Genomic DNA, 72,089 nt, shown 5'->3' with positions numbered 1-72,089 from the left:
TCACAGCTCAAGGTATTTCATTAATGCCCGCCCTAGTCCAACGTTCTCAGTTTTTCTGAAAATCACCCTATGTAAGAAGACTCCCCAAGGCCACTCCCAAGAGACCAGTGTTGTAGCACTGTGTCAGTACCTATTGCCACATTGGTCTTAAACCTTGTCTGTGATGCAATAATGTTTGTGACTCTTTCTGTACAAATTCCTTCCCTGAGTCACCATTATTACTCTTTTCTTAATTTTTATCTTTGAGTTTTGGAGTCAGTCTGGGTCAAACGTTGATTTGGTGAGTGGATCTGATGACCAAGTTCTTCCTTTCACAGTCCAGAAATTCTTTATAGAGAGACAACGTTGTCTATTCTCACCCTGTACTTTTATACCAACATGAACTCCCAATTCATAGCCCCGGAACACCTTTCCATAATGACCCAGGATCCTTCTATTTGTTCAAACCACTCTGCTCTAATTGCTAGATCATTCTGACCACTGCCTTCATTGCCCATGTAAGATCTTACTCGAGTCTTTTCGATCTCATCTAAATATCTGGCTTCTTCAGTTTTTGAATCTCCATTCTTACTCAAGAACTTTAGCTGGGAATAGCAGAGTCCTAGCTCCACCCCTTACTAACTGTATAACCTTAGACTAGTATTGTTTAAAGTACACTAGACTAAATAATTTCTAATCATAATTCCACTGCTAAAATACTAGTTATTTAAACTCTCTGGGCCCTGATTTTATGGCTGATAAAATTAGTATAATAATATGTGGTCCACCTTTATTTAGAGTTGCTGTAAACATAACATTAGCTGATATATCTCAATGTTCGTTGTAGACTGAATAGCATACCAAAGAAATGTATTGTGATTTCTGGACCTGGTTGCAGTTACATCATCCCTATGTGGTAATATAAAGCTGCAAGAAACACCTGGCTCTACAGAGTTGCATAACTTGATGTTTTGTTTCAATTTTCCTAAACTTCATACCCTTAAATTTTCTGTACACTAAGATATGAAATCCCTGGGCTTTGTGACATTTCTTTGATCTGGGAGAAGAAAATAACACAAGAAATTCTATCTAAGGAAGGGGTCAGAAACATGAAAGCAGATAAGTACAGCATGAGAAGAAATATTCATACTCCAAACATGTTGACTGAAAATTTGTATTATCACAGAATAGTGATATCAACCACATTCTTCAGAACAAAGTCTAAAGGTGGGGCTGTGAGTCAAGAAAAAAACAAGCTGAGCAGGAAAACTGAAGTGGAGATTCGACTAATCTCCAACTAATTTTGTCTTGTTTTGCATCAGGCTCTGAACACACAAACATACATACCATGTACACCCTCCCACTTACCAATGAAATCTGTATAATAAAGCATATAACCTTGCTTTGCTTAACTGAAAAATACGAAATAAATAAGAACCAGGCAACTTACTTAATATCACCCACTGGACACACTCTATTGGAACAAGTTCTGACGGAGAGAACCTTATTCTCCATGTTAATCGGATCCTTGATTCCAAGAGAACTTGGTAGAAAAATGTTAAGCCAGAGAATGTGTGTTGTTTTAATCACAAGATGACAAACACAAATTTAATTTTCTCATTAGTTGACCAAAGCTATCAGTTTTTTTAATATCGTGTAAACAGACTCAAACTAGAAGGTAACTGCTATAGTCAAACTACTGGAGAATAGAAAAGTAAAGAAAGATCTAGAAAACCACTTGAGTAACTGGTGGTAAAATCCTCTCCTACATTTTTTTGTTTTGGCAGCATGCTTCCTAATTTTATCCTTTCTTTATTCCTTTCTTCTGGGATTTCCACACATTCTCTTTCAACTGTGGCTTTTCAGTAAAACTATTATTAAGTTGTATTTAGTTTGTGAGGAAGATAAACAAGAAACCTTCAAGCATACCTCATGTTTGGCTGAGTCTAGGATGGAGCCCATGACTTCTGGAAGGAAGGGTCTTTGAGGACAGACATACACTTGTTTCCTACAATTTTATTTCAGTATGATGGATGTTTTGGATGGGAAGATGACATAGCAGCATGATACTCTGTGGGTAAACGGTGAAATAAGTCCACGTAGTACAATTTTTGTTTGTTTAATCCCAAAGGTTGCTTTTACTGAAAGAAGAATATGTGGCGAAGAGGCTTGTCTATACCTCAAAAATGACTACCTGATAGCAGTCTATGGTGGACTTCCTGCTAGCATAATAAATAGCCTGGATCTCTTCATAGTTTATTAATACAATTTAGCCTTGATTGTGGAAATGCCTGAGAATCTCTAAGGAAATAGCCAATGTGGATAGGTCATCAGGATGCGGGGCAAAAAGAAATAGGAGAGTCATCCACAACAGAGACCAAAAAACAATGCAAGTTTTTTTCACTTAGACAAAGAACATAGGATCAATCTTCCAAAAAACTGCCTCATATGATCCAAAAGTACAAGTGTCTGTTTGGTTTCCTAGCTTTGGCACAGTGGATTTCATATCTGCTCTTCACTTTATTTTTCATTTACTGATTTACCTTTGATGAGAAAGATAGGCCCTGAGCTAACATCTGTTGCCATTCTTCCTCTTTTTGCTTGAGGAAGATTGTTACTGAGTTAACATCTTTGGTAATCTTCCTCTATTTTGTATGTGGGACACTGCCACAGCATAGCTTGATGAGTGATGTGTAGGTCCACACCTGGGACTCGAACCTGTGAAGTCTAGGCTGCCAAAGCAGAGCTCGCAAACTTAACCACCATGCCACTGGGCCAGCCCCCGCTTTTCAAGTTCAGCTACCATATTGTAAATGTTTAGAGTTCACCAAAGATGCCAAGTGCTCCTCTACATTCCCTGTCACCTCCTACCAGACCATTCAGGCATGAAGTTTTGGGTCATCCTACCAGGTAAAGAAACATGACCAGCCGAGGTGCTTGCTGAAGCCAAAGGGAAGAGAGACTGAGTAGTGGAAGAAGGTAGTTATAAATACTGGCTACAACCGCATGACCAGTTACAGAAAAAAGGATCGTAATTGTCATGAGTATTTTCTCTTTATTTTCTTATGAATGTGTTTGTGTGTGTATATAATTTTAAGCAAATATCTTTGTTTTCTTCCCTCTCTTACTCCTTTTTCATGTAACATAAGGTATGGATTGATTGATCTGGTATCACAGTATTTAAGTATTGTTAATTTACATCATAGCATTTAAATGACAGGGTATCAAGGAGAAGAGGAAGCATCACTCAAGGACTTTACCTCTTCTTCTGGGAAAGGTCTTAGAGCATTTTTGGCTGTATGCAGGATGGTCGTATCATGTTATGTGGAATGATGATCTTGGCATTGTCTTTATTTGAAGGTTCAGTATGGGTTAAGGAGACGTGTATGGGTGACCAATTGACAACCAGTAGACTTGTGATGGTTAATTTTATGTGTCACCCAGATATTTGGTCAAATATTTCTCTGCGTATTTTGTGAGGTGTTTTGGATGAGATTAACATTTAAATTGGTAGGCAGACTGAGTAAAGCAGATTGCTCTCCATAATGGGGGTGGGCTTCATCTAATCAGTTGAAGGCTTGAATAGAACAAAAAAGCTGATCCTCCCCACCCCCATCCTGAGGAAGAGATAACTCTTTCTGCCTGACTGCCTTCAAATAAGGACAGTGGGGTCTTTCCTGCCTTTGGACTGGAACTAAACTGTTGACTCTCCCGGTCTCCAGCTTGCTAATTCAGCCTGCAGATCTTGGCACTTGCTCACCTCTATAATCACATGAGCCAATTCCTTACAATAAATCTATCTATAGATGAATAGATAAATAGATAATCTGCTTGTTGATCCATCAATCTATCTATATCCTATTGATTCTGTTTCTCTGGGGAACCTTGACTAATACAGATTTTGGTACCAGGAGTGGGGTGCCTCCTCTATCCCATGCTCCACTACAGTGAACACAGAAGTCATGTCCTCTACATGGCATAACTCAAAATGGAAGACACTTGACCTGGATCAGACTTCACCTGAGTGAGATACAAACCTTTATATGTCACGTCAGTGAGACAGCTAACACCAAGTATAAATGTACAACCCCCAAATACCAGACCATATCATCTGATGAGTACAAATAAACCTGCTATGAAATGAATAAACCAGTATTCCTATAGACACTCTCACTTGTGCATGCAGGACCACCAGACTCTTTATGATTCCTTCATGTTTTCCAGGGCATACCCCAAGGAATGCTCCAAGTGTGTCGGCAATGCAAACTGTCAGCTACGGTACACACGTGGTACCCATCAGGTTCTGCTTCTGCTCTGGATCTCCCTTCTGAAGAATGATGCCCAGCAAATCACTTGAAGGGGCTGTTCATTACTGCGACCCCTGATAACAACATTTGCACCAAGAGGGCTGCCTCTCAGTGTTATCAAAGACACGACATTGTTGAGCTCCCAGCATAGGTGGTGAGAACTCCCTTCTCCAATTTTTTGCTAATTTTTGTCATCTGGACCCCAAACAAAATGTGCTATAACAAATTTCCAGTCTCTCATTAAAATAGCTTCTCTAACACTCATGACCAAAAACTAATGAAAGCAGAGAGTTTGAAGGAACAAAAGCTACGCCATTCTCTTACACTCGTTTCCCTCTCCGTTCAAAAAAACTCCTTCTATTTTCTTAATCTACAAAATAAAAGCCCACATATAGTTTAATGAACGCACACCTATACTGACGTATGTACAGGTAAATATAAGGAAGAAAATACCTATTAAAAATTCTCTTTTACAATGTTAAAATGTAAGACTTCTTTTAAATTCAGAAGACTCGCAGAAGAATAACTTTTTTCTGCAATTACCCTACATTTTATCTAATACTTCACATCCGAGTATCATCATGATGAGGTAACTTCTCCACATGAGATGAAACACATCACTATGCTTCTCACCTTTTCTATCAGTATTCTGTGACGTATAAGAAGATGGACACTGTCACCTGGTCATATAAATAAACTAAGCTACCTAAGCATTGAAATGAATGCAAATTACAAAAAACATCAAAAAGAACCAAACCGTGATATTTAATGCTCCCAAACATCAGAAGACAGCGCAACTTTAATTATGGTCCACAGTAGTTATTTGTAATGGTTCAGTTCAGAGTAACTCCAAAGGAAAGATAAGATCTAAAAAGAAAGAACTGATTCTGCATGCAACCCACAAAAAATCTTTCCATAATATAATTATAATTATTATTGAAAAGATAATGTCACCCAGCACTCAGGAACGTTGAATTACTTGAAAGTGAATCCCTTCAGAAAAATATTTTAGTTACGATAAAATTGCTATATTTTTCCCAAAATTTCTGAATGATGCCATCCTACCCTAATGATGTATATAGACCTATTTTCCAAAACAAATATTTATATAAAAACTACTATTATTAATCTTTATTAGTTGCCATGAGTATGAAACTTATACTTAGAATATTGATGTTTTATTTTATGTACTACTTGCCGGTTCATACACAGTCATGTACCAGAGGGTATAGTAATGTGGAAGTTAACATTTCTTAAATGGTGTTCTCGAAGTACCAGATGGCAATGCCCAATGAGTATTTTTTCTTGGTTCTCTCTTATTTACTATCAAAAAGCGTGAAGCATCAGCACCTACAGTAAGAGATTAGAAATGATAGAATGTCTAGGAGTTAATTTAACAAGAAAGTGCATAGTGACAAGAACGATATATTTATTTATTTACTTATTTATTTATTATTGAGTTCATAATAGTTTATATCATTGTGAAATTTCAGTTGTACATTATTTCTTGTCCATCGCCATGTAAGTGCTCCCCGTCACCCCCGTGCCTACTCCCTGACCCCCTTCCCCTGGTAACCACTGAACTGTTTTCTTCATCCATGTGTTTGTTTATATTCCACACGTGAGTGAAATCATGCAGTGTTCATCTTTCTCAGTCTAGCTTATTTCGCTTAACATAATACCCTCCATGTCCATCCATGTTGCTGCAAATGGGATGATTTTGCCTTTTTTATGGCTGACTAGTATTCCATTGTGTATATATACCACATCTTTATCCAATCATCAGTCAGTGGGCACTGGGATTGTTTCCATGTCTTGGCTATTGTGAATAGTGCTGCAATGAACATAGGGGTACATATGTTACTTTGGATTGTTGATTTCAAGTTGTTTGGATAGATCCCCAGTAGTAGGATAGCTGGGTCATATGATATTTCTATTTTCAGTTTTTTGAGGAATCTCCATACTGTTTTCCATAGTGGCTGCACCAGTTTGCATTCCCACCAGCAGTGTATGAGGGTTCCCTTCTCTCCACACCCTCTCCAACATTTGTTATTTTTAGTCTTAGTGATTGTAGCCATTTTAACAGGTGTAAGGTGGTATCTTAGTGAAGTTTTTATTTGCATTTCCCTGTTGATAAGTGATGTTGAATATCTTTTCATGTGTTTATTGGCTATCCGTATATCTTCTGTGGAAAAACATCTGTTCATATCTTCTGCCCATTTTTTGATCAGGCTGTTTGTTTCTTTTGTTGTTCAGTTGGATGAGCTCCTTAAACGTTATGGAGATTAACCCCTTGTCAGATATATGATTTGCAAATATTTTCTCCCAATTGGTGTGTTGTCTCTTTGTTTTGATTCTAGTTTCTTTTGCCTTGCAGAAGCTCTTTAGTCTGATGAAGTCTCACTTGTTTATTTTTTCTTTTGTTCCCATTGTCTGAGAAGACATGGAATTCGAACGGATCGTTTTTAGTTCGATGTCAAAGAATGTACTACCTATATTGTCTTCCAGGAGTTTTATGGTTTCAGGACTTATTTTCAATTCTTTGATCCTTTTTGAGTTTACTTTTGTGTATAGCATGAGAGAATGGTCTACATTGATTCTTTCTCATGTGGCTGTCCAGATTTCCCAACACCATTTATTGAAGAGACGATCTTTTCTCCATTGTATGTTCTTGGCATCTTTGTTGAAAATTAGCTCTCTGTAGATGTGTGGTTTTATTTCTGGGCTTTCAGTTCTGTTCTACTGATGTGCGCGCCTGTTTTTGTACCAGTACCACATTGTTTTGATTACTATGGCTTTGTAGTACATGTTGAAGTCAGAGATGGTGATGCCTCCAGCTTTGAAGAACAGTTTATTTTTAATGGCAGTTGCTTAACTAGTTATGATTTCTATAGGTGACCTCCCCATGCTACTGTGTTGCCATCCTTCCAGTTCATATATTTCATTTCCAGGAGAGGTGTGGGACATAGGGGCTGATGCCTGAATTGGTTTTGACTATGCATTAATTTTGGAATCTGATATTGTAGGAACATTTGTTTATTCTGATTGGCTACAGGCACCTCCAAGATTTTACAAGTCAGTAGCTCTTTTTCACCAAAGTAAATCTTGAGTGTTCAGATTTTTTTTTAAAAAATTCCTATACATGCTTTTGTGTAATTTCTTTCACTTTTAGAAATTGTAAGGTCTCAGAGTGGGCTTTTAGGTTTTTTCATATCACATTAAAAAATACCTAGAGTTTCTTTCACTTGATTTTGCTTTTTTTCCTCCTTGCGCTCACCAAGACTTAGGACTACCTAGGGTATATTTCTCTTTATGCTCTAAACTGATGATCTTGATTTTTACTCTGAACTATACTGAAAGGGATAATTGTCTCCTCTATACTGGGGCAAGCCATTCTCTGATTTCACTTAAAATAGTCGTAGTATGACTTGTAAAATTAAGTGGTAGTGATTTAAGCATGTTATAGAAAAGTCAATGACCACCTTTCAGAAGTCAAGTGTAAAGGCAGAAATTAACAAAATGGGCAAATACCTGGAACTCACAGAGTTTTCTTAAATCAGTCCTAAGAAAAGAAAGGAGGATCGATACATATTAATTTTCTTTTCTCAATGTAACTTAAGAGAAAATGACACAAAGAAATTTGTTTTTATTTCCCTTATCAAATGAAAATAGGGTGACCTTAGGTAGTCAGTTGAAAGGCTTAATGAAAGAACTGGGATGGTAAAAATGCTAAAACTTTTTATTCAATTAAGTGTCAAGTATCTGTATAAAAACCTGTCCAAAGTAGATATGCATTAAGCTTTCAAATACTGCTAGCTCCTGAGTACAGCACTGAAAGATTTATGAACTAAAGAATAGCAGTCAGGATATAGAAATTCATTTGAAGATAATATCAGAAGTTTGATTTTATATATTTATACATATATGAGAGTGTATGTATATATGTATAGTTGAGAGCAAATATACTAATCTGTACCTACTCAATTGTAATAGCTAAATCTTGCTCCATTTTATCTTCTTTCCTATACCTTTCCTTTACAGCTTACTCTAATCAATATCTATACTGAATATTTTATTTGGAAGTTTTATGCTTATAGAAAAGCACACTTGATTATGAAAACATTGATTTTATGTCTTGCTTCCTAATCTATGACTAGGCAGACGAATAGTGAAGTTAGCTCTCTATCCCAAATGGTGATAAAAATTTGTATTTCAGGCAGAGTTTCCAAGAGGTCATGACTTGTTTAAACGACCTAAATTGTTTTTCATACAGATATTTCACAGAAACCTGTCCTAAATCAGAAACTAACAAAATATATATTGGAATAACTTGCCATGCAGGTGGTGTGAAACAAATAGATCCCCAGCAGCACACCAATGGGATGTCTAATGCTGGGGAAGATATTGTAAAAGGGAAGATCCTCAAGAGAAATAACCCATATATGAGTGGTCAGAAGCCTAGAAGAGCTGTAAGATAAGCTAATACCCTGGGTCGAGGTCAAACTAGACTTCTAATGTTGGAAAGATATAATGAGGTAAGCACAAGGCAGTGTGCTTAAAAAATCTGCTTAGTTATTACAGGAAGTCTTGTGCTCAATTTGGCAATACTAAGCATGTTTCTCCCTTAATATGATGAATACAGTGCAGTTATAATGATAAAGCCTGTACTACTGATGGTTTTGTTGTATAGTGATCCAGATGATGCTAAGGAAATTTGATTTAGGGACTTATGAAGTCATGTAAGTTCCACTCTGAGTTCTTGTCCTCACCAAGGGACATTTTGAGAGATATTTTGTTCACACAGTTGAGACCCAGGGTTCTTTAATACACAGTATCTCAAGAGACTGGCCCTAAATGAACTGTGCCTCTGCCTATTATGTTTTCACATGGTGTTTCTTTCAAAAACAGCACGTCGTTGCCTCAAGTCTTATTCCTCTAGAGTCAGAGAAAGATGGTTGGAGTCAATCTCATGTTCTGGTTCCAACCCTCCCTCCACTCATCCAATGCCTCCCCAATACTGTAATACATACGCATTATATTTCAGGATACATGAAACAGGAGTCCTCGTCAAAATATATAGTATTTTGATGTGGGTTCTCTCTGTGCAGAAAACCGTATGTGTAACCTTTCTCATAAGCATGCCAGTTTCTGAAATGAGAAGAGGACAAAATATCAGCTATGAAAGATACATGTGCACCAATCTTGAGAGAACTCTAGCTTCCCTTTAAGTATTCCCAAATGGTTTTGGGAATTCGGTCTGTGCCTATTCTTATTGTAACGTTTATTACAATAAATTAAAATTAGCACTTTTGAGCCAGCCCTGATGGCCTAGTGATTAAAGTTCGGTACACTCTGCTTTGCCATTCCAGGTTTGGTTCCCAGGCATGGAACCACACCATTCATCTCTCAGTAGCCATGCAATGGCAGTGGCTCACATAGAAGAGCTAGAAGGACCTACAACCAGAATATACAACTATGTACTGGGGCTTTAGGGAGGAAAAAAAAAAGAGGGAGAGGAAGATTGGCAACAGATGTTAGCTCAGGATGAATCATTCTCAGGAAAAAAAAGAGAGAGAGAGAGAGACTTAAAAATAAAGATTGCTGGGGCCAGCCTGGTTGCACAGTGGTTAAGTTCACAAGCTTCGCTTCAGCAGCCTGGAGTTCGAATCCCAGGCACGTACATACACACCTCTTATCAAGCCATGCAGCGGCAGGCATCCTACATATAAAATAGAGGAAGATGGGCATGGATGTTAGCTCAGGGCTAATCTTCCTCAAAAAAAGAAAAAGTTGCTGATTTCTGTGATGCCTCCCATTATACTGTAAGATTTTTGATGGAAAGCTGTCATGCTTGATTTCTTTTTTCATTCAAACCCTACATCCCATTCATAAGAAAGTTCCATCCTTTCTGCTTCTAAAATATATCTCTGTTCCAACTCCTTCTCATCAACTTTACTACTACAACTCTACTTCAAGGTCTCGTCCTCTTTTGTTTGAATTCACCCAGTAGCCACCCAGGTGGTCTTCCTGATTCTGCCCTTATCGTTCTATAGTCTACAGAAAGCAGCAAGAGAGATGTTTCTAAAACCTATATTCAAACCATTGTCTTTAATAAACCCCTCAAGTAACTTCCAATGGAAAGAATGATAAAAGCCAAATATCTTACCCACTTACTTCTCCTAAATTTTTCTTTTCATTTTTCCCTTAGTTCATATACTTTTGAATAAAAAATTGATTTTCATTCTCTTTCTTGAACATTCTACATTTATTCCCAGTCAGGATCTTTGCCCATGGTTGCCCTTCTGCTTAGATTCTCCCCTCCAAGATCTTCACATGGCTGCCTCCTTTAATCACTCCGGTCTCAACTCAAATGTCACCTTCCAGGGAGATCCTCCCTGGCTCTTTAGATAAAGTTGTCTACCCTGCCCCAGTCACTCTTCCTCATATTTCCCTACTCTATTTTTTCATGGCACATTTGGGTATCAGAAATCATCTCATTTGTTCATGTATTTATTGTCTATCTCATCTCACTTGAAGATAAACTTCTTGACAGCAGAAACTTTATCCTGTTCATTACCATATTCTCAGCTCTTGGACCCATGCCTGATAAATAGATACTTAATAAATATTTTGACTGACTGGTAAAGAGTTTGTCTTGTTAACCACCCTACCTCCAGGTGGTTAGAACAACACTAGACCATTTTAGACACATGAGAAATATTCATTGATTGAATAAGTGTTTTCTCTGAGAATTAATCTTGACAATTATATGGTGTTATGGGTTAAATTGCATCCTCTAAAAGTGTCTGTTGAATTCTTAACCCTTGGTATCTGTGAATGTGACCTTATTTGGAAATGAGTTCTTGGCAGATGTAATCAAGTTCAGATGAGGTCATTTTCTATTAAGGTGGCCCTTAATCCAATCTGACTAGTGTCCTTATAAGAAGAGAAGAGACATAGAGACAGACACACAGGGAGAACACCATGTGACAATGGAAGCAGAAATTGGGATGATGTTTCTACAAGCCAAGGATTGCCGGCAACGCCAGAAGCTAAGAGAAAGGCATGGAACAGATTCTCCCTCAGTGCTCTTCAAAAGGAACCAACCTTGCTGACACTTTCATCTGAGACTTCTGGCCTCCGGAAGAGTGAGAGAACAAATTTCTGTTGTTTTAAGCCACCCAGCTAAGATCCTTTGTTAGAGCAGCCCTAGGACACTAGGCCATATGGCAAACAGAAAAAGGAAAGGTTAGAAAGATGAGTAAGGATTAGCATATGAGGTGCCAATTTCCTTTACTATCGTTTCCATTATGAGATATAAGGGAGTGCACCAGTCTTCATTATTTACTAGTCATGTGACTTTAGGTATACATTTTAACCTCTCTGAGTCTGTTTTCTCATTTATAAATGTGGTTTATAATGCCCATCCTATGGGGTTATTGTGACATTAAAATAGTTAACGTAATGCAATTAAAACAGTGTCCAGCATGTAGTGAATATTCAACAAATATAAGTCATTATTCTTACTCAGGGGCTGAAAACTGTGGCTGTGAGTAAATATTGGTGCTATAGCCATTAGCTGCATAAATTCTGCATTTCACTCAACAATTTACTCCTCCAACAAACCTTGATGAGTTCCAAGTATAGTACTTGTCTCACTTTGTTCCACTGCCGGGTTGAGCTCTTCAGCAGTTTCATCAGAATCTTCTCTTTTCAGGGAGTAAAGAATCGGGAGTCAGATTTCAGCTTAATATAAGGTTCAATATAACATAATAAGAGTTATTTCTATCTAAATTTAGACAGAGGTACTTATGAGGTAATGACTTGTCTGACTCTACGTGATCGTCCTTTAGGAGGCTGTAGATAAGATTCATAAAAAGAGCTGGGGAAGCAGGTACATTGTCATCTATAGTAGATACTGTAATACGCTGCCCAGGGCCCCTTTCAGGACTGAGGGACATAATTCCACAGTGGCTGCAAGTGCTTCTGGATGTCTGTCTGCTGTGGGACTTGCTCCTGTCTGAGGAGAGCCAGCTCACCTAAGCCATGTCCTGTTCCAGAGGCAGTCTGCATCCAAGATTGGCTGTTGTGAGGGTACAAAGACTCAAGCCCTTCTCCCCCATTGGGGATAGCTCTGAAGAATCATCCCATTTGAGAGTTTCCCATGGGATCAGCTCAGACCTTTCCTGAGTCAGATTAAGGTCACCTTTTCCCTCTGCCCAATCCTACTTCCCTCTCTTCCCCCAGGTGTTGAACCCCAGACCACTCTCCAACAGCCTTCTTATATTCAAATCTCTGTCTCAAAGTCTTCTTTTTTTTGTTTGTTTGAGGAAGATTAGCCCTGAGCTAACATTTGCTGCCAATCTTCCTCTTTTTGCTGAGGAAGACTGGCCCTGAGCTAACATCCATGCCCATCTTCCTCTACTTTATATGTGGGATGCCTACCACAGCATGGCTTGACAAGCTGTACCATGTCCACGACTGGGATCCAACCAGCAAACCCCAGGCTGCCAAAGCGGAATGTGTTCACTTAACCGCTGTGCCACCAGGACGGCCCCCTCAAAGTCTTCTTGGGTGGAGTGGGGTGGGGGGAGCCCAACTCATAACACCTTCTGAAACCAACCAACCAACTTCATACAAATTAATTAGCTCACATGTGCTTTTAGAGTCTAAATACTGACAAAAATAAATTAAACTTTGGTCTAAATATGAGTAAGATGAGTTCATTTGCCACAGGCAACAAAACACACAACGAAAAGGGAAAAATAGTTGTCCATAATTTATTCACATAAAAATAAAACGTGAATGCATCCTCCTTTCATTGTATCATTCAACGGTTCAGTCTAAAATTTGCAAGTCAAAAATTATTGCCTTTTATTTTGATAGACACATAAAAATGGATGCAGGGAAAGGAAGCAGAAGATGTCATAACCCTTGCTAATACCGTTTTTACATTTCTACGGCACACTGGTGTTTACACAGCCTTTCATATGCTTGCTTTCATCTGAATTTTATTGCAGTGCTGGCAGAGGAAAAGAACAGGCATCACTAGTCCCTTTTCAGAAGTGAGAAAGCTGAACTTCTGACGTTTTTTCCCTCAAAGTCCACTGGAAAAGCTAAAAGTCCACGCTGAGCTTCTACGCAAGAACCTGTTGCTCCTTGATTCTCCCAGAAGAAAACATCTAAAACTGTAGAGACAGCACATTCATTCAGGACATAATTAGGGAATGATGAGAAGGTTTCGATTACATGGGCAGATCCCCGTTAGAGGGTAGAGTCTGAATTCATTAGCCCTGAAGGAAGGTGAAGGGAGTATTGGAGGGGGATTAATGAAAAGGTTCCTAAGAAGACTTTGCTGTTGCTGCTGCTGTGTCTGGGTGTCAAGCTAACATTTGGTTCCAGGTATTTGTGCTATGTTTTTTAAGTGCAGTGTATAAATTCTCCCCAAGAACAACCCTGTGAGGTAGGTGCTAATTAGCCTACTGGGATCGGTGCTGTAATTAAGGTCAAGCAGTGTGGAGGGCTTGATTTCAAATCTTGCCGCCATGGCTTGTGCAACCCTGGGCAACGCTTGACATCTCTAAGCATCAGTCATCTCTTCTACAAAGGAATGAGTGAGTGCATAGTTAATGCCTACTTTATAATGTTATTGTGGAGATTAAGAGAGGTAAAGAGTGAAAAGAACATAGCACATAATACAACCTCAAAAAATGATAGTTGTGTCCATTTTACAGATGAAAGAATATGGGCATAGAAAGATTGATACCTTGCCCTAGGTCATATAATGAATTTTCCAGACTATCAGATCCCCTTAGCCTAATAATTTTTTTGTGACAGAATTTACCATTAGGCCATTTTCGTGACATCTTTAAATGAAACATTGTTGGGACACTTGGGAGGTAATCGCTGTGGCCACATTATTACTGGGACTCAGCTCAATGCAAAGTAGCAGATGGACCCTTCTGCTGTGAATTTCCTCTTAATTCCACAAAGAGTCAACATTCTCCATGGCCTCTCTCCCCAGTGATGCTCCAGGACTCTGGTTGGCAGACACTGTCTTAAGCTATGGATGTCACAGGTGTATGCAGAGGCACAGGAAGGCAGGGAGAGAGAAAAGGGAACGGTCCTTTGTGGATTGACAGATGGATTCAAACTCAGAAAATACAGAAATCTAGTTTGTGAAGGATGACTTGTTTGGGAGATATTTCAGGTCCAATATATTCACTTTCCAAGCACTGAAGCTTTTCAGAATGGAAACGTGGTGCTCAAATTAAACATTTTCTTTTAATCCTCCAAAAACACCACTATTAAACTGATCTTAATTAACACATTTTCTATTAAGTAGAATGATCTGAAGTTCTGAATCCATCATGCAGGACGCGAATAGAATTGGACTGCACGCTAAGAACATGCAGACTTCGATGTTGTACATTTGCCTGCATCACCTTTAAAACAATTCATCGGTGAACCTGTGACTAAATTACCACGCCGTGTTCTCTGTTTAATTTCAAGGTTGAAATGTCTTCCCATCACAAATGTGGGTAACACCCCAGAATGCTGGGAGACAGACTGGGAGTTAGTGGCTCTTTCTGTTGTTTTGATTTCCACATATTTGATGGCTTTGTGTAATTTGAATAATTATAAGCTTCCAGCATGCTGATAAGGTTCACTTACATTATTCATTTGCATGAAGTGCTGATCAATTAAAGCTTCTCTCTAAAAATATATATATATTCATCATTCCATCCGGCATCAACAAAGCTTAGGTTACTCCTAGCTGTCTCTGCTCTCTTTGACTAGGGTATCTCATCAGTAAATTCCTACCAATCCTTTCCTTTTTATTCCTTTTAACCTCCTCTAGTCTGTGTTCTTACCCTTGGTCTATTCTTCCTCACTTCACTCTTTCAGTCTGATTATTATACTTTTAACATTCATTTCAGGAAAGCCTTTAATAAATATGACCATTCTCACAAGACTGTTACTTCTACGGTTGCTGATTTACTGGCAGCACCAAAAGTGCATACATCCAAACCCACCTATGATGAAGCTCAGAACTATTTCTTAAAATGGGAAAGTTGGTTTTCTTCCTTTGTCTTGTCCTGTAAGAAAAGTGTGCTGGTTAATTTTTTATCTGTCAACTTGGTTGGGTCACAGTGTCCAGATATGTAGTCAAATGTTATTCTGGATGTGCCTGTGAGAATGTTTTGGACAAGATTAACATTTAAACCAGTGGACTTTGAGTAAAGCAGATGGTCCTCCCTGATGTGAGTGATGTGGGTGGACCTCATTCAATCAGTGGAAGGTCTGAATAGAAGAAAAGACTGATGTCCCCTAAGCAAGAGAGAATTCCACAGCAGAGGGCCTGTGAACTTGACCTGCAACATTGGCAACTCCGTGGGTCTCCAGCCTGCCAGCCCACCCTGCAGATTTTAGACTTGTGAGTCTCCTTCATAGCCTGAGACAATCCTTTAAAATAAATAAATAAATACACACACACACACACACACACACACACATCCTGTTTCTGTTTCTCTAGAGAACCCTAATACAAAAGGTAATCAACCGAGAATGACCACATCTATTTCCACAACTGTAGAAAGTAGGACGAGGGTAGCTCAAATGTCTAGAAAGCTTTCTTGAAGAAGGTAATACACATTTCATGTAAAAAGTTTGTAGCGCAATAAGTTTGAGAAATATGAAATTAAAAAAAAGAAAATCATGTTTCTTTAAAGCAGGAGTCCAGGGTGAAAAAGGAAGAAGATGGTCAAGGAAAACAGAGAGGGCGAGTGAGGGAGAGGAACCCAGGCAGGAGAATGTCGCACACAAAGGCAGACGAGAGCACTTGAAGGAAAGGGAGCTGCAGCTGGTTCAGTCTCCCCAGAACTTGGGTGAGTGGCTGGATCAGAGTCCTCCCTTCGGAATCCCCTGCAGTGGCTTCCACTGCGCTTGGAAGATACTTCATACTCCTTGCTGTGGTCCGTAAGAGCGAATAGGCTCTTCCTCTTGCCTACCTCTCTAACCTCTTCTCTTCCAACTTTCCTCTTTGGGGGCTCGTTTTCTGTTCCCCTGGGGCTTCTAGCTCATCCTCATCTCAGGGTCTTTGCACACATCTCCCTTGTACACTCTTATACCATTGACATGAGGTCGTCTCATTGTTGGCTCCTTCTCATTAATCAAGTCTTATTCTCTCAAAGAGATCTTCCCTAGCCATCCTACATAGAGAGTAAGAACCTTCTTATCTCTCTCCCTAATAATTTGTTCTATTTTCTTCATTGAAGTAATCAGTATCATATTTTAAAAAATTAATTAAATTTTATTTTTGAGGAAGATTGGCCCTGAGCTAACATCTGCCGCTAATCCTCCTCTTTTTTGCTGAGGAAGATTGGCCTTGAGCTAACATCTGTGCCCATCTTCCTCTATTTTATATGTGGGACGCCTGCCACAGCATGGCTTGCCAAGCAGTGCCATGTCCGCACCCAGGATCCGAACCAATGAACCCTGGGCCACCAAAGTGGAGTGTGTGAACTTAACTGCTGTGCCACCAGGCCGGCCCTATTTGTTCATTTTTAACGCCTGTCATGCGAGCACTTTAAAGCCACCTAAAATATATTACTCAGTGGTCTGAAAACATTTGTTAATTTATTTGTCAATCAAACATTTTACCGACACCATGTCAGTAAGGGGCATTGTGATTGGAGGTTGTTCATAAGATGGCCGTATTTAGTAGATGAAGAGGAGGGAGAGCTTGTTAGGACCACTAAAGGCAGAGAGATCAAATTCGATGGGTAAAATACGGCTGGAAACGAGAGCTGGAGGAGAAGCTCGGCAGCAAAATGGAGAGAGGGACGAGTGGAGATACTGAGGAGAGAGGGTGATCCAGGCTACACGGTGAGGAAAGCAGTGCTGAACAAGCCAATCCAGTAACCATGATGGTTTTAGATCATGCAGACAGGTCCCAGACCACGAGGCACTGCGAGGCAATGGAAAGAGACATCAATCTTCAGTGGAAGAGAAAACTGATATAAGCATTATGTCCGAAGTTCAGTATGTATAGTATGCCGGCAAGATGATTCTGAGTAGTGTATACACAGATTTCCTTAAAAAATTATTCGTTGAGTATTTGCTAATGTGTGTCAGAATTCCTTAATTTACAATCAAAATGATGATTTTCTGCTATTATGGATTAGAACCATGCTAAATTTAAAAAATGCATCAATTTAACACAAAAAAGTTGAGTGTATAATTTTATGGTTAGTATGCAACTGTGTACAAAAATATTCATGGGGGGCCGGCCCTGCGGCCCAGTGGTTAAGTTCACGTGCTCCGCTTCGGTGGTCCAGGGTTTCACTGGTTCGGACCCTGGGCAGGGACATGGCACTGCTCATCAGGCCACATTGAGGCGGCGTCCCACATGCCACAACTAGAGGGACCTACAACTAAGATACGCAACTGTATGCTGGGGTATTTGGGGAGAAAAAGCAGAAAAAAAACAATATTGGAAACAGTTGTTAGCTCAGGTGCCAATCTTTAAAAAAAAAAAAAGTCATGAAAGAGGCAAATAAAAAATGAGTTTAGAATAGGAGATTAAAGAAAACAGAATATACTTTGCCCTCTACACTATTTTCCTGAAAGGTGTCCCTATCTTGACATACTGCAAATTCAAGGTCTGAATCCCAAGCCATGTTGCCTTCTCTTCGTAATATGGCATCCAAATTCTAGCGCTTTCTTATCCTATTGACTTCAGGTTGGTACAAAGAGAAGAGCCTTGGATTTAGAAGCTCTAAAGTATAAACCATGACTCTGCCACGCACTTGGTGTATAACGTGCAGGAAGAGACTTACCTCATCTGTCTAGTTCACAGCCTCCCTATCTGTAAGCGCTGAATGTGTGCCTGTTGAATCTGACCTCAGTCCGCTCTCTCCCAGCCACTTTCTCTGGCCTGTCACTACCATTCCATTCCTTCGACTTTCCATTGCCTCCTCCTCAGTTGTTCTCAGACTCCAATGTCTGTCAGAATCTCATAGGATCTTGGAAAAATGCAACTTCCTGGACCGTGGCCAGAAATTTTGATTTCTGTGGTGGTTTCTGATAATCTGCATTCTAGCAAGCACCCTTGTGTGTCTGAAGCAGAGGTTACATATTAGGAAACACTCCTCAGCTTGCAGTAGCAGCATGAGAGCTATAAGAAGAAGTACATAGTTGTCAAGTTATTATTACTGTTGTTAGGTCACCTCTGAATCAGTGGTCCCTCCCTTGCCATCCTCTCTGTTTCCTAAATTTCTATACCAGTTTATTCCCCTACTTGCTTTTTTATTTCTATCGTGATTTAGTTCAGCCACAGGTCTCAGCCTCTCCGGCTCAGCTATCACGCTTTCCATCCTGTGGCTGTCTTTACCATTCCCTCCAGATCAATAGACCCACAAGAGAAAGAAAGGTCGTTATTATTGAAAAAGACACAGAAGAACTACACAGTCCACATCTGATCTTGGAGGGAGAAATAGCAGACAAGCCTCAATCCAAGAGCTCTGGTCTACAGACTTCTGTGTTCCCAGAGTCTGGAGCAAATCCGGCTAACCTCACATAATTGGTCAGCTGCCCCTAGCAGCTGCTCTCAAGGCCTGTGTGGAGATAATCAGTGATGCACTGCTTAAAAACGCTAATAAGGTTAATATCTACTTTTGGGGGAAAATAAGGAGAGGAAAGCAGAGAAGAACCATAATTAGGGCATGGGGGGGTCCTATTTTCTTTCCCCATGACATAATCTAAAATTGATTAGGGAATCCTTGGCAAATGTGAGCTGAGACGCTGGGTTCTGAACAGTTGTTATAACACAGAACATAAAAAAGGACAGAGATAGCCTTGTCTTCCACCTCCCCTTTGTTGAAGCATCTTCTCCTCCCGCACGTCATCCCAGAAGAGGAGCACAACTCGTTTTATGCACACGTATCCTGCTGAGGGCTGCAGAGTCACAAAACAGCCGAGGAAAACAACACCCAGCACACAATATGCACATTGTTTTGATTGAGACATTGCTGTTTGAAATGCATTTATTTCTGCCTCTCATAAATACTCCTCCGCAGTAGGAAAAAAAATAACAAATGCGTTGTAAATAGAGGCCCAGACATTTTACACTTAAATTACAGTCACGTCATCCCAGTCCTAGCCGATCTTTCAATTATAGTCATTAATTGAGGATGTAACCCAGAAACAATTACATCCATGAAATTCTAATGAGTCTCCTGTAGTTAATATAAAAAGAAAACAATGGGAAATGCATGCTGATGCTGGAGTCTAATCCAATTCTGTCGATTAAAATAAAGAACAGCATTTTTGTAACATGTAAATCTGATTCTTTTTCCTCTACCCAGTTTCATTTCTTAGGGAGTGACAGATTTTCTGCATAGATTTGTTTATCTAACAAGTTTAGCGAGCTACCTTCTCTCAATTATGTCCAGATCACATCTTGAAAACGCACCAGTGGGGAATATATTTTGCTAGGGATCCATCTTTTAGAGAGTCTCAGATTTCCACATGAAAAGTCTACTCTTTATTTACCTGACTTAAGTGGGAATATGCTTCATATTTCCACCACAACAAAAATAATCACATCAATTATGATTCTGGAAGAACATGGTGGCAGCTTAATTCTGAATGTTTCTACTTCTCCTGGAAATACAGCAACAAGATAATGAAAAGAAAAAGGACAAAAAAACAAATCACAAATTCCATGTTCACTTAAAATAGAAGACAAAGAAACTCCACAAATTTCAAATTATGTATACATGCTGCCAGAAGCAACTGAGACCAGCAGAGTCAGGTGGGAAGGCCTGAGAGCAGCCACGATGCAGTGGTGGGCAGAATTTGGGAGTGCTGACCCTGCAGAGGCCAGTCCAGAAACCAACTACAAAATAAATGTCTACTCTCCAAAAGGTGAGGGTCCCAAGTTCTGAACAGCATTGAAAGACAACTGGGTATGAATACTCGGGGTGGAAGAAAGACTTAAAAATTCCCGAGACAAGTGAAGGGGAGAATATAGTTAGAAAATGTCATTAAAAAACCACTTTCTAAATGTGAGTGGATCACGTTGGAAAGTAAGACCTGTGTCCCTGGGTAGCAGCAGCCAACAGAATAAGCAGAGGAAGTAGAGGACTGGAGGAGGAAGTTGTCCAGAGCCGCGTGAGGTTCTGAGAGACGAAGGAAGGGTGCGCACATAGAAGCGCCACACTATAAGGAAAGAATTTTGAAGCCAAGGCTGATTTTCAACAGAAACTCATTCCTGCATATATTTTTCCCTAAATCTGTGATGGGTAGCTTAGATGTCTGTTTACATCGATCAGTCGTTATACCATACCAGTGTCCACACTCTTCTCACTTGAGTTGTGAATCAGAGAAGCTGTTCCTGCCCATCTTACTCCACCTCATGCTCACATCCAGGAACATTTTGCTGTCATTTATATATGAGAACCGAAAAAGGAAAGGGTAAAGACAAAAAACTAAAAACAGTGTAAGAAAAAAATGTGAAAAATTAGAAATTTTCCAACAGAAAAGAACACTCACTAAAATTATCTTACTATATAGCAGATAAAAATTGTAATCCAATATTCCAATAAGGATTTTTAAAAAAGCAGTGGGGGCCAGCCCAGTGGCATAGTGGTTGGGTTTGCATACTCTGCTTCAATGGCCTGGGGTTCACAGGCTCAGATCCCAGATGTGGACCTATACAGCACTCATCAAGCCAAGCTCTGGTGGCATCCCACATACAAAGGAGAAGAAGATTGGCATGGCTGTTAGCTGAGGGACAACTGTCCTCAAGCAAAAAGAGGAAGATTGGCAATAGATGTTAGCTCAGAGCCAATCTTCCTTACCAAACTCCCTGCCCCAAAAACAGTGGATTATTTGTGGCTGTAAAGGAAGATCACAAAGCAGAAATACAAGAATTTTGGGACAAAAGAGTCAGTCAGTAAGAGGTGATGGCCAGAAAACCAGAAAAGGTTAAAAAGGAAGTGGAAGAACTCAGAAAAAGAAAAGGACATAATTAGACCTGGCCCCATGGTTGAGCAGTTAAAGTTCTACATGCTCTACTTCAGCAGCCCAGGGTCACGGGTTCAGATCCTGGGCACAGACCTACTCCACTCCCCAATCTTGCTGTGGTGGCATCCTACATACAAAAAAAAAAAAAAAATAGGAAGATTGGCACAGATGTTAGCTCAGGGCTAATCTTCCTCAGCAAAAGAAAAAAAAAATGGACAAAATTCTTTCAAAAATGAAAGAGAATGATGACATGGAGACTATAATAAAGAGTCTCATGAATAGAAGTGGGAAAAAGAGACAAATAAGGAGACAGGAACAAATAAATATTAAATGATGGATAAAGACAGGTAAAGGAAATTTAGTACATGTGTAACTGAAGGTTTCATGGAAGAAAAACAATAGGAGAAAACTAATAGTTTTAAATATCATTTAAAAAATTGTTTGAACCTAAAAAAGATGTGAATCTATATGTTGAATCTGTGTACCAAAACAAATTGACCCCAAGACATATCCAAATAAAATTATTGGCCTTTAAAGGTAAAGAAAAGATTAATTGGATAGGCAGAAACATCAATACCCTTATAAGGGAAAAAAAATAGGATTAGTTTATGGTATGGACTAAATGTTTATGTCCTCCCAAAATCCACATGTTAAATCCTAATGCCAAATATCTTGGTATCAGGAGGTGGGAGCTTAGGGGTGATTAGGTCATGAGGGCAGAGCCATCATTAGTGGAATTAGTGCCCTTATAAGGAGTGGCTCCAGGGAGATTCCTAGGCTCTTCCCCATGTGAGAATACAAGGAAGTCTGTACCCTAGGAAAGAGGCCCTCACCCAACCATGCTGGCACCCTGATCTTAAATTTCCAGTCTCCAGATCTGTGAGAAATAAATTTCTGTGGTTTATAAGCCACTCAGTCTCTGGTATTTTGTTACAACAGCACAAACAGGCTAAGACAGTGTCAGACTTTTCCTGCATTATCTTCTATGGCCAAAAGACAATGGAGCAACACCTAGAAGGTGTTTAAGGAAAGAATATATAAGCCATAAAAGAAAATTAAGGTTACTGATCTTAATAGCAGATCAAGTAGAAATAAGACCAAAAGGTATTAAAAAGAAAGAAAGGGAGAGAGAGATTGGGAGGAAGAAAGTAAGGAAGGGAGGGAAAGACAGTCACCTTAGAATAGTTAAGATTGTGGTTCAAAATTAAAATATAATAGTAATGACTGTCTATATATATCAAATACTATAATGCAACTTAAAAAAAGGGGAGGCTATGGAGAACACATTATCTTTTCAATTGGACCATTTTAATCAATGGAAAAACACAGAGGCATTCTTGCTACAGTTGGGAAAAAGGCAGAGATATCCACAATCACCAGTACATTGAAGATTATAGTGAGGCTCATAGCCAACACAGTTATGCAAGAGTAAAAAGTTCGAGTAAAACTATTCACAAAAATTGGAAGGGAAGAGACAAAACTCTTTTTGCTAACTATCTGTTTGTGTAACTGGTAACCCAAGAGAATCAAACACACAAAAAAGAAAGTAGTCAAATTCAATAATGTTGTAGGGTATAGAAGTAACCTACAGAAATCAGTAAAAATAATAAGCAACAGTTAGGATATAAAAAGAAAGAAAAGACCCAAATTATAAAGGCAACAGAAAACAAAAATGTCAAGAAAAATATTCTGGCACATTGCACTCTCTAAAAATGACTTCATGACTTCAGCAATATCTTGCATCACACACACACACTTAAAATGTGACTTAGACACACCTCCTATCAAGAGGTGGGATCTGTGTCGCTCCCCTCAAAACCGGAGAGGCTTGTGACTATGGTGGAAGTGATGCTAGGTGACTTCTGAAGCTGTTATTAAAGGTGATAGAGATTCCTTCTGGTTCTTTTGAGATAATTGCCTTTGGAGCCCTGAGTACCATGGAAGTCCAAGGATGCCATGATGTGAGGCAGCCCAGGTGACAGAGACACCATATATAGGTTTCTAGTTGAAAGCCCCATATGAGATTCCTAACAACAGTCAGTATCAACTGCTAGACCTATGAGCAAAGACGTCTCCAGACGATTCCTGCCCACAGCCAATGACACCCTAGCCTTTGATTCATGTCCAAGTCTTTTCAGCTGCTATCGTGGAGGAGAGAGAGCCATTGTCATCGCTCCCTTTCCTAATGCCTGACCCACAGAATCTAGGAGGGCAACAAAATGATTCTTTTTACACCACTAAATTTGGGTGGTTCTGCAGCATTCATAACTGTTAGAATGACCAAGGGAAAGATAAGCCAACTTTTTTCTGTTATAAGATTTTTGGCGGCAGAGGGAGGTTGTTTTCTTGTTGCTGTTGTTTCGTTTTGTTTTGGAACTAGGAAAAGTGATTCCAAAATACATGTGGAAAGATAAAAAAAGAGAAAAATGTTCTGGAAAACTATGAAAGAAATAATAGAGAAATTATTGGTAACTAACCCTACCAAATATTGAATCCTATTACAAAGCTTTTACAATAAAACTATAGATTCACAAATAGAAAGACAAATGGAACAGAATGTAAAGTCAGGAATGAGATCCAAATGTGTCCCAGAATTCAGTATATGATGAAAGCAGCATTTTCAAATAGAAGGAAAAAAATACATGGCATTGAGACAATCGGGCAGCAGCTAGAAAAAAAGACGTTTGGATTCATACCTGTAACCAAACACCAGAATACTCTTTAAATGTATGAAAACGAAATATCAGAAGCAAAATCATAGAAGTACTAGACTAAAATATGACAAAGTTCCTTTATAAATTTAGAGGGGAAAAGCCTATTTAATTGCAAATAAAAAACTAGAAATCTTCATGGAAAAATAATAAATTTAAATATATAAGAATAAGAAAATCTGCATAACAAAACTATCAGTGCAAAGACAAAGGTAAATAAAATGGAAAACATGTTTGCAGTTTGTATCACGGACGTACGGTTAATCTCTTTAATAAAATTGTTTTTAAAAAATAGAAAACAATCTGGTCTTTGTAGCCGCTCCTGACGCAGGAAGGGTTAATAATCACTGGAAAAGGCTTACCAACAACCTGTGACCCAGAAGTGAGAAGGCCCGTCAGCCAATGACGGGTAAGACCTCCAGGGCGGGGCAACCTAAGACAGGCACAGTCGCCTGGGGGCACAGATGGAGACACCAAATCGATATCTGAAGCAGGAGGGGCCGCTGCCTAGGAGACCTTGCCTGCTCCAAGATAAAAATATATGAACACAGCAATAACATGATAATATCAAAACAGAGGCTGAGGGAGGGCTCCTTGAGAAATCACTAAGAATTCTTGGCATTCGCTAATTACTTCATCCAGAACAACTGTGTACGTTTAACAGATGGAAGCTATGTATATATTGAAACGCTGATTATAATAAACTCAGAGTGGCCATCAGCCCTCTCCACATCTATCCTGATGTGTACATTGGATTGCGACACCGACAGTCTTGGGCTCCTCATACTAGTTGCTGTTATTGCTTCCAGAACTTTTTAGTGGACAGAGCTAAAAAAAAAGTGTATATTCATTATATATTATGAAATGATGACTTTATAGTGTTTGCCAGTTCACATTTCAAATTATAAGTTCTAAATTAATTTCTTTGATTTTATAACTTTTTCATGTGTAGAAAATATTGATTCCTATGATACTAACAATATGTTCAAAATAACAATAATAATAGAACTACTAAAAACAAATCCAGCAAATTCAGTCAAATATTTTTTAAATACATGTTTGTCTTTAGGATGCATTTTATTAGTAAAAATACTATATTTTTAATCGCATGAAATATTTCTTCACTGTGTGGTTATTCTACATATTATATAAAATTAGGATCATTTGTTTAAACATTATTCAATTTTTAGTGACCATCTTTATTTAATTTTATTTTTTAAGTTTTGTAAAACATTAAATGATTCCAAAATAAAATCATAATGTAATGTATATCCAAGAAGGCTTGCTTCTATCCTGGTTCCTCCATCTCTTTTTCTTTCTCCTTCTTTAAAAAGGGGTAGAATTGCCTGCATTTTTTTTTCCCACTTAACCAAATACTCTGGAGTCAGCTCATATCAGTATACAGAAATCTTCCTCATTATAATTTACAGAAGATTGGTACTGTATTATGTAAACATATCATAATTTATTGAACCAGTTCACTATGGATGGGCATACACATTGTTTCTAGGCTTTGCTATTTTAAATGTTGTCAGAATCAGTATCCTCAGACATACACCATTTTGTATTTTTGCAAGCGGGTCTTCAGGTAGATTCCTAGAAGAAATTGCCAGATAAAAGAATAAAGACATATATTTTGCTGAATATTTCCAAATTCCCTTAGAAAGGCATTTTGCATTCCCACCAGCAATAAATGAAAGTGCCTCTTTTCCCAGATCCTTGTCAAAAAGTATATGGTCAAAGTCCTTGATAAATTATCTCACTGTGGTTTTCACTTGCAAATCTGCCATTGTAAACAGTTTAACCATGTTGCTCAAATGTTTTAGGCTTATTTGCATTATTCTCATTGAGTTGTCAATTATCAGTACTTTTCTTTTCCTTTAAGGAATTCTTTATATATTTGAGACTTTAATCTTGTGTTACAAACTGAAGATATTTTTCCAATGTGTCATTAATAATTGCATTTTGTTCATTGAGTTTTATTTGTTTTTTTAAATGTAAAAGGGGTGTTTTTAAACTATTTTTGTAGTACATTTTCAAGTTCATTTTCAAGTTCTCAGTACAGTGATGACTTCCAATTATGAATGTCCAATCTAGATTTTTACTCTGAACTTCAGATATGTAGCTATAGCTGCCTACTCAACATATCCACTAGTCTAAAACAGACCACTTAATCTCATTTATGGCCTTCAGCCTTCCCAAATAGTCAATGGCAACTTTGTCTTTCCAGTAGCTCCAGATTTTTTTTAAAATGGCTCTCTTTACTTTTCTTCCTCACATCTAATTTGTAAACACATCTTGTTGGCATCAGCTTCAAAGTAGCTTCAGGAATCATCCACTTTTCACAATGTTCCTTCTAACATCCTGGTCCAAGGGCACATCCCCTCTTCAATTGTTGGAAAGCCTCGGTACTCTCTTTCCACCTTTGCCCTCTCTATTGTACATTCTCAAGACAGTAACTAAAATCATCCTGTTAAAATGTTGATCAGATAGTTTCATTCTCCTGCTAAAAACCTTCAAATTCCCAAGTGAAAGCTCAAATCATTCCATTGGCCTACGCGGCCCTACTTGATCCCGTCCACTCCCACCTACCTCTCTGGATTCATCTCCTACTACTCATCGTTGCGGAGCTTACTTGCAAGAAGACTGGCCTCCTTGATGTTACTGGAATGCACCAGCAAGTGTTCCTCATCAGGGTCTTTACAATTGCTTCTCCCTCTGGCTATCCTTGCCAAAGACATCAGCACAATTCACTCTCTCATCTCCGTTCAATCTTTATTCTAAATCTACCGTATAAAAGAGGATTCCCCGTCCACTCTGGGAAAATCGTACTGCCAAACTCCAAATTTCCTCTCTCTGAGCTATTTTCTCCTTAACGTGAATTACCTACATGAATTTAATCTACCATATATTTCCTTATTTTTCTTCTCACTGTTTTCCACACACACACAAACCGCACACAAAACATACATAGTTCCAAGCATTGTTGAAAGCTGTAGTTTCTGTTTATTTGCTAACAACTGTCTATATTTACTGTACCTATAAATATTTATTGAAGGAAGGAAAGAAGGAAGTAGATGAATAGATACAGGAAACTAACTTTTTTCTGTAAAGTCCTATTACATTAAGGGTTATTTTTCCATTGCCACCTCTAGCCCTAAAGCCCTTTTATTTTACATTTGCAACTTGACTGATGCATTCACATTTTACAGCTCTTAAATTGCTAATTTTCTTTTCCTTTTAAACTAATCACAGTGAGAAATTTAAAAAAAGAAAACCTCTTTTGGTTCAAGAAAGAAAAAATAGTATTGTACGATGAAAATAACTAATGTTTGTTTTGAGTGCTTACTAAACCCTAAGTGCTATATTTTATAAGTATCAACTGACCAAATTCTCATGAAAACCTTGAGCAAGGTCGCATAGCTATTACGTGTAGAACAGGGATTCAAATACAGGAAATCTGTCCCCAGAAGCAATGTTCTGAGCACCAGCACAGTACTGCCTCTATATTCTTATGTTGTAGAAAGTATTACTATTCCCACTTTAAAGATGAGAAAATTGAAGCACAAGATTTTAAAAACCTTCCACTTTTATAAATCTTGTAAGTATAACCAGAGCTAAAGCCAGGTTCTTACTCATAATGTATACTATCTCTCACTATGTTATTCTTTAAGAAAAAATGGAAATTGTAATATGCTTTAGAACTAGACAAATCCATCCATCCCTTTATCTATTTATCCATCTATGCATCCAGATGGTTGTCATATATTTATTGAGCACCTATTATGACAACAGATTCTATTCTTGTCAGTGGGAATACGAAAGTGAACAGGACAAATATAATCCTCACTTTCAGGATGTTTATAATCCAGGAAGGTAATATTTGGGGGTACTTAGGAAGCTGGCAACATTGACAGCCATTCCAAGTATCCATGGTAAGCTCTTTATCATAATAGCATATTTTGATGCCCAAGAGACTTATTCCAATTTATAACTATCCTGCAAATTTTAAATTTTTCTCATAAGCAGCTACACTAAAAAATGCTTTGTGTAATATTAATTGTCTTTTTGAACTTACAGATCAAGCATTAACATTCACAGGAACCAAACAGTAATTAGGAAAAACAATACATCATTTTATTTCTGATTAAAAAATTCCTAACTGGAAACAACAGCAGACTTCTGAGAACTTACATTTTCAAGCCCTGAGTACATCTATTTTCAGAGCATTTTCACTCATGGAAAATTAGCTGCCTTTCTTTGGTAACCTCTGAGAATAGACATCATAAATATAGTAGAATGACACTTATGATTCCTATGAAAAGAAAAACAAATAAATAATTTCCCTTCAGCTAAGGGGGCTGGTAGGTAAACAGTTCACATAAAACCATCTGCAATTATAGCTCTTCTGGCATTTTGGAACTCTTTTAATTGTTGAGGTACTTGCGGGGGTCAAGAGATGAACAGAATTACATATGCTGTCCTCCTATATAATCATATAGAGGCAGTGTTACTACTAATGGTGTCCTACAGTTTGGTGAAATGTGGAGGCTGACCATCTGTCATCAATAATACAGTGGAGAAGATTTGGAAAGCGTTTGTTCGGGTTTTGGCAGCATGTTATCTGTTAAAATATTGTTGGAGGCAAACCTGGGAAGTGCTGATGCATTTTAAGGAGACACAAATGTCTCAGCACATGGGCGGCCTGAAACTGGGATGGCGCAGTGTTTTATTTAGTAGAGGCACAGATTTCAGTGCCAGTCAATAAAGAAAAGAAGTATCACTGTGTTTGTATATTCCAGCATATACGCTAGGCTCCACAATAGAGCGCTTTTCGGTACTCTGAAAAGATGGCATTAGGAAGGAGCATCTGTTAAACACATTAAGGAAAATTCCTTTTGCACTGAAGGAGAAACTGGAGCACAGGAAAGATTAGAGGAAAAGCCTGATTGAAAATTAGGCACCGAGACATAGGTGTCAAGTCTGCCTAGCTGTCAAAGAGAAATGGGTTGATAAAATTATGCCATTTCAGACCCCAAGGGGTTAAGATTAGATAGGAGGAAAAGAGAGGAAAGTTGGGTGGGGCCAGGGTGGGGATAAAAAGCAGGGACACGAAGGATGAAGAGTCCAATGAAATATAAAATGGTGGTTGTTTATAGGAAGGGCTTCATAGAGCTCTCGGGGAACGTTTCTCATTCCATGCTCCGTCTGGAAAGTGACCAAGCTAAGAGGACCATGGATATCAAGCTCAGGGTCTAGTGGGCTCAGCTTTCAAAGGGTTTCTGGGTTTGTTTCTCAAGTCATGTGGAAGCTGGGAAAATTCACCAGATGCGTCTACATTAGTCAGCAAGCCTAATAAATACCCAAGCACAAAGATTTCAAGACAAACAAATTTTTACATACAGAAACACAGTCTTGTGTCATTTAACGACTTAATGGGGATATGTTCTGAGAAATGTGTTATTAGGCGATTTTGTCATTGTGCGAACATCACAGAGTGTACTTAAACAAGCATAGATGCTACAGCCTCTCACTCTGACACCTAGGCTACTTGGTGCTAATCTTATGGGACAACCATTGCATATGCGGTCTGTCGTTGACCGAAATGCCTTTACATGGCACACGACTGTACTGACAATGAGGGCCTAAATTAGTTGGTGGTCACCACATTGTATCAGTGGAGCGTGATTCTAAGCAATTTTTATTAAAAAATTAAAGAAATTTTCTGGTGAAAAAGATAAGGAGAAAGAAAAATTATGCCATCTGAAGATTTCCCTCCATTGATAATAGTTTTGTAAGAAATAATATAGACTTTAAAAAAAAATAACTTGGATTGAAGGAAAGAAGTCTGGCGTTAAATAAAACAGAAAGCAAAAACTTTTTTTTTTCTGGGTAACCCTCTGTAATCTGTGCCTCATCTTTCTTCTTTCTATAAAATGGGGATAAGAATACTGGTTTCACAGGACTATAGTGAAATTGTCCTACGAGAAGTTAAAAAGAAGCAAACATTAATGCAAGGTCAAATCAAGTTAAAACTTGATTTGAATTTTCTTAAATAGCATATGTTTTATATATATATATATTTATATATAGATGCATATATGTACATATATAGGCAATGATTACCCCTTAAATGAGGCATCTTCCTTCCTGGAAATTTACAAGAAAGAAATAAACACTCATTAATCTGTATTGATTTAATGAAGCCTGATTGGAAGACAGGAGATGACTTAAATGATTTCAGGAATATGGGTCCTTCTAGTTTATATTACTTTGTGCTCAGTCTATCATTTATGCTTCTATGTCTTTTAGATAATCATTAATATATTTTAATAAGTGTGTGATCCACTTGTAAATCAGAAATTCTTTTGCCACTGGTAAAAAGAATGAAGATTGTTTCATCTTCATCTTTCAAATGCATTTGATTGCCAAATTATTAGTACTGATCTCAGGAGAGAACTGCATAAGAGAAGACGGACAGTGTCTCCATCACCGATCCTTCACATACTTGAAAGGGGAAAAAAAGAGTGTTTTCTTTCAACATTAGTATATGCCTTAGGGATCTGATGCTTTATCCAGAAAGGGCAAGAGGAATTCAATACCATCAGTGGAAAACAGAAAGTAATGAGGCAAAAGCAATGTCTTATGGGATTCGTGTGTGAAACACACATGCACACACACATTTCTCTCTTCCTGATTGACTCCTCTATCTTATTAACACAATTCGGAAACAACTTCTTAAATTTTAAGCCAGAGTGTGCTAAATAAAGATGGATTTTAGTCTTACTTTAGGTTAAGGGTTAAAACGTACTCACAAAATGAATCCACTAATTCCCCCTAAACCATGTGGTGCAATTCCAGACCAAACAAAATGTATTTCATGATTTATTTTCTTTGAACCACTATTTTCTTTCCTAAGTAAGGAAAACCCAGAGTTGGCTCTAATTGCGTATGTATTTGCATATGTTATAGCTCAAGATAGAACTGTAGCAAACCCTCGCTCGGCAGGGAAGAATAGTTACCAAACTCAAAAACAACATTTTTATTCCCTTAAGTAATGGCTTAATTAATGCCTTCTGTCTTGGTTACAGCTTTAGTAAATGAAAATATCTTTCATTTTTACCAGTATATTTGAACTTTCCACATTTTTTATATCCTAGAATCGAAGTAGATAGTTTCGGTTAAACAATGAGCAACCAAAAAATATCACCCTGGGAATATACATATAATGTCACTAACGTCAAGCAACATAAGCCATCCAAAGAAAATTTAATAGTTGAATTTTATAGTAATGATACATTATTGTGTATCAATTTTCAGACTGTAGGAACTGCAGACAAACACGATCCCTGTTTTTCTCAGTAGTAAATCAACGACGGGGAAGTGAGTGAACTGAAACAATTAGACGAACAGAGGAGGCTTCATAAACATGACAGCTAACATTTACTGAGCACCATCTATGTGCCAGGCACTGTTGTAAGCACTGTACATGTTTTCATTGCAAATCATGTAGTTCTCATAACTGCAATTATAGAAGGTAAGCAGGTTAACCTCATTCTAAAATGAAGCCACAGAAAACCAAGAGGCTAAGTAACTTGACGATGGTCACTTGGCTGCCAGAGCCAGGATTCAAACTCAGGCTCAGGGTGACTCCAGGGCTACTAGGTGACAAACACATCCCTTACAAACAAACACTTCCAAATCTAAGTTCAAAACAAATGAACAAAATGGAAAGAGGTGGCAAATCTAAGTTCATGCATTTTATTTATAACTAGTTTTGTGTTAGTGTGTTTTAGAAACTTTTTTTTTTTGGTGAGGAAGATTGGCCCTGAGCTACCATGTGTTGCCAATCTTTCTCTTCTTGTTTAAGAAAGATTGCCCCTGAGCTAACATCTGTGCCAATATTCCCCTATTTTGTATGTGAGAGGCTGCCACAGCATGGCTTGATAAGCAGTGCATAGGTCTGCACCCAGGATCCAAACCCATGAACCCTGGGCTGCCAGATTTGAGCACATGAACTTAACCACTACACCACCAGCCAGCTCCGGGGAAACTTTTGTGTGGAGAATCAAGGAAATGTTTCAGGTGAGAAGAAATATATGTTGACTGTTGTGTTTATCAGGGTTCTCCAGAGAAATAGAACCAATAGACTGTGCACACATGGAGAGATTTATTTTAGGAATTGGCTCATGAAATTGTGGAGGCTACCAAGTCCAAAATTTGCTGTTCATGTCCAAAAGTTTGTCTCCTGGCATAATTTCCTTTTCCTCAGGAGAGGTCAATCTTTTTCCTATTAAGACCTTCAACTGATTGGATGTGGCCCACTCCAATTGTAAAGGATAATCTGCTTTACTCAAAGCCTACTTGTTAAATGTTAATCTCGTCTTACTCAAAGCCTACTTGTTAAATGTTAATCTCGTCTTAAAAATATCCTCACACAGGGGCCGGCTCCGTGGCCGAGTGGTTAAGTTCACGCGCTCCGCTGTGGTGGCCCAGGGTTCAGATCCTGGGGGCGGACATGGCACCACTCGTCAGGCCACGTTGAGGCAGTGTCCCACATCCCACAACTAGAAGGACCTGCAACTAAGATATAGAACTGTGTACAGGGGGTGGTTTGGGGAGATAAAGCAGAGGAAAAAAAAGGATTATCAACAGTTGTTAGCCCAGGTGCCAATCTTAAAAAGAAAAAAAAAATATCCTCACATCGACATCTAGCATACTGTTTGACCAAATATCTGGGTACTGTGGCCTAGCCAAGTTGACATGTAGAATTAACCATCACCATTGTACACATGTATGTGTTTGTATATTTATGTTATGGTTGAGAACAAATTAGCAAACTCCTTAACAGAGAAAGAGTCGACTCTGAGACACTGCTTACTGAGCACCTACTCTTTCCTGGTTATTGGGACTACAAATAAGGTCTCAATTTTGAGATTCTCATACTCAGGGTGGGGACAGGTCAAGCAGAAAGAGACAGACATGTAATGTATACAACCAGCTATGCAAGATTGTGCTGAGTTTTAATGAAGGAGTTGAGACAGAATTCTGCAGGCAGATGGGAGAAACAGTAATGTACTTTTCATGTCCACCCCAGGGCCTGAGAAGACTCTCAAGGAGGAGGAGACACTTGAGCCCCATTGAGGAGGAAGAGGACTCCACTCGAAGGAGAAAGCTGAAGAGCAATATCTGAAGACACAACATAGATAGAGGTTTAAGGATTTGTAGGAAATCTAGTGAAACTGAGCACGGCATGCATGACAGATAGAGACTGGAGCAACCCTATAAATCGCAATATAAAGTTAAAGCTTCATCCTGAAGCTAATGGGAAATTGTTGAAATTCCCAGCTGAGGGAATGACATAATCTTAGATGGGTTTCAGGAAGATTCTATTAATGGCAGAAGGAGAAACAAAATGGAAAGAGGTGGCAATGGAGGCAGGAAAACCGTTTAGGAGAGACAGTTGAACTCTTGAACCAAGATAGCAAGACTGGGGAGAAAACTGGGAGGAAAGACTCAAAATGATTTTTTGAATTGAAATTGACATACACTTGATTAGGTGTAATTTATGAGGAAGAAGGAATTCTTTCATTCAATATATATTGAGTACCTACAATGTGTTTGGCCCTCTGCCAAAACAAATGAACAAAGGACTATAAAGATGAATGAGAGGATATAAACAATTACAGTATGTGATAAATATAACAATAGAAGAAAATGCAAGACATAAACATGACAAAGAAGAGTCAAGAAAGACCACAAAGAGGAGGTGATGCCTGGTCTGGGTTGTGATAGGTGACAAATAGCATGAGAAAGAAAGGCTGCTAAGGGAATTCCAAGCAGAAAGGCAGAATCCAGAAAGGCACTTAGGTGTGGACAAAACTTGTGCTCAGGGGTCACAGGTGGTCAGGAGTATAAAGTTCACAGGAGGAGAATAAGAAAAGGCAGAGAAGCCAGGTCAGGAGGAGCCTTGACTGTATTTTATTGAAAGACATTAATCAGAGACATCGTGGTCTGATAGCTCTGGCAGAAGCACAGAGGATGGATTTATGAGGAAAACTAGTTGGGAGTTGTATTAGTTTCCTAGAACTGCCATAACAAATTACCAAAATTTTGTGGCTTAAGGAATTTAATCAAGGTGTCAAATAGGCCCCTCTCCCTCTGAAGGCTCTAGCAGAGACCCTTTCTTACCTCTTCCAGCTTCGTGTGGTCCCTAGCATTCCTTGGCTTGTGGTAGCATCACTCCCATCTCTGCCTCCATCTTCATATAAACTTCTTTTCTGTATGAGTCCCTGCGTGTCTGTTTGTCTCTTATAGGACACTCTCACCCTAATCAGTATTACCTCGTCTCAATTCTCACTTTAAGTACATTTGCAAAGATCCTATTTCCAAAAAAGGCAAATTCTGAGGTTCCAGGTGGACATGCATTTTTGTAAAACACTATTCAACCCACCAAAAGAGGCCATTGCAATAACACAGGTTGGGGAGTGTGAGGACCTGAGAAAAAGCAGGGCAGAGGAGATAGAGAGGTAGTCAGGAAGGAAGTCACAGTGACAGGATGTCGTGGTTGGCTGAAGTGGAGGAAGAAGTCAAGTTCAAAATTGAGGACAACAACAATATTTCTGACTGAGGACACCAGGTGGATTTCGGTACCAGTGGTTGAGACAGGAACTGTATGAGTAAGAACAGATTTGTAAGATGGGTTCTGAGGTGTGGAATACGTAGATGAGTTCAATTTTACACAAAGCAAAGCGCTCCGAGTGAGGATATCCTCAAGGGAAAAGGAAAAGGTCTAAAATGACTTAGATGACTGGGTGGGTGGTGACGCTCTTAACTGCGATTGGATGAACGATGAAATAAAGTGGGGGATATTTTGGGAAAAAAATAAGGTTAGTTTTGAAAATCTTAAGTTGGAAGGATGGGTGGCATATGCAAAGGAGGAAGTGGAGCACAAAGGAGGAATATGCCTTGGTGCTCTGGGGAAGAAGTGACGATGTTTAGCAGTTTAACCACAGAAGGCACGTGCTTCACAGGAGACTGAGGCGTGTGGAAAGGAACAACGAGAGAAGAGTGTCAGTGAAGCTCAAAAAGTAGCTTCAGTGAGGGGAGGTCAGTAGTATTCAAAACTTCAGCAAGGACAAGAACTGGGGAGGAACTCATCACATGATATTAGAGACCACTGTTTGCCACCGACCAGGTGGCTGAACTGTAGCACCCATCCCCACGCCCGGCTGCTGGAAGATGGAGAGTAAATAAAGACGGAGGAAGTGGAGACACACAATATTGTTAGACAAGAAAGCAAATTGTTCAGCAATTTGTATAACAAGATCCCAAATAAGAATCTGTTTAAGTATACGTGCAAAGAGAAGACTGAAAATATCCACATCACCGATAAAAAAAGTCCTAACATATTTATTGCTTTATTTACTAGTGGCCAGTCACTGTAAGTGCTGTACGCGCTTACATTAACCTGTTTAATTTTCACAGCAATTCCCCGAGGGGTTGTGGTTATACATTTTGTACAAGGGGAAACGAAGGCACAGAGAGGTGAGTTTACTTGACCAAAGTCAGGTACCGGATGTGCGACAGAGCCAAGATGCGAACCTTGAGTCTAATTTTGTAGTCTGCTCACTGAAGCCAAGAGTATACCGCCTTCCATCATCCCAGGCTTTTCCTCTAGATGGTGAGATTGTGAGTGGTGTTTATTTCTCTTCTTATAACTCTTAAGCCTTTTGCCAAATTTTCTTTATTCATTTTATAATAAAAAGAGATCCAAGTAATATCTTTTTTAAAAAAGTGGAACTAATGAGTATACCTCTTTCAAAGAGATGCAGGGAAGAGAAGGCTAGTAATTTAATGAGTTAGTAACATTAAAGAAAAGCATTGATTTTTTTTCACTTTTTTCTTTAGGATGACTTCTACCAATTTGAAAGAAAGCTCAGTGGAGAAAGAGAAGTCAAAAATACAAGAAACAAAAGATAAGAGAGGAAGCAGGGTGTAAAACGGACTGGCAGATAGATGGAAGATTTGAAGCACGGTGTGTCTGTAGAGCAAATGTGGAAGAATGTTCTAGGCTGAGTTGTAGAGTTCAGAGAGGCACTGGGTGTGTCCTTGGGTTACAAGGAGTCTGGAGCATAAGTACATGAACATAAGGGAGGAAATTTTAAAAATGAGTCATACCCTTGCAAGGAATAAGGGTAGCTTCAAAGGAAAGACACTGGGTACAGTTAGTCGAAGATATAAATTTTGAGGTAGAGGGAATCCATGATTTTGCGTGTCTACGTTTTTCAGTGGATAAAGTAGGTTGTAAGATCTCCTAATAAAACTGAGGAGGCACTGGTTTGGTTGAAGGTAAATGAGTGTAAATTTGGAAAACCTCCAGGTGGAATGGGGAAGCGAGGTGCCTGGGGATGGACGAATGTAAGCGGCTGAGAAGAAAGAGGGTCCATTCTTCCCACCATAACAGTAATTCATTCACTTTCATGTGAGCTCTCACAAAGTAGGAATTCCATATTTTTTATCCCTGGGACACAATGTTTAAAACACAATCTAGGGGCCGGCCTGGTGGCACAGTGCTTAAGTTCATGGACTCCGCTTTGCCCACCCAGGGTTTGCTGCTTCAGATCCCGGTGCAGACCTACACACTGCTCATCAAGCCATGCTGTGGCAGCATCCCACATATAAAGTGGAGGAAGATGGGCATGGATGTTAGTGTGGGGCCAGTCTTCCTCAGCAAAAAGAGGAGGATTGGTGGCAGATGTTAGCTCAGGGCTAATCTTCCTCAGGGAAAAAAGAAGGAAAAAACCCATATTCTGGAATAAGGTAATTGCTATTAATTATAAAAGGTTGGGTGGAGTTTCTTCAGTCATTATCAGTTTATAGATAAAATGGGGCACAGACCTGGTGGTGACTCTGAGCTCCCAGGTTCTTGTTCCCACCTGCTAAATAGAACTTCCCAGCCATGAAATATTCAAGTTGTGGGAGTCGTGAAGCACCCTAAGAAACCAGCCATGATGTTTATGAAAGATTCAAGATAAACAGGTGTGAGGTAGCACGAGTCTTGTCCCTGCTCTCGGGGCAGAAGGCTGAGCTGGCATTTCTTGGTCCTTTGACAAGCAAATATAACTGGAAGTCTGCTAAACAGGCTGACTGGCCTAATTTGATTTTCTGCTTCTTTTCCACTGTGTGTAACATAATCAGTTTCAAGGAAACTTGTCCACCTCTATCTGATCCCACTGCCACCAGCATGTCTAGAAATTGTTGAGAGGGCCAAAATAATGTTTTGATGGCAAGGCCCGTTTGACTTGAAGTCAAAACAGATGACTCAAAATATTTCTATTGTTTTCTCCACACAATGTCAAACAACCAAGTCGACTGACTCTGGCAGGAATTGTGTGTGTGGTGAGGGGAGGGGTATCCATCAAACGGTTTCATTGTTCTTTTCTTTAACTAAATAGGTGAAATGGACCATCAAACCACTGTTGGGTGTTTTAGAAAGCAAGGTTAAGAGAGGACACGGACTCCTGCGACTCCTGGACCATGTAGCTTAGTTTCTTTAAAAGACAATTGTGAGCAATGTGGAATGCTACCTATAGACTAATGTTCTTCTTTTATGAGCAGATGGCCATAAAAGGCTCCTGCTAATAAAGATTTATTAAATTTGACTGACTTAAATTTGTAGCCAGGGCCCCGATCCTAAATCGTAAGCCTTCAAGGAAAACGTTGGAAAGGATGTTCCAATGAAAGATGCCACTTCGAGAATTCATCACGTCACGCCTCCTGGGTTGCGTGCTTCTGGTCAGGAGGTCCCAGAGATAAGAGGAGTTTCTTGAGCATGCCGTATCTCTCCACATGATTCAGTCTCCAAAAACAATGAACTTTTAAAAAGTTACACGCTCCCTTAGAAAAAAAGATAAAGGTTTTCCATAACCTTCAGCATTGATTTATGCCTTTTTCCTCTCAAAAAGCCTGGAGTGGGTGGGGCCAAGGATGGAGGGTTTTACTTTGGAAATGTACCCAATTCCCATGCGTCACATTTGTTTCCTTCCCGGTCTGAATTTCTGCAACCGGTCGTAAAAGGTACAGTCAACCTTTCCTAAATAACTAATGCTGGGAACATTTATTATACCTAACTCCTTAAATTATCCAAATGACAAGTACATAAAATTTTCTGTGCAACTGCTTGTGTGATTTACTTAGCAAGCATCCTGAGCTAAGCAGGAGCTGAATGAGTTCCACTGCTGGGTCATACACATCAAGATTTAATTACGCTTCTGACCTAGTGTCTCCCTTGTTTCATCGATTAGGGAGGTCATGGGTGGACCACGTCATTCTCAGAAGGACCATGCAATGGCGAAATCTGAGCATGGGTGGACCACGTCATTCTCAGAAGGACTATGCAATGGCGAAATCTGAGCAGTCTATATATTTTTTTGCCCGAGTGTTCTTTTCAAGTCTCATTAGATTATTATGAGTGTTACAGCTGTGCTAATCTTTTTCTAAGAAATGAACTTTTAAAATGGCACATTTTTAAAGTGACTTCTAGAGTTACCATGGCAGCTTCATTATAATGCAGAGAGATGAACATTATCACAGCTATGCCTGATCCATCCAGGGTTGTCAGGAAATGAGAATTCCACATAAAGTGCATTCTCCAGTAGGGCTCATAAAACTTGCCAGATCAAGTGCCTAGATTTTCACTTTAACAATTTTAAATGAAAAGCCTTCTATCATATGCTGCACACATCTCTGTTTCCTTAAATGTATTCTTGATGACTCAGGGTCTCTTTTATCAATAGCTTATTGTACTTAGAGCTACACACAGTGCTGTTTGATCTTTGAGTCTCCTTTTTTATCTCAGTTTGCCAGCTGCTTGTGATGACCAGGGACACTAAGAGTCATTTCAGACCCTGAGGGAGTAAGGTTTTGTCCCCCACCTCCCAGCAAGGATAGATTTATATAGATATGTCACCTAGACAGTCCAGGCCCCTTGCTGGGGGCTTGGCAGGCAGAAATGGTAGATTTGTACTAACATGCAATGTAGTTGGTTCCCAAATCATCTTTCCAGAGGCAAGATTGGTGTTTTGTCTTGGCTTCTAGCTCTCACAGTGCAAGAAAATCACTCCATATTCATGCCTTAGATTTGCCATGTTCTGGTGGGCTATTTCTTAACTTCCCTGTACTGAGTACCTTAAAAAGCTCCTTACATCGAAGTTTCTGGGGCTCTGAACAAGGAGCTAGGACTCATTACTCATTGTAGAACTTAAGGACACAAATTTTACTTAACTTCTCTAGGCCTCGGTTTTCTCATCTCTAAAATAATGTTATTGAGATGAAATGCAATTATATATTTAGAAGACACAGTACCACCCCTAACTCGCAGGAAGCATCCGATCATGAAAACAACTGTATGTCAGATGTGATAACAGTCGTAGATAAGAGAATGATAAAAAGTTTTACTGTAAAGATTATTTTGGTACCTTGAAGTTTGATTTTGGCTTATTGAGTTGCCATGAAATAATTACTTAGCTGTCTGTGGGGCAACTTTTTGTGTGTGCTGGTACTGTATGAAGTCTTAGTAAGAAATTAGTGTAGTCCATCCTATAAGCAAACTTGCAATGAAATTAGAGATTACAGGTATCTAACTTCAAGCGTTGAGCACAGATTGGGGGACCGGCTTAGCAAAAAGTTATGACTTTGGCTTCAGAGAGAACCAAGTTTAATTCTTGCCTGACTTCTAACACAATTCTCTAGCCTCCGGGTTGTCTCATCATCTCAGACCCTGTATTTTCTTATCTCTTATGAATAATAATACCTCCTACCAAGATTATATAAAAAATAAAACTTTATACATAGTAAGCATGTAATAAAGTTATTGCCGTGTATTTAATTTCTAGATGTAATTATGTCTAAAATAAGAATTTCACTTTTGTGCGTTCAGATGCAACTGGAAAATAAAATCTAAGTTCGCTCTCAGCTGAATATATGGCTCACCAGAAAGAATGGCACATAAAATTATAGATTGGGCTTCTCCACTATTGCTAAAGCAGTGGATCATCAATCATACTGCAAGTTAGGAGAAGAACATTTCCCTCTCCTGCTCTTCCTTAAGTGCAGAAAAATAGTAAATACACAGAAGAGATTGACAGTTATCATCCACTGGCCGAAAGAACTGGGCCTTCCTTTGCTTTCTCCTGTTTTTCTCACTTCCTTCAAGTCTTGCCCAAATGGTACTTTCACAATTGATAGTCATAATTTAAACCTCTACCCACTCCCAACCCTGCTCTTTATTGCACTTATATAGAAAATGGGCTTCTTTGGTATTTATTGCCTGTGTTTCCACACAAGAATGGAAGCTCTACACAGGTAGACATTTCATTTTATCACTGATTGCATCTCAAATACATAAAGAAGTACCTGGAATTGAATAATACGTATTAAATATATGAATAAAATTTTAGTATTGCTTTTTAGAGGCTCTATTTAGAAAGAAAAGAACACCAAAAAAATTAGTGTTATTATTTTGGGACTAAACTTATAAAAGTGATTAAAGACTAATTTTAATGAATAAGTTAAATTAGCAATATAAATATATTAAGCTAAAGCAAAGTGAGCCATTTTTATTCATTATTTTGAGCCCTTAATTTTTTGGGGGGGGAACTAAAACTTCCGGTTTTAGTTGACTCATACTTTTCTCTTCATTTGGTCATGGCGCAGTATTGTTTTCTGCACATGGATCTTAACACAGCTATGAAGAACTTGGGTGTGTATTTGACTTTCTGTTTTTGATTAGATTTTCTCAAGGACACACACACACACACACACACACACTCTTCCATACCTGTTTTGCTCAGAGAATTAACTTGGAGTGCTGTAGTTTGAGGACTGTAAATATCCATGGTAGCTGGCATTAGTCACCCACTGGTGTATGTTAAAGGATGAAACATTTTGCGTCTCTAGATAGCTTCAAAATGGTGGCCTAGATCAGCAGTTCTCAAACTTGAATGTGTATGCAAGTTACCTGGGGATCTTCTAAAAGTGCATATGAAGAATAGATAGATCTCAGCCAGGGCTCTAGAGTCTGCATTTCTAATCAGCCCCCAGGTGATGCTGACACTATTGATGCAAAAATACACCCTGTGTGTAACAAGGGTCTAGATTAAAAATTTTTATTGACTTTAACCTGTTTCTTCTTGAGTTGAACTTCAATTTACTTTCTTCAATGGCTGTGAGGAAAGAACTTACACATTTTTTCTTTCATAGTCTAAAACTCGTCTGTTAATGTTTTTTCTCAATAACGTTAATTATGGATTTCAAGTTTGCATACAATAGTATTTACCTTAAAATAGTGGTGTTAGTTTTTAGGAATGATCTAAAGACAGGTATAGATTTTATTCTCTAAGGAGGTTGAAATTTAGAATTGTGATGAGTCTCAGTGAAAAAGTGAAGCAGCAAATGGCAGATTTGTTTTGATAGAGACCAAGGATTTTAAGTGCGTGTTGGCTTTACACTGTCTTTGAAACTCTGTGCTATGAAAACACAGGAGTCAGGAAATGAGCCCAGCCAAGTGATTCCACTCTCTAAAGATGTCAAAGTCAGTCAGTTCTCTGCAATATCCAAATGTTCCTCTTTCAGGAGTGAAATGAGAAAAAGCCCCTATCATTTGTGGCTGAGTGAACCAAGAGCACTTTTTTCTCATGTAAATCAGTCACAATCCCTTAAATAAAAGCATCTTTGCTCCTGGAGCCAGCTGAAACTTACATCTCTTATTCAGCTCAGGCTTCGATTTCTCTGAAAATGTGCAGGAGGACTAATTCAATTAATATTTTTTGTTCCTTTAAGAAAAATGAACTAGCTTAGGGAACTGAAGAATTGGGGTGTGTCCATGGAGGAGACTGACTGATGTTGATGTCTCAGTTGCTTCACAGTTTCTTGTTTTGACTCAAGAATTATAAAACAATAGTTGCTTTGACCCAACTGCCCTGTGGTGAGTTGGTCTGAGTTCCCCATTGGTCACCGGGAGATCAAGTTCTGCATGTCTGCTGAGCAAGCATTCTTTGAGCCATTAGCAACTGTCTTCACTTGGAGTTCTCTGTTCTGACTCAGTGCAACTCTCCTGTTTGGGCTGGGCCAAATTAAAGTTCTTACTTAATTCAACCTGACGCAATCTAACTGGAAACAGACTGGTTCCCTTTTTTCTTAAAAATTTGGGTAATAGCATTGTGACTGGAGTGATCAAGGAAATTTAAAGCAGGAAATAAGCAAATCATGGCTTAACTTGGGATTTTAATGTGACAGAGTGTGGGAGTTCTTATGGCCACACGACTACAATGACATAAGTATTTGCCTTTGAACTTGGGTAAACTTAGCTTAAAATTTGCATGAGACAAATTAGATATAATATCTCAAGATCCCATAATTCTCCCTTCAGAGAACATCCATTTTCTGAAGGAAAGATGGCAGATCATGTTGCAACTAGAAGCCAAGATCATTTATGACAAAATCAACTACAAAATGTAACACCCTAAAGCAGGAGTTCTTAACATAGGAGTTAGCCCTAGACACTTCTGAAATTATATAGTATATTTGTATAATTTACTGAGAGAAGGCACATTAATTTTCATCAGATTGTCAAATGGTTCTGTGACTTTCCACAAAAGGTAAGGAACCATTTCACTTATGTCTATCAAAATTTAAAACATTCATGACTTTGATCTAAAAATTCCATTTCCAGGAATCTATCCTACATAAATATTTATCCTAGTGAACAAATTGGATGTGCAAGAATGTTTCTATCTGAATTTGTAATAGTGAAAGAACAGAAAGAACTTAAATATCCATAGATAGAAAAGTCTAAAATAGTACAGCACATTTGTTTTATGGAATACTATGCCGTTAAAAAGAATAAGACTTTGGGAGGCTGGCCCCATGGCTGAGTGGTGAAGTTCACGCGCTCCGCTGCAGGCGGCCCAGTGTTTAGTTGGTTCAAATCCTGGGTGCAGACATGGCAGTGCTCATCTAACCACGCTGAGGCAGCGTCCCACATGCCACAACTAGAAGGACCCACAACGAAGAATATACAACTATGTACTGGGGGGCTTTGGGGAGAAAAAGGAAAAAAATAAAATCTTTAAAAAAAAAAAGGAATAAAAATTTGAATGCTTATAGTACTGCTGAGGACCCAAAGGGAGTGCATGACTCAGGAGGACTGTGGGAGCAGATGGCAGCAACCTTGAGCCCCCACATGATTGCTCTCTGGTCTAGGTCCAGCCGGAGAGCCCACAGTCCCACCAAGGTCTCAGGGAGTGGGTCTGGCTTGGACCCAGTGGGGAGGCCTCAACCACCAAGCATAACAGTTGGTGTGACTTAGGAGCAAACCTAGGAGCAGAGGGCGGTGGAACTGCAAGTCCAGGTGAACAAGCTCCCAGCTGCCATGACACGCATAGTACCACTGTGGCCCTGAAGGAAAGGATGTGTCTTGGAGGGCCTGTGGAAGCAGGCAACAGCAGCCCTGAGCCCCTGTGTGATTGCTTTCCCATTAGAAGGCAGATCCACAGGGCCACTGTGATCCCAAGGAGTGGCCCAGGCTCAGACAGGTACAGCTTACAGGGATTGTGGCAGGCTCAGATTACACAGCTCCTGCCCACCCCACTCCCCTGGTGGGAGGTGGAGCCTGTAACCAGATACTATCACTATATGATGGTGCAAATCCATTGCATCAAATGGTATGAAGAAACATATTAATACTCTAGACCAGAAGGGAAAAGATAAACACCCAGAAATCAATCCCAAAGGTACAGCAATCTACAATCTAAATGACAGGGAATTCAAAACAGCCATCATAAAAACACTCAATGAGTTACAAGAGAATTCAAAAGAAGTTCAAGGAAATCAGGAACAAAATTAAAGAAGAGAGAGAATTCTTCACAAAAGAGATCAAAACTATGAAGAAAAATCAATAGAATTGATGGAGATGAAAAACAACATGGATGAGATAAAGAAAAATCAGGAGTTCTTAAATAACAGAGCTGATATTATGGAGGATAGAATTAGCGATCTAGAGGATAGCAATACAGAAATGCTTCAGATGGAGAAGGAGAGACTTAAGACTAAAAAGAAATGAAGAAATTCTCTGAGAAATATCTGACTCAATTAGGAAATGCGACATCGTATTTTATGTCTTCCAGAGGGAGAAGAGGAGAAATAAGGAGCAGAGCACTTGTTCAAAGAAATAATAGCTGAGAACTTCCCAAACCTGGAGAAAGAAGTGGAATTACATGTAAATGAACCCAATAGAACTACTAATTGCATCAATGTAAAAAGACATTCTCCAAGGCATATATTAGTAAAGCTGGCAAAAGTTAATGGCAAAGAAAAAATATTAAGGGCAGCAAGGCAGAAGAAAATCTACAAAGGAACCCCTATCAGGCTTTCAGCAGATTTATCAGCAGAAACCTTACAGGCTAGGAGAGAGTGGAATGATATATTCAAAATTCTGAAAGATAAAAACTTTCATCCAAGAATACTCTATCCAGTGAAAATATCCTTCAGACATGACGGAGAAATAAAAACTTTCCCAAACAGAAGCTGAGGGAGTTCATTGCCACAAGACGCCCCCTACAAGGTTTGGTCAAGAAAGCCCTCATTCCTGAAAAAAAAGGAGAAAGGGTTTACAGAACCTTGAGAAAGGAGATAAATCAGCAGACAGAATCAGAAAATTGCAACTCTCTATCAGGACAGATTAGCAAACACTTACTTATAACTGTAAAGATAAAGGGAAGGAAAACATCAAAAATAAATATAATCACTTCATTTTAACCATAAATTCACAACACATAATAGAATAAATTGTGACAACAACAGCTTGGAAAGGGAAGAGGAAAGGAATGAAACTTCCTTAAATTAAGGGAATAAGAGGCTGTCAGAGAATGAACTATCTCATCTACAAGATCTTTTATACAAACGTCACAGTAACCACTAAATAAAAAATCAGAGCAGAGCTACATTTCACAAAAAAAGAGAAAGCTGAGAAAACCACCAAAATGAAATGGCAGCCAGAAGTACAAAGGAAGTGAAACAATGGAAATATAGAACAACCAGAAAAGAGGGGATAAAATAGCAGTCTTAAGCCCTCGTATATCAATAATCACTCTAATTGTAAATAGACTGAGTTCTCCTATCAAAAGACACAGAGTACAAACGGATGGATTAGAAAACAAGACCCAACATTAAGCTGCCTCCAGGAAACACATCTCAGCTCTGAAGACAAACAGAGGCCCAGAGTGAAGGGATGGAAGACAATACTCCAAGAAAATAGCAAACAAAACAAAGAAGATGTTGCCATACTTATATCAGACAAAGTAGACTTCAAGATAAAAATACAATGAGAGACAAAGAGGGGCAGTATATAACAAGAAAAGGGACTTTCCACCAAGAGGACATAACTCTTATGAATATATATGCATCTAACACAGGAGCACCAAAGTATATAAAGCAACTATTAACAGACATAAAGAGAGAAATTAACAGTAACACAAGAATAGTAGGGACCTCAATACCCCACTTACATCAATGGATAGATCATCCAGACAGGATGTCAACAAGAAAATAGTGGATTTAAATAAAACTTTTGGTCAGATGGACTTAATAGACATATCGATAGCATTCTGTAAAAAACAGCAGAATACACATTCTTCTCAAGTGCACATGGAACATTCTCGTAGATAGACTATATGTTGGGAAACAAGGCAAGCCTCAATAAATTTAAGAAGATTGAAATCATATCAAGCATCTTTTCTGACCACAATGCTATGAATCTAGAAATCAGCTACAAGAAAAATATCTGGGAAAGTGACAAACATGTGAAGACTAAACCACATGCTACTGAGCAACCATTGGATCAATGAAGGAGTCAAAGCAGAAATTAAAAAATACCTTGAGACCAAACAAAAATGAAAATACAACATACCAACTCATATGTGATGCAGCAAAATTGTCCTGAGGGGGAAATTCATAGCAATACAGGCCCACCTTAACAAACAAGAAAAATCTCAAATAAGCCATCTTAAACCATACCTAAGAGAACCAGAAAAAGAAGAACAAATGAAGACCAAAATCAGCACAGGGAAGTAAATAATAAAAATTAGAGGAGAAATAAATGAAATTGAAACAACAACAACAAAAACACAGCAGATAAGATCAGTGAAAGAAAGAACTGATTCTTTGAGAAGATAAACAAAATTGACAAACTCTTAACCATAAAAAATAAGGAAAAATAAGAGAAGCCTAAGGAAAACATAGAGAAGCCTCAAATAAATAAAATTAGAAATGAAAGAGGAGAAATTTAACTGATACCACAGAAATGCAAAGGATTACAAGAGAATACTATGAAAAACTATATGCCAACAAATTGGCCAGTCCAGAAGAAATGGATAAATTCTTAGACTCATACAACCTCCCAAAACCGAACCAAGAAGAAATAGAGAATCTGAGTAGAGCAATCACAAGTAAAGAGATTGACACAGGAATCAAAAACCTCCTAAAAAATAAAAGTCCAGGACCAGATAGCGTCTCTGGAGAATTCTACTAAACGTTCAAAGAAGATTTAGCATCTATCTTCCTCAAACTTCCCACCAAATTGAAGAAGATGGAAGACTTCCTAACACATTTTATGAGGCCAATATCACCCTGATGCCAAAGCCAGACAAGGACAACACAAAGAAGGAAAACTACAAGCCAATATCACTGGTGAACATAGATGCAAAAATCCTTCACAAAATATTGGCAAACCAAACACAGAAATGTCTCAAAAGGATCATACGCCATGATCAAGTGGGATTTAAACCAGGGACACAAGTATATTCAACATCCGCAAATCAATCAATGTGATACACCACATTAACAAAATGAGGGATAAAAACCACATGATCATCTCAATAGACACTGAGAAAGCATTTGACAGGATCCAACATCCATTTATGGTAAAAACTCTCAATAAAATGGATATAGAAAGAAAGTACCTCAACATAATAAAGGTCATATATGACAAACCCACAACCAACATCATACTCAATGGGGAAAAATTGAAAGCCATCCCCTTGAGAACAGGAATAAGACAAGGGTGCCCACTCTCTCCACTTTTATTCAACAGAGTACTAGAGGTTTTGGCCAGAGCAATTAGGCAAGAAAAGGAAATAAAAGGGTTCCAAATTGGCAAGGAGGAAGTGAAATTCTCACTGTTTGCAGATGACATGGTTGCACATGGAGAAAACCCTAAAGAATCCATCAGAAAACTATTAGAAATAATCAAAGTTGCAGGGTACAAAATCAACTTACAAAAATCAGTTGCATTAATATACTCTAATAATGAACCAGCAGAAAGAGAACTCGTGAGTACAATCCCATTTATAATCCCAATGAAAATAATCAAATGTCTAGGAATAAACTTAAGCAAGGAGGTGAAAGACCTACACAATGAAAACAAGAAGACATTATTGAAAGAAATTGATAATGACATAAAGAAATGGAATGTTTTTCCATGCACATGGATTGGAAGAATAAACATAGTTAAAATGTCCATACTACCTAAAGCAATCTACAGATTCAATGCAATCCCAATAAGAATCTCAATGACATTCTTCACAAAAATAGAACAAAAAATCCTAAAATTCATGTAGGGCACCAAAAGACCCTGAATAGCTAAAGCAATCCTGAGAAAAAAGAACAAAGCTGGATGCATAACAATCTCTGGCTTCAAAATGTACTACAAAGCTATAGCACTCAAAAGAGCATGGTACTGGTACAAAAACAGGCACACAAATCAATGGAGGAGAATTGAAAGCCCAGAAATAAAACCCCACATATACCAACAGCTAATCTTCAACAAAGGAGCTAAGAACATACAATGGAGAAAGGAAAGTCTCTTCAATAAATGGTGTTGGGAAAACTGGACAGCCACACGCAAAAGAATGAAGGTGGAGGATCTTGTCAAGATGGCGGCATAGGCAGACTCTGAACTCACCTCCTCCCACAAACACAACCAGGTTACAACTATTACTGGAAAAATTGCCCTGGAGAGAAAAGTGAAAACTGGATAAAAAGAAGTGCTACAACAAGGGACAGTCCTGACTAAAGTGGAAAAGGCAGAAATTCCTTCTGGAGTGAAAAAAGCCACCTTCAAGAGTAGTAGAACTTCACAGCTGGCCAGGCAGGAGCCACACTAAAGTACGCAGCCCTCCCCGGAGAAGTGGGGACCTCAGTGGGGTCACGTTACCGCTATAAGCATCCTTCAGACTCAGCACAACTGAGATGAGTGTCCTACTATCTGGCTTCCCTGGCTATTAACTGCAGCGGGGAATACCCCCAGAAAAGCTATTGGAGGAAAGCCTAAAACACCTGGCTTAAAGGACCCACGCACAAATTCACCCATCTCACAGAGCAACCTGAAATCACCAAAAAGACAGCTGCATGGGCCTTTAGTGAAAAGAGACTCACCTGGTAGGCTCTGGGTGCATCTTGGTGAGAGGTGAGACCTCTCCAGAGACTGAGACTTTGGTGGTGGCCATTGTTGTGACCTAGTACAGGCATACTGACACAGACTCTGGCAGATACCATGGAATTTCTTCCCCTGGCCTGATAGCCAAGGGGTCTACCACACCCAGTAGAGCACAGATTTAATCCAGTTCACCAGGGCAGGAAGCCCTTCCTAGAGACAAGCCCCACCCAACAGCAAGCCCTCAGGCTACTTGTCGGTGTGCATAGACGGGGTGCCTTGATGCTCTACAGGCAGATGAGTGTGACCAGCTCTGTGGGGCAGGGCCTGTGTGAGGACCAGATGAACTGTGGGGGTCGTTGGTGGAGAGTTGGGGACCTCTGCAGTGGGGAAATTGAGTACACTCCGGGGGTCAGGAAGTATGCACTGATCAGGGCTGTGGTGATGGTGTGTGTGGACCTGTGGGGCATGGGGCTTATCAGCAGCAGAAGACCAGTGATGCACAATCAGCCACAAAGAGGACTGACTCCACCTTCCAAAGCCTGAAACAATTGGGTGCTCTCCTGCCTAGGGCCAGCCCCACTCAGCTACAATCCTAGGAGAGCTGACAATAGCCTTGCAGGCCTGAGGCCTGCCACAACTGTAAGCCCCTGAGCCTGGTAACCAGCTAGACTGGGTACATGCTCAATTAATAAGAAAACTGCAACAGGATTGTGCTATTAGACCTGGCAGCCAACAGTGCTAGGGCTCCTCAAACCAAATTTACAAACAGCAGGCCAGGGAGGGAAAGACTAGACTGCCTGGGTACCTGCAGTAAGAACAACCCTACCACAGCAGAAGGGCACAAGTAGCCCAAACAGGGGTCATTCCTGGATCATTTGGACTGATGATGAGAGGGAAACACACTGCTGAGCCTCAAAAAGCATCTCTTACATACGGCCACTTCTCCAAGCTGAGGAGACATAGCTGACTCACCTAATACATAGATATAAACACAGAGAAAGAGGCATGAGGATGAAAGGGAATACATTCCAAGCAAGGGAACAGGACAAAACCCCAGCAAAATAATTAAATGAAACAGAAATAAGCAATTTACCTAACAAATACGTCAAACAAAAACTCAAAAGGATGCTCACTGATATTGGGAGAAGACAGGATGAGCACAGTGAGAACGTCAACAAAAAATTGGAAAATATAAAAAAGAACCAATCAGAAATAAAGAATACAATACTGGAAATGAAAAATTCACTAGAGGGACTCAACATCAGAGTAGATAATACAGAAGAACGGATCAACGAGCTGAAAGAAAAACTAGAGGAAAGCACCCAAGCTGAACAGATAAAAGAAAAAAGAATTAGACAGAATGAGAACAGTCTAAGGGAACTCTGGGACAATATCAAGTACACTCACATTCATATTATAGGTGTCCAAGAAGGAGAAGAGAAAGACAAAGGGGCAGAGAATCCATTTGAAGAAATAATAGCTAAAAACTTTCCCAACCTAAGAAAGGAAACAGACATCCAAGTACAAGAAGCACAGAGAGCAGCAAACAAGAAGAACACCGAGAGCCCCACACCAAGACACATTATAATTAAAATGCCCAAAATTAAAAATAAAAAGAGAATCCTAAAAGTGGCAAGAGAAAGACAAGAAGTTACATACAAAGGAAAACTCATAAGGCTACAGGAGACGTCTAAGCTGAAGCCCTACAGGCTAGAAGATAATGGCAAGACATATTTAAAGTTTGGAAAGGAAAAAACCTACAGCCAAGATTACTCTATCCAGCAGGGTTATCATTCAGAATGGAAGGAGAGATAAAGAGCTTCCCAGACAAGGAAAAATTAAAGCAGTTTATCACCAAGAAACCAGTTCTACAAGAAATGCTGACGGGATTTGTTTAAGTGGAAAAGAGAAGACCACAAATAGGAATAAGAAAGTTAAAAAAAAAAACCCAAAGAAACAGACAAATAAAATCACTGGTAAAAGTAAAAATACTGTAAAGGTAGAAGATCAACCATCTATGAAGATGATATATAGGTTAAAAGACAAAAGTACTAAAATTACCTATTACAATGATAAGAGGGTAATGGATAAACACACACAAAACAAGAGATTAGAAATGATTTCAAAAATATAAAATGTGGGAGGAGGAGAGTAAAAGAGTAGAGGTTTTAGAAAGAGGTCAAGCCAAAGAGAATATCAACTCAATATAGATTGTTATATATGTAGAATATTATATAGAAACCTCATGGTAATCACAAACCAGAAACCTATAATAAGCAAGAGGAAAGAAATCAAGCATATTACTAAAGAAAGCCATCAAACCACAAGGGAAGAGAGCGAGAGAAGAAGAAAGGAACAGAGAAGGATTACAAAAACACTCAGAAAAGAGAAGTAACAAAATGACAGTGAATACACTTTTATCAATGGCTACTTTAAATGCCAATGGACTAAATGCTCCAATCAAAAGACATAGGGTGGTCAAGTGGATAAAAAAACAAGACCCATATATATGCTGCATGCGAGAGACACATTTCAGAACTAAAGACACTCACAAACTGAAAGAGAAAGGATGGAAAAAGAAATAAATGAAATAGAGACTAAAAAAAAAAAATTAATGAAACCAAGAGCTGGTTCTTTGAAAATATAAATAAAACTGACAAACAGTTAGCTAGACTCACCAAGAACAAAAGAGAGAAGGCTCAAATAAATAAAATCAGAAATGAAAGAGGAGAAATTACAACAGACACCTCAGAAATACAAAAGATTATAAGAGAATACTATGAAAAGCTATATGCCAACAAAGTGCATAATCTAGAAGAAATGGATAAATTCTTAGAGTCATACAACCTTCCAAAACTGGATCAAGAAGAAGTAGAGAATTTGAATAGACCAATCACCAGTAAGGAGATTGAAGCAGTAATCAAAAACCTCCCCAAAAATAAAAGTCCAGGACCAGGTGGCTTCCCTGGTGAATTCTACCAAACATTCAAAGAAGACTTAATACCTATCCTTCTCAAACTCTTCCAAAAAGTTGCAGAGAAGTGGGGGCTTCCTAACTCATTCTATGAAGCCAACATTATCCTAATACCAAAACCAGACAAGGACAATACAAAGAAAATTACAGGCCAATATCACTGATGAACATCTATGCAAAAATCCTCAACAAAAAACTAGCAAATTGAATACAACAATTCATTAAAAAGATCTTACATCATGATCAAGTGGGTTTTATTCCAGGGATGCAGGGATTGTTCAACATGTGCAAATCAATCAATGTGATACACCATATTAACAAAATGAAGAATAAGTCACATGATCATCTCAATAGATGCAGAGAAAGCATTTGACAAGATACAGCATCCATTTATGATAAAAACTCTAAATAAAATGAGTATAGAGGGAAAACACCTCAACATAAGAAAAGCCATATATGACAATCCCAAAGCTAATATCATTCTCAATGGAGAAAAACTGAAAGCTATCTCTCTAAGAACAGTAACCACATCCTAAGAAAACATGTCCACTTTTACCAGTCTTATTTAACATAGTATTAGAAGTCCTAGCCAGAGCAATCAGGCAAGAAAAAGAAATAAAAGAAATACAAATTGGAAAAGAAGTGAAACTGTGACTATTTGCTGATGAAATGATTTTATATACAGAAAACCCTAAAGAATCCACAAAAAAACTGTTAGGAATAATAAATGAACACAGTCAAATCGCAAGATACAAAATCAACATACAAAAATCAGTTGCATTTCTATACACTAACAATGAAGTAACAGAAAGAGAAATTAAGAATACAATCCCATTTACAATTGCAACAAAAAGAATAAAATACCTAGGAATAAACTTAACCAAAGAGGTGAAAGATCTGTACACTGAAAACTATAAGACATAGTTTAAAGAAATGGAAGAAGACATAAAGAAATGGAAGAATATTCCATGCTTATGGGTTGAAAGAATTAACATAGTTAAAATGTCCCTATTACCTAAAGCAATCCACAGATTCAATGCAATCCCAATCAGAATCCCAAGGACATTTTTCACAGAAATAGAACAAAGAATTCTATCATTTATATGTAATAGCAAATGACCCCAAATAGACAAAGTAACCCTGAGAAAAAAGAACAAAGCTGGAGGTATCACACTCTCTGATTTCAAAATATACTACAAAGCTATGGTAATCAAAACATCATGGTACTGGCACAAAAATAGACACCTAGATCAATGGAACAGAATCAAGAGCCCAGAAATAAGCCCACACATCTAGGGGCAGCTAATTTCCCACAAGGGAGCCAAGAGCATACAATGGAGGTAGAAGAGTCTCTTCAATAAATGGTGTTGGGAAAACTGGACAGCCACATGTAAAAGAATGAAAGTAGACCAACATCTTCCACTGTGCACAAAAATCAACTCAAAATGGATTAAAGACTTGAATGTAAGACCTGAAACCATGAAACTTCTCGAAGAAGGCATAGGCAGCACGCTCCTTGACATCAGTCTTAGCAGCATATTTTCAAGTACCATGTCTGACCAGGCAAGGGAAACAAAAGAAAAACTAAATAAACGGAACTACATCAAACTGAAAAGCGTCTGCACAGCAAAGGAAACCATCAACAAAACAAAAAGACAACCTAACAATTGGGGGAATATATTTGCAAACCATATGTTGGATAAGGGGTTAATATCCAAAATATACGTAGAACTGATACATTTCAACAACTAAAAACCCAACAACCCAATTAAAAAACTGGGCAAAAGATCTGAACAGAGATTTCTCCAAAGAAGATGGATAGACGGCAAACAGGTACATGAAAACATGTTCAACATCATTAACTATCAGGACAAGGCAAATCAAAACTACAATGAGATACCACCTCACTCTGGTCAGAATGCCTATAATTAACAAGACAGGAAAGAACAAGTGTTGGAGAGGATGTGGGGAGAAGGGAACACTCATACACTGTGGTGGGAGTGTAAACCAGTGCAGCCGCTAGGGAAAACAGTATGGAGATTCCTCAAAAACTTAAAAATAGATCTACCATATGATCCAGCTATTCCACTGCTGGATATTTATTCAAAGAATTTGAAAACACAAATGTGTAAGGATATATGCACCCCTATGTTCATCGTTGCATTATTCACAATAGCCGAAACTTGGAAGCAACCATGTGCCAATCAAGGGATGAATGGATAAAGAAGATGTGGTACATATACACAATGGACTACTACTCAGCCATAAGAAATGATGATATCAGGCCATTTGTGACAACATGGATGGACGTTGAGGGCATTATGCTAAGTGAAATAAGTCAGAGGGAGAAAGTCAAATACCGTATGATCTCACTTATAAGTAGAAGCTAAAAACAATGACAAACAAACAACTAGCAACAGAGATTGGATTGATAGTTACCAGAGGGGAAAGGGGGAGGGAGGGGGGCAAAAGGGTTGATTAAGCACAAATGCGTGGTGATGGATTATAATTAGTCTTTGGGTGGTGAACATGATGTAATCTACACAGAATTCAAAATATATTATGATATACATCTGAAAGTTACATAATGTTATAATCCAATGTTACTGCTATAAAAACAAAAATTAAAATTAAAAAAAAAGGAAACCTCAGAAAAAGAAGAAATGTACCTAATGGCACCTTACCATATCGAGTGGATTATTTTGAGATATTAATAAACTAATCATCAACTAAAAAAAGAAGAATGAAGGTAGACCAATTTCTTTCACCATACACAAAAATTAACTCAGACTAGATTAGACTTGAAGGTAGGATGTGAAACCATGAAACTCCTAGAAGAAAATATAGGCAGTACGTTCTTTGACATCCATTTTAGAAGGATCTTTTTGAGTACCATATCTACTTCGGCAAGGGAAACAAAACAAAAAATAAACAAATTGGACTTCATCAGACTAAAGAGGTTCTGCAAGGCAAAGGAAACCAGGCACAAAACAAAAAGACAACCCACCAACTGGGAGAAAATATTTGCAAATCATGTACCTGACAAGGGGTTAATCTCCAAAATATATAAAGCACTCATACAACTCAAAACAACAAAACAAACAACCTGATCAAAAAATGGGCAGAGAATCTGAACATTTTTCCAAAGAAGACATACAGATGGCCAAATAGCACACGAAAACATGTTCAACATCACTAATCATCAGGGAAAGGCAAATCAAAACAACAATGAGATATCACCCTACACCTGTTAGAATGGCTATAATCACCAAGACAAAAAACAGCAAATGTTGGAGAGGATGTGGAGAAAAGGGAACCCTCATACACTGCTGGCAGGAATGCAAACTGGGGCAGCCACTATGGAAAACAGCATGGAGAGTTCTCAAAAACTAAAAATTGAAATATCATATGACCCAGCTATTTCACTACTGGGTATTGATCCAAAGAACTTGAAATCGACAGTTCAAAGAGACTAACGCACCCCTGTGCTCATTCACAGTAGCCAAGACATGGAAGCAACCCATGTGTCCTTCAACTGATGAATGGATAAAGATGTGATATATATATACAATGGAGTACTACTCAGCCATTTTTATGACAAAATCACTTCATTTGCAACAAGATAGATGGAACTTGAGTGCATTATGTTAAGTGAGGTAAGCCAGACGAAGACAAATACTGCATGATTTCACTCGTGTATGGAAGATAAAGAAACACATGGACAAAGAGAACAGATTAGTGGTTACTGGAGGGGAAGGGGGTTGGGGAATTGGCATAAGGGGTAAAGGGGCACGTATATATCATGACTGACAAATAATAATGTACAACTGAAATTTCACAATGTTATAAACTATTACGACCTCAATAAAATTTCTTAATAAAATATAAATATATTAAATGTAATATAATATAATAAAATAAAAATAATAGGGGCTGGCCAGGTGATGCAGCAGTTAAGTTTGCACGTTCTGCTCTGGCAGCCCGGGGTTCACCAGTTCATATCCCGGGTGTGGACATGGCACCGGTTGGCAAGCCCTGCTGTGGTAGGCATCCCACATATAAAGTAGAGGAAGATGGGCATGGATGTTAGCTCAGGGCCAGTCTTCCTCAGCAAAAAGAGGAGTATTGGTAGCAGATGTTAGCTCAGGGCTAATCTTCCCCCAAAAAATAAAAACAAAAACAAGGCTCATGTGTTAAACTGTCTAAGATGTATTGTTAATTTAAGACTCTTTTGTTCATCAGATGATCAATTAAGCATGTATGATGTGTTAGACACTGTATTTGGTACTAAGGATAGAAGTGAGGAAATACCCTTCTCTATTTTCATTTTACTTGAGGTCTAGATGATATCAATATATATATTTATAACATTGGATAAAAATATAAGTGCTAGGACTTGCTTGCAGGTGTGTATTGCATATACATACCAAAACTTTGGAAGGATGTAAATCAAGAAAGAAGATTTTAATCTTTGGGATTTGGAAAACAGGAAGTAACAAGAGAGTTTCCATTTTCCCTTTTATTTTGTTTGGATTTTATTTAAAAGCATATATGACTTCTGTAATACTTAAATATTTTTAACCATTTACTTAAAACTCTGGAGGGAAAACATATTGCCTTTAAGCTGAGTGTGTAACCAGTTATTGCAATCTTTGTACAGAAACAGAAAAACTTGTAGGTTTCAGTTTTTTTTTTTTTAAATGAGTTTTTTGACTGATGTTAAACAGCCAGTTTAACTACTGTTTTGTATTTGAGAAAACTTCTCTAACCGTCCACTGGCTGTCTATTCTGCTCCCATGTAGCAGTTATGGCACATGAACCGCCTCTTCTCCCTTTTCTTCGGGATATCACAGACAGAGAACTTCCCAATCCACAGTGTTATCTGGCATACACCACACCAACAGCAACCCTGGAAGACTTAAGTTATTTGGGTTAAACCTGCAAGTGTTGTGCTCAGTATCTAACCACCAACCACACGTTCTTAGAGACCTTTTCCTCTCTGTGCTCAAGTCTCCGAGCACATTTTTTGACTCTCTAAAACTCAGGCTTCAATATTTATATCACGTGTAACTAACATAAGTCTTTGTGGGGATGTCTACAAAGGTGATGCATCCATTTGTGATCTTGTCTTTCGTTGACTCTTCCATGAAAGCAGTACATAGGTATCGGTTGAGCTGCCCCGGGAGACCACGACAAGCGAGCTGTAGTAGAGGAGCCCTGGGATAGCATTTGAGCATTACCTAAAAAAGTCATTAAAAAACAGGTGAAAAAATGACTCTTATATGTTAATTCCAGAGATAAAGATCCCTAATGTTCATCACTATCAATTCTCTTCTCCTTCTGGGGCCACAAGAGTGTCACACTTTCCGGCCACCCTGCAGTTTGGTGAGGCCACATGCTAGTTCTAGCTGATGGACTGAGCATAAACTAATGCGCATTAATTCCAAGCCACAACCCCATAATGGATAGGCAAAACTCTTCCAACATGCCTTTTCCTTCCATGGTGAATTTGAAAGCCACACCACGGCATGAGTAGGCAGCTACAAGGTTAAGTTGCATAATGGGAGTACCTTTGTCAGCCTGGATCCCTGATTGGCTTCATGGATACTAGCCATACTTGGAGAGTGGCCTGGACCACAAGCATGAGAGATGGGCCTGTGTGATGTGAACAGCTGAGCCTTCAGTGGTGTTTCTTCCTACTGCACAATCCAGCCTGTTTTGACTAACACAGCCGTGCCTATGCCCAATCAAATTTCAGTTTATTTTAATTTAATTTTGTTTAAAATGTGTTTTTTGAGAGTCTAATAGATACTAGGCACTGTGTTAGGTACCAGGAATACAAAGATAAAAAGTCTCTAAGCTGAAGGAGTACTTGCATTAGAACCATCTGGAATGCTGCTAGAAATAAAAATTCCTGAAACCTAATTCAGACCTATTAGAAGAGAATATGCGGACATGAGGACCTAGGACAAGCTTGTCAGATAAGTCTCAGGCACTTTCATGTGTGGGACTAAGCTAGGCGCAGGTAAGGGCACATAGTTACTTTGATTTATTCTGTAGGCATAAAGGTAGGTGTTGTACCTAACGTCTGAGAACTATGAGATACCCAGCCGGGTTCTGCTGAACAGACTGGACCATGATGGTGCCATTTGGCCATGTGTCCCAGCAGGACGATTTTGATGACCATCCAAAGACAACTTGGCTTAAAACAAAAGTCAGATCTCCATTTCCAAAACAAATGGAAGAGTTGAAGTTGTTTTCATTGCCATGAACCTTTTGCTAATTTAAATTTTTAAAAAAATTACTGATTTTTAAGTGACTATCAATTTCTAATCTTGTTATCAATTTATAAATTTTAAACACCAATAATGAGATCGTGGTGCAGTGGCTGAGGCGGTAATAAATATGTTTAAAAGATCTTCTTGAATCTGGATTTGGGTATGGAAACAGAAAACATTAATTTTTAAACATCCGTGTGGTAAAAGAAATTGAAACAAAATGAAGTCTTCCTCTTCTAGCAAGAACATTTAAACTCTGTCATATGCTAGGGAGATGCTCTTGTCCATGTTGTTCTCAATCTGGTTATTATGAGCTTCCAACACATTCACGCCTTTGTTCTAGTACTGATCCACATAGAATGCACTCTGCAGATCAATAAATAATTATCATATATGGAATCTATTTGTACCATTCCCGTCACTTAGCTGTCTGCAGTCTGTCAACTGCGTTTGGGCGGAATTTAGAATTTGAATGAGTGTAATTGCAAATAGCTTGTCATGACCCATAAAGGGTTTCATGAGATGGGAAAGCATGAAAGCTCTCTTTTTACCATTCCGATGACAGCAGAAACTGGAATTATCTGGAAGGTAAACAAAAATTTAGGTCAACGGTCTCAATTTCCAGACCCACTGTATATTGATTTTCTGTCAAGAAGATGCACAGCTCTTGGAGCAGGTTGCCTGTATTCTTATTTATTTACTCATTCATTCATTTTGCAGCGGGGTAGTGGTGGCTGCCAAATAAAATAAGCTTCTAGTGTACCAGGATACATCAAAGCCTTTAAAATGTGCACCCGATAGAGGAAAACACTCCTTAAGGAATGAGGTAGAAATCTTTATGGGATAGATGGTTCCTGTCTACCGTGAACTTTGCATGGAGGTGATTATGCATACCAATAACTCACTGGAACAAAAGTTGCTTTTGGAATTAGTCAGGATTCCACAGCGAGTGAGACACACGTAGATACAGTCCAGAGGAAATATACCAAGACATCATATACTGCGACCTAAATCCCTCTTGATCTCCTTCCTTCTCCATTTTTTTCTCCAGGTTAAAGAAAAAGAGGGAGAGTGCCGGCCTGGTGGTACAGCGGTTAAGTTCGCATGTTTTGCTTCGACGGCCCGGGGTTAGCCAGTTCGGATCCCGGGTGTGGACATATGCACCGCTTGGCAAGCCATGCTGTGGTAGGTGTTCCACAATAAAGTAGAGGAAGATGGGCATGGATGTTAGCTCAGGGCCAGTCTTCCTCAGCAAAAAAAGAGGAGGATTGGCAGCAGATGTTAGCTCAGGGCTAATCTTCCTCAAAGAAAAAAGATGGAAGGTGGTCACAGCTCCAACGTCCTACAGACAGCTATAAAAACAGAATAGTAAAACAGTGATTTATGTCAGGAGCTCTAAACATTGGAGATTTGTGGTGCATATTAACATAGTAAAGGCTCTGAGAAGTCCTTAAGGCTGTCATACGTTTCCTAAATTTAGTTGACTATTTTTCAGACCACCTATTAGCTTCCCACAGAATACATGGAAAATCAGGCCGATTTTCTTCAGTCGTGTCTCTTACCATTCTGATCTCAAAATACAGGTCACAGCCACATAGCTCTCAATCTCCACAGTTTTTATACATGCTGTTCTTTTTACCTAGATTTTGTTTTGTTTTTTCACTCCCCTCTCATCCTGCTGTCCCAGCTCTAGTGGCCTAAACCTTACCTGTAGTTTAGGGCACAGCTTAGCTGTCAATTTCTTGGAAAGTTTTCCCTAACACCCCACTTATACACACCTGCTCTCCGTTTCTCCCCTTTATCCCATACTTGTATCATAGCTACAATCATCTTTCATTGTAATCGTGTTTAATAATCTCACTTCCTGTTGGATGGTAAACGCCATAGACCTGCACGCTCTGTTGTCTTATTCAATATTTTAGCTCCAGCATCTGGTATGGTTCTTGGCACATGATAAGTATTAAATAGATATTTATTGAATTGAGATGAATATCTTGAATTGCTAGTTTAAAGAAAGGTTCTTGGAGCTTTGAGACTAAGAGAGTCACAGATTCTTAGTAAATTATTGTGCTTTTGACCTCAGTGAGTTACATTAGGCCGTATAAATTGCATTATTTAATTTAATTAAATTTTATCTATGCCTCTCTTGAGATCACAGTATAGTTTACCAGCTAAAGCCAGAGGTTTCCAGACTTTGAGAGTTACAACACCCTGTTTTATTTGGTGTGAGTCCATGATATGCTCATCTCTCCCTAAAAATGCCACCTGATGTCTATTTCACATTTACACCTGAATAAATTTGCATGGATAGGTTTATGCACTCTAGCTACCCTCTAACTACTGAGACATCCACTGGAGTGCTTCAAGCATCTAGCAGACTGGCGGCTGGTTCCTGATTCTTACTCTGGTTCTAATATCCTGGGAAAGTATATCTCTGAAGACAGAGATGCAAGACACATGCAGCAAAACTAGATTAACTGATGTTTCTTAAATGTTTTAATGGCATTGCTGGGGCGGTGAAATCATGGCTGATGAGGACATGTCTTTGATCTTGGAATAGTTTGGTAACTGGTATTCTTGAACAGTCTGTCATGGTGCTTCAGTTGCTCTGGACAATGTTTAATACTGAATCTTCGTGATGGTTAATTTTATGTGTCACCTTGACTTGGGTAAGAGATGCCCAGATAGCTGGTAAAACATCATTTCTGGCTGTGACTGAGCATATTTCCAGAAGATAATAACATCTGAGTTGGTAGACTGAGTAAAGAAGATCACCCCCATCCATGTGGGTGGGCATCGTCCACTCTGCTGAGGGCCTGAATGGAACAGAAGGGTGGAGGAAGGGTGAACTTGCTTTCTCTACTTGACCTGGGACATTTATCTTCTCCTGTCCTTGGACACTGGCCCTCCTGGTTCCTGGGTCTTCAGGCTCAGACTGGGACTTCCACCATTGGCTCCCTTAATTCTCAGTCCTATGGGCTTGGACTAGAACTACACCATGCCAGCTATCCTGGGCCTCCAGTTTGCAGAGGGCAGATGTGAGGCTTTTCAGCCTCCATGATCGAGTGAGCCAATCCCTCATAATAAGTCTTTATCTATCTATGTATCTATCTATCTATGTATCTATCTATCTATCTATCTATCTATCTATTATCTATCTACCTATCTATCTTCTTTTGGCTTTCTATCTCTAGAGAATGCTGACTAATACACAGTATATACTTATTTATTCTGTCAATAAATATTTTGACTGATCATGGAGCTAGTTGTTTCCCCTATAGGGTAAATGTTGATAATCTCTGAAAAGTGTGGATATAAATATTGGGAAAAAAGAAAAGCTATAGCTATAAGTAAAAATGGCACGGATGAGAAAAGAGTTACATTTGGCATCAAGAATTCTTAGATTGTGATTATAAAGCAACACCTGTCCTTTAGGAAGGAACAAAGCGGAGCGTGTATTTGGGAGTCAGTAGAAACCTTCGTCTTTGGAACCATCTCTTTACTGCTTTCCAGTGGCTCTATTTACATGTTTTCCTCTGCGTATTGAGGGGAATTTTCTAGAATATTTTTATATGATTTAGAGAAAGATATGGCACTGTCTGTGGGCTATCTGGAGCCCCAGATGTGATTGTAATTGGATGTGAAAATCAAATTAACTTAAAAGAAAAATAAACAAAGCAGAATTTAGAACAATTATGTAGTACAATTTAGAAAGAATGAATGAAATAACTTGGAAATAAAATGCATTAAATTGGTCAGAGTAGCTCTCTATGAGAGGTCATTTCTTCTTCCTGCTATTTTGAATTTTCAGAATTTTATTTAGTGGCAAGAACTTATAAAATTTATTCATTTTCAATTATAGAAGTAAAATGTGCATTAATTTTACAATTGTGCAAAATATATAACACTGTTTTTTAAAAGATTAGAATGATTATTTAGACTAAATATAGATTTTTCATGCATAATTTGAGGCCTGACCTGCCCACTATCCTCAGAGCATGTTCTTTTACATGAGAGAGGGTTAAGGAGTCCACGAATTCCAGCATAAGCATCCTGAAAGCATCTTATAACTGCTTGCCCATCCCCGCCCACTGTCTCTACTCCCACCACACACACACGCACACTCACACCCCCCCACACACCCTCCGATGTCATAAAAACCTCCCTCCCTCAATTATCCTCGCTAGCATCTCTGCAGCCTCACCCATAAAACTACCTTGCTCATCTTTTGAACCACTCTCTCGGCACATGCAACACACTCAGAAGCGTATAATTTCCACCCATCATCATAAAGCACACTGCTGTGAGTAGCAGCACACACATGCATGTATGTTATGATGTCTCACTATGAAACAACCCACTCATTTGAACTAAATAATAATGGAAAATCCTTTATCTGGTTTATTCCCAATATTCATATTTTATTTATTATTGTAATTAGCTTGATGCCTATCAGAAAGATGGAGTGCCCTTTGCATTCTCTATGGCTGAGTTTCTGTTTTTTCCCTTTCCCTTTAAGCTACCCATTAATAAGTTTTAGTAAAAAATCAGAGAAAGCCTGGGCGAAAGGTGGAATCTCTGTGCTATTCACACAACTCTTCTGTAAATCTAAAATTATTCCAAAACAAAACGTTTTAATAAACAAGAGAAGGAGAATGAAAAACAGAAGTGAGGATATGAGGAAGGAAAGAGCAGGGGAGATGGGAAGAAACAGCAAAGTGTGTGGTTTTAGGGACCAAGAGACAGTGGACTTTCATACATTAATGGTCCAACCATTTTGCCCGCACTCGTGTGTCTGACGATTTGTGGCAATCAGGTTTTAGCATTGAGGTATAGTGTTAATTAGGGCTCATGCACCTTCAAGTCAATTAAATTTGGTTTATTAGTGCATAATTCAATATGGTTATGTATAGCAGAACACTTAAAAGGATTTTAAAATTCTATCTTCTGATGTGGCCTGAAATATTTCAAGGAAACACCCCCTGTCAAGTGAGTGAAAATGAATAATTATGGGAGCCCTAGAACCCCACAGTTGAGCAGACAAGACAGCTGCTATTATTAAGCACTCCAAATTGAAAGTATGGATTCTACCATTATAAGAACAAAGGCAGTGCTGAGATAATTATGGAAATGCTATAGCTTCCATTTTTGCTAATGTTTTTAGTAGAATGTTTAAGCCACAAAAGGTTAAGATGGAGAGCTCAATTTCTGTATCTTGTTACTCACTTAGATGAGCACATTTTTCTACCAATTGTAGTCATAACAGAGCTTGCAATCCCTGCGACATCGTGATAAGAAAGCGCCGATTTGGGCAAGAAATTAAATGATAATAAACACAGTGTAGACTCAGCGGGGGTGATATTGTTTAATGTCAGTGGTGATTGAAACTACCTTCTAGATGACTGAAGCTTTGCTGGCCTCGTCTGTTTATATTAATTTCTCCTTTTCAAAGGCCATTATCTTAAATTGCATGTTATATAACGTGGGCTGCCTCCCTCCAGCCCCCAGCACCACTACTAACGCAACTCGTGATACATATTGTAGGGGAGAGAGCTTCCCTGAGCTTAGCATCCAAGGAGATTACAATCTGGAGACTGTAATGGGAATGGATTAAACTTCGTACAATTTCCTTTTGTCACGTGAATTGAACCCTGTGGTGCTATTTTCTATACTCCTTTCAATCTTTGTCACAAAAATGATCTATGAAAGTGTTAGCGCTGCTTAAGTGACCCTGGCCTGGTTTTAACCCAGTCAGGATCTTACAGTTTGAGTGGCTCTGAATTTTGATTCCTTGAGAAAACAAAACAAGATGACTGGGACAAAACCACCCAACAGATGACAGAACGCGGAAAAGGTGATTGTCCTTTGGCTCAGGCAGGCTTAACAAGGACAATCAACGATCTTCTTGTTGATCTCCTACAAAAAAATTGAAAGAGAAGGGGAAATGTTGCAACATAAATCCAATCTTGTGACAGCAGTTTCATTTTTCTGCCAAAGCGAGACTGAAACAGTAAAAGGTCCTTCCTTCTCGACACAGCTTCATGTTTTCAGATTCCAATGGCAGACTCTTCTTTGGATGTCAGACTTTCCACATTTTTGTTAACTAGCACTCTTACCTCTGAGGTTAAGAGGGAGTCACTCAATTGTCGATGGTGCCCACTGTCTTGTGCCTTGAACTGACCATACCAACAGAGAAAACAAAAACTCGCCTATTAAGGAGGAGAATAAAAGACTTGCTTCCTCAGAACTTGATTTTGTTTTGATCTCTAGAGTGTCTTTGATGTCAGGCAAAGCTGCTGCAAGCAGCATACTGTCTTCGGTACTTTGGGGGCATGCAAATTAAACTCATTTGGTTGAAGTTTAAAAGTAAAATATTTTTGCTACTTATTTTTATATTGACCTCAAATAATTCCATGACCACTGGTAAATAACTAATTTTTCCATCAAATCCATAAAATTCCCCTTATTAACGTATGCAGCAATAAAGAACTATATGCTTTAACTTAGCTGAAACCTACGTGTGGTTGTTCATCTTTTATTATGCGAACCTAGGAGACCTGGTCTATCTGATCTCTGTCTTGTTTTAGAATAATTCATTTGCAGGCACATGGTTTTCAAGTGGCATTTGTTTTCCAAGTAGCTACACAGAGCATAAGATTGGGAATCAGGAAACCAAGGCCGTAGGTGACAAAATCTTGGGTGAACTATTTTTACTGCATGATATCAGAGATGAGTATTATCTGTTGGACCAGAGATTTGGGCTGTGTTCTTTTCTCAGAACCCACTTAGAAATAGCCCCATTAGACTTTAGTTCTATCGTAAATCTCTAGAGAGACACTGCTTAATCTTTCTGAAAAGAGATTTACCAACAGAGAGACCACCTTTCAGGTCCACTTTACTCAGTTTTACACTTATATGCTGTGGTGATGCAAAACCTTAAACAGACACCTTATATAATCATATGGCAACGCAACAAGAGTGGTCACAAACTGGCCTAAAGGGTATTCCATTAAGACCTTATCTCTTTTTTCCCCCTAGGATTTTCCCTAAAAATAAAAATTGATGGAACTGAAGAGCCAACTAATAATATTAATTAATATTTACTGAGTGCTTGTCCCGTGCTCTAAGCACCTTACATGTGAACCTCCCTATAGCTCTATGCCATTTATAAGGAAGATACTATTATTGCATCACTTTACAAAAATCTGAAGCTCAAACTAGATTCTTAATTCACCCATGTTAGCACAGCTAGGAAGTAGACAAACTAGATCCAAAATTAATGCTCCATCAATAATTTTACTGCCTCTCTACATACCCTTGCTCTTTATACTGGGCTGTCTCATTAGCTGACTAATAGGAGGAGTTGTCCAGGGCCTTCTAAAACTTTAGTTGACTTTGACTAAACTTTCAATTAAAAAACTATATTGTTGAAAAGGTATTGAGGCAGCTTGATTGAAGGTGGTTGCTATTTGCCTTCTGATGGTTGGGTCATTTTTGTTTATTCCAGGCACCAAAATATCTCATATACTGCCATAAGAAAGGAAAAAAAAATAAACAGTTATAATTATAGGTAGAGAGATTGATATAAACAGGGATGTTAGGTCAATCACTTAAACTGGAAGATGGGAAATTGCTTTTTTGCAATCATAACTAAATCAGAGTCAGAAAACAGTCTTAATTTAAATGCACTTCTCTTAAACTTACAGTTAAAACTGCTGCTTATGCTCCACTATTTCAGGTTATAATGCAAAGCAACTGCTTCGACACCTGAAATAAGTCTCCTTTTACTAATCTTCTGATCCTGTATTCCAGCAGGGTTATTTTTCTTCGTGTGTGGACTTCTCTGGTGCTCTTACCATCAAGGTGATCTGGAAACAGGATAGACCAATGCATGGAAACTCTCAGTGGAACCAATGCTTCCTTTTAATAGTTCTTGCCCTTTAAAAATTTCCATAACTTATCATGGTACATCAAGACTTGCACAATCTCCCAATGTCTTGTGAAAGAGTTTACCATTTCCTAAAAAACAGTACTTATATTACATTGTCCTATGCCTGAAACCATTGTCAATTTCTCAAATAAAAAATAACAAATGAACACTCTTTAGAAATAATTGTCTCTGCAATTTGGAGAGCTGTAATTATTGATAGAATTTTCAAAGATGGTGATGGATTAGTAAACAAATACACAATAAATATTGATAAATAAATTTTTTATTATAGACTAAACTGTTGTCATTTGAAATTATGGTTTTATTTTCTTTTAGAGATGATAAAGGTAATGGTTAGCAATGAGAGTAGTACTGGATACTAGGGGGAGTTTTAGAATTTTATGGAGAGCGTTTTTTGGTTGTATCAATGATGAGTATGCTAAGGCATTTAGTGAGTGGGAACAATGAATGCTAAGTGTCCTCCAAATGCACAGAGTTGTCCTAGTCAAATTTTAAATATCTTCCCAGACATTCAAGTGCAGGCATCAAATGGAATCATTTATCTTCTCCTCTAGTTGTGCATATTATTTTAATAAAATTACTTTCCTTTTATTTCTTAAAATTATTAAAACTAGGATATTACATTGATTTTTAAAATTATGTTGTTGGTAGTTTTGCCATCTATTAATATCATTTCAGGAAAGTAAAGAGTATATTACAAAATATTTGTTATAAAAAAGATTTTATGTCTGATAGGGCCGAGATCGACAGGGTAAGAAATGAAGAAGCTCTTAGCATACAAAAGCATAAGATTGAATCTTGGAAACTCCTGAACTAGAAAATGTCCAAAAAAGTGTTATGATTGTGACTAAAAAGGAGAAAAAGCTACTGATATCATGTTATAGTGCCCAGATTTGGTTGAATAGCTCTACCTTCTTAGCTGTTTTAGTGAACCAGGGAGACAAATGTGGATTTCAGTGATGTTTTCAATAGTTTTTAGGAGTATCATTTCAAACTATTCAGGGAAAAAATTTTCATTGATATTTTTCTATCCTAGGTTTTTATTTTGTGTTGTTAGTGGTCATGGTGGCTTCATGTCCACTTTAGCACATCTGGATAATTATTCACAACATTTCCAAATGGAACTCTCTAAAGTTACAGCAACATCTAAGAAAATCAGTCCAGAAACCCTTGTATTAACAGCTCAAACTTCCAAGTATTTACATTCCTTTGTATTTTAGCCCATCTGGGCTATATGACTGAAGTCTTGCCCAACAATGCGACCTTTTGAATAAGCTTCAAATGCTCAGTGGGCCGGCTGGAACAAATGTTCATGGGCATCAAAGAACCCTCTTTTCAGAATGATCAGGATGAAGGCAAATGCTACCATCCCCAGTGGGATTCTGTCCATCTTCTTAATAATTCAATCAGCTGTGTAATCATAAAGCTTAAAATATACTCACCTTTGTATCCCTTTTCCTTATTAAACAAACATTGACATCTAGCTATAAACTACAGAACTATCTTCAAAGGACATCTTTTAATCATTTCTTTTTTCTCTGAAGCAAAGGATGATTAATACAGATAGGATGTAACTCAAGAGAAAGCATCTTATTAAAATCCTAAATTGAAAAACATAGTAAGATTGGTTCAGTAACTTAATAGTGATTTTTCCACAAAAAGAAATATATGTGAATATAGGAAGTGTCCAATAACTTGTTGCTTGAATGAATGAGTGGAGTAATTAACGAATAAATATACATATGGAGTGTTTTTAAGTACTAATTAAAACTCCATTTGGAGATATGAAATAAGCTGAAACATAAAGAATGTTTCAAGTATGCTTTTTTCTTATAGAAAGATCATAAAAAGATCATAGTTAATCATATTAATGTAAATAATTGTAAAATTTAAATGTATTTGGTGCTTTCTGTGTGTGCCTGGCAATGTTATTCAGATTTTATATTAACTCATTTCATTCTTACAACAACTCTATAAGGCGTTGTACACTATTTTACAGACTAAAAATCTCATTAAGTGACTTTCCCTAGGATACACATCACTTTGGAAGGCATTAAAATAAAAACCCTACTGATTGAGCTAATGAGTAAGAAGATCAGGTGTACTGGTGAAAATTCAGAACTACAGATTTGTAATATTTAAGACTTTTGCAGTAAGTACTGGAAACATGAATTAAGTTAAGCAAAAGAATGAGGCTCTTAGACTTTCTTACATATCTCAAAGGTAGGATGACGGCCAGACCTATGGAAGGACCAGAATCAAGAATAGAAAAGCTGTCTCATATTTGCCTCTCTGCTTAGATTCGACATTCCTCTTTCTCTCTGCTCCCCAGTTCACATGACCATCCATGGTTTTCAACCCAATTTGTTACAATTCTGTCACAAGGAGTAATTTAAACTTCTCTTAGTTCAAATTTCACATTCCTGGAGAAGGACTTGTGATTGTCCAGACTGAGTCCAGTGATAACTCCTGTTACAATCAACAGTATGCAACTGTGTAATTCTGTCCACCTTCTATCTTCAGCTGTCTACTGTATGGTTGTGAGCCATGTAAAACCAATATGGCTGCTGGGAGCCACTCCTCTGACCATGTGAGTGATAGTTTTCAGAATTTGATAGATATCTTAATAGACATCTATCTCAAGAATGATGCACTTAAGACATCAAATATTCAAGAGAGAGTCTTGCTAGTTGCTCTAGACAGGTCTCCCCATGCTGCTAGTGTTTCTAGGTCAGATTGTCAGGTTTTCTGATCAGAAAGTACACTTGATCAGCTGATCTATATATAGCATTTTGGGTTCTAGGGAATTAATATTAAACTAACTCATAGGAGATAGCTTAAAAAAAGTTTTCAAAAAGCTAGGCCCAATTTAATACAGTGAAAAATGGGCTTGCATCAAGAATCATGACTGATCTTGGTTGTAAGACCTCTCTGGAGACCAAGTTGTAGATCAGCCACTTGACAAAAAATAAGCACAATCACGTTAGATAATCATTGGCAGGTGAATCATCCTTTCTCTAAGATAGGAATTGTCCTTTCTAGCTAAATAAGTAGGGCAGACTTCTAGGACAAGGAGCAATTTCCGTTAGGTAGTATAGGATAAACAATGAAAAGTTTTGTTCTTCTCCCTTTTGTATGCAGTCTGCCTTCTCTGATTAACAATCGCTTTAGTTACATTCCAGATCTAAGGGTGCCATTGTAATCCTATTGGAGCATTTCCTAGGCTTCCTCAATAAAATATTTGCAAATATCTCTTGACATACATAATTTTTCAGAGGGATCCTCTCATCTTCTTTATTCTGATTTTTACTAGTTTTATATCAGAAAGTGATCTTTTGTGTGTGTGTGACATGTGAAATACAGCTTGATTACTCTCAAGAATATTCTTTAAACAAAGAAATAAATAAGAGATGTAGTCAAGAGTCAGGAAGGAGATGGGATCAGAACCAAAGTGTTAGTATAAGAATAAGTGAAGATGGCCCAGGATGTCTGCAATGAGTACTACTGGTATAAGAGTTATCATCTAATGTGCAAACTAGTACATCTGGAGATGTCAGGCTGGGTAAAAATACAAGATCAAGCTATATCTAGGTGAACACAGTATAGTGTGTGATGGCTGAGAACCAATCAATTGAAGTTATAGGAAAGCAATCATACACAACCTACCAAAATAGTTGCATTTGGTTGTATGAGTGGTATACTGCACAGGTCTAGAAAGCACTTTACATGTTAGTCATAATATATTTGCATGTTTATTACAAATTTATGGCATATAATAAGAACATATCTTGAGGAAGGGGTGCATTTTTCAAATAGAGTAAATGAAGTTGCTCTATAGGCTAAAGTGGTATCAACTCTCACTTTTGTATAGGTAGAACACAAATGAGATTCAAGGTTATAAAAGAAACCCATTTATCTTAACCTCTGATCAATGTTAACAACCACGCTTCTCAAGAATGGACAATGTATTATGTGCTAGGCATGAAATGAAATGCTCATCTTTTGTCCACAGTCAATGCAGACCACCAAGTTATCCACCTACCTAGAGTAATCAGCACTTGGTAGCTTATGATTTTGGTTAAATAGATCCCAAAACTACAATCTAATTCATCATAGCTAAAATTTCTATTCTCATAATAAAAAAAGTTCCTGTCTTAGAATTTATTCAAAATTTAAAGAAACCTCCACATTTCTTTCATTCTCTCTCTTCCTCCTTCTCCCTCTCTCCCTCCCTCCCTTCCTCCTCACTCTCTCTCTCTCTCCCTTTGCCTCTGCTTCTCCTTTCCTTAAGTAAATTGTGAGTTTTTATAACTTCTTTGAATTTACTTAAAATATGTGACTCATGTGGTAGGGAGAGATCAAAGAGAAAAAGAGATCACAAGAGAACAAGCTTTAATAATTGGGCTTGAGATGTTGAAGAAAGGAGGCAGAAGATGCCTCTGTTAACAGTACTTTAACAGCATGGTTCCTCTCACTCCTGTTGTCAGATTGACTAACTAATGGTTTATTTTATAATTTGAAAGGCAAACTAAAGGTGAAAGAAAATTCCCTCTGTCTTGCCAATAATTCCAGGCCTGGAGAAGCACACATTCCCATGGGAAGCATGCAGCAGGTGTGAGAGCATGGGGCTATTGCTGTTGGCTGTTGATTACTCTCTGTGTAATTTGAAAAGCTTTCTATTCCCACAGCTTTATGTGATATATCAACAGTAATAGATTCATAATCATTATCCACTCTACTGGAGGTTTGGCCACTGTGACAGATGTCTTCTCAATTTCATATTGTATATTCTCATTTATTTCCTTTCTCTCTGGAAAATATCTTATACAAAAATCTAGCATTAACATATCTTATGTGGTGTTTACATCAAACAGTGACATTAATTATCAGTCTCTAACTTCAAATTAATACATAGTTGAAGTCCAAGACCAAACAGCTTCTCTGGTGAATTCTACCAAACATTCAAGGAAGATTTAATACCTATCCTTCTCAAATTCTTCCAAAAAGTTGAAGAGGGTAGGATGCTTCCTATCTCGTTTTATGAGGCCAACATTACCCTGATAACAAAACCAGACAAGGACAACACAAAAAAGGAAAATTACAGGCCAATATCACTGATGAACATAGATGCAAATATCCTAAACAGAATATTAGCTGTTTTCAGCTAATTATATATCAATTATAACAATACATTAAAAAGATCATATGTCATCATCAAGTGGGATTTATTCCAGATTTATTCCATGGTTTAATATCTGCAAATCAATCAATGTGATACATCACATTGACAAAATGAAAAATAAAAATCGCATGATCATTTCAATAGATGTAGAGAAAGCATTTTACAAGATTCAACATCTATCTATGATAAAAACTCTCAATAAGATGAGCATAGAAGGAAAGTACCTCAACATAATAGAGGTCATATATGACAAGCCCACAGCTGAAATCATACTCAAGAGTAAAAACCTGAAATCTATCACTCTAAGGACAGGAACAAGACAAGGATGCCCACTCTTGCCACTCTAATTCAACATAGTATTGGAAGTCCTAGCCAGAGCAATTAGGCAAGAAAAAGAAATGAAATGTACTCAAATTGGAAAGGAAGAAGTAAAACTGTCACTATTGCAGATGACATAATTTTATATATAGAAAATCCTAGACTCCACCAAAAAACTACTAGAAATACATAACAAATACAGTAAAGTTGCAGGGTACAAAATCATCATACAAAAATCAGTTGCATTTCTATATACACTAAAAACAATCTAGCACAAAGAGAAATGGAGAATACAGTCCCACTTACAATCAAAACAAAGAGAATAAAATACCTTGGAATAAATTTAACCAAGGAGGTGAAAGACCCGTACACTGAAAACTATAAGACATAGTTTAAAGAAATTGAAGAAGACATAAAGAAATGGAACAATAGTCCATGCTATGGGTTGAAAGTATTAACATAGTTAAAATGTCCATACTACCTAAAGCAATCCACAGATTCAATGCAATCCCAATCAGAATCCCAATGATATTTTTCACAGTAATAGAACAAAGAATTCTAAAATTTATATGTAGTAACAAAAGACCCCAAATAGACAAAGCAATCCTGAGAAAAAAGAAGAAAGCTGGAGGTATCACACTTCCTGATTTCAAAATATACTACAAAGCTGTGGTAATCAAAACAACATGGTACTGGCAGAAACACAAACACATAGATCAATGGAACAGAATTGAAAGCCTAGAAATAAACCCACACATCTATGCACAGCTAATCTTTGACGAAGGAGCCAAAACATACAATGTTCATACAATGAAGAGAGAAGAGTCTCTTCAATAAACGGTGTTGACAAAACTGGACAGCCATG

The sequence above is a fragment of the Equus quagga genome, chromosome 19 (genome assembly GCF_021613505.1).
Source record: "Equus quagga isolate Etosha38 chromosome 19, UCLA_HA_Equagga_1.0, whole genome shotgun sequence".
NCBI classification, from domain to species: Eukaryota; Metazoa; Chordata; class Mammalia; order Perissodactyla; family Equidae; genus Equus; species Equus quagga.
Note: the sequence above shows the minus strand (reverse complement) of the source record.